This window comes from Suncus etruscus, chromosome 14, assembly GCF_024139225.1.
Source record: "Suncus etruscus isolate mSunEtr1 chromosome 14, mSunEtr1.pri.cur, whole genome shotgun sequence".
NCBI lineage: Eukaryota > Metazoa > Chordata > Mammalia > Eulipotyphla > Soricidae > Suncus > Suncus etruscus.
Window position 1 is genome coordinate 82402819 of NC_064861.1, and position 60948 is coordinate 82463766.

A 60948-nucleotide genomic window follows, 5' to 3' on the forward strand; every position below is an offset into this window, starting at 1 on the left:
TCTCAATCTGTTTTAGATCTTGGACCTCTCCCCCCCAACCATATTTCCTTTTGGGGGCCCAGTTTTACTAGTTAATACTGATTTCTTGTTATGGCCTCTGGAATATCCTGGTGACCTGTAGGGCACCATATTTTCCCTAGTTGAGAAATATTGCTATAGATGATTAGAAAGATCTTCTCCCTCTAATGTTTAAGGAGTTACGTAAGTTTTATGGCTTTAGATTGCCTTGTGTGATGTTAAGAAATATAATGTGTTACAATCTGGGGACTTGAGGGACAAAGTAATTGTACATAGATTCTGTTTTATTTATCCTAATGTTCTTTGGCTGAAAGTTCAAAGTTAAGATATGAGCAAGGGGACTTCTTCTGAGAATTATGTTATGGGTGATTGTCCTTCCACTGTAACTTTACCTTGTTCTCTTTCTTTGCATCTTTGTTCTCATAATTAAAAATTAAAAATAAATAAATAAAATAAAATAAAAAAGAAAGATCTTCTCTATTCATGTTGTGGGTTTATTAGAGTGTATGATACAGATTAAGTCAGTCGAAGGAAAAAATAACAGGAGTATTGTCCAGGAGGCACTAGGCACTAGCTCCCAGGTGTCCCTCTAATTAGATTTTTAAGAGGTCATGCTTGATATATTTATCAATTATAGGCATGCAGAACTAAATATTATGAATTACTCTTAACTGTAAAAGAAGTAGTAGAAAAGGAAGAAAGTTGGGCCCGGAGAGATAGCACAGTGGTGTTTGCCTTGCAAGCAGCCTATCCAGGACCAAAGGTGGTTGGTTCGAATCCCGGTGTCCCATATGGTCCCCCGTGCCTGCCAGGAGCTATTTCTGAGCAGACAGCCAGGAGGAACCCCTGAGCATCGCTGGGGTGTGGCCCAAAAACCAAAAAAAAAAAAAAAAAAAGAAAAGGAAGAAAGTAATACAACTTTATCAAATTTTATCAAAGAATTTTATCAAATTCTTATAATAGCCATTATGAGAGGTATTTTTTCTTTTCTTTTTTTTTTTCTTGGATCTGGGGCCACATCCCACAGTTCTTAGGGCTTGGCTCTGGGTTCAGGTATCACTTCTGATGGGTTTAGGAGACCATCTGTCATATCAGAGAATGAACGTGGGATGGCCCACATGCAACACCCTACTCACTTAGTCCCAAAGTAAGCTAAGATTTTTCACCAAGTCCCATTTTCTTCAGATTTCTACCTGAGATTTGGTTCTGAACTTAATTATTTTCTCCCCATCCCCACCTTGATCCAATTCATGTATTAAAACCTTAGCTTCTATTAGGAAGTGGGAGTCTTTGGGAAATAATTAGTAGTAGAGAATACCAAGGGGATGGAACTTTCATTAGTGGTGTTATTTCTTACATTGGGATATCCCCAAAGAATTTTCTGTTACTCCTATATGATTATTTAACAATAAGTCAATAATCCTACAACCTTGAGGAGGGCTTTCATCAAAACCCTATGTGCTGGCATCCTGTATGGATTTTTTTTTTTTTGTGGTTTTTGGGTCACACCCGGCAGTGCTCAGGGGTTTTTCCTGGCTCTGTGCTCAGAAATCGCTCCTGGCAGGCACGGGGAACCATATGGGACGCCGGGATTTGAACCGATGACCTTCTGCATGAAAGGTAAACGCCTTACCTCCATGCTATCTCTCCGGCCCCCCTGTATGAATTTTTAAGAAATAGTTTATAGGTCATACAGTGACACTCTATATTTACACACTAAATTAAGACATGCTACTGAAACAAATCCCTAGGAACTATGTGGAGAAGCACAATCTCAACATTGTCAATGTATTGATAATAGAAGTTTGAATTTGAAGCATTTCATGTTGGAGAAACGGGTCTCCTTTCAAAATTATGAAAAAACATTTATGAGCAAAAGCTGGAGTACTGAGGGTAGGGTGCATGTCTTTGTCTTGTTTGTATCCAAACAGGGTTCAATTCTCAACAACACCCCATATGGTCCCGACTCTAAAGTGATTTCTGAGACGCACACCCAAACTTTGATTTCTTTTTTTTTGGTAGAAATTTTTGTGCATTATACTCGAATAAATACGGTATCTAGAAATAAATATATTCTGATCAACTCAGTCAACTTGTGATGCATTTTCTTTAAATTAAAAAAAAACAATGTTTAAAGTGGTCCCAGGGCACTGAGCCAGAAATAAACTCTGAGCATTTCCATGTGTGGCCTCAAAACAAAACATTGAGATTAAATAAGCAGAAGCCCACCTGTGCTAGATACCGTCCTATGGCACTTGGACTTAGATACCTCCCCTAATTAATGTTGAACCTGGACACTCCCCCTGTCAAGGCGGGTATAGAAGGAGAAACTTGGACTGTTGGGAGACACCTAGAATAGTGGCCAGAGTAATTCCTGCTGGCTCGAGGCAGGGATAAAGCATCGGAGAAATGCTTGCCTACTGCTATAGCATCTATTTGTTTTTTATCTTCTCTAAACCTGGTCCACCCCCATCTCTGGCTGATGAATTTCCATCTAACTCTCTCCCTCTCTGGAACCCCCTGGTGGTGGTGGTGGCAGGCCTCAGATATCAGGAGGAATAAAAAATATACTTCAGTTTTTCTCTCTCTGTCATGGGTAGTCAGTCACTACATGTTGGTGTCCCTGGGATGGGATGAGGCCCCTACCCGGCAACTGGGCCCATTCGAACCTCGCAGCACTGGGTCCTGGCACTGGGGATCTGCAACCTGCAGCCCTGCAGCCTTGGCAGCCTTGGGCCTCTCCACCATCTCAACAAGACCCTTGAAGAAATAAAGCAATAGCCAAAGAGTAAAAGGACAGAAGTCATTGGCTACACCCAATGATGCCCAGAGGTTACTCCTGGCTATGCACTCAGAAATCGCTCCTGGCTTGGGGTATCTAACCGCAGTTTGTCCTAAGTTAGCACGTGCGAGGCAAACGCCCTACTGCTTGTGCCACAGCTCCAGCCCCACAAGGACAGACATCTATCTGACCATCTTTTGACAGACTAGCCCCTGTCTTCTGAAGGCTATCACCCACTACTGAGGGCCCTATTCAGATAAAATTTTTCTCTATAAACTGGCATAATTAATTGTGAGCAGTTTATTAAGTATACTTTATCAGTTTTCTGAAACTAAATGAAGATAAATGCTTTTCTAGTCCCACTCTGAAATGGAAAATAAAGACACTTAAAATTTGTGGCCCAGACTTATGTTTTAATTAGAAATCAATGTCCTTTATTAGATTAAATCAGGGTGTACAAATAGGGATGTTGGGCAGCTTCTAAATAAAAGGAAAATTGACCTGTGGTAGACTTTTTTCCATGCAAGCTCTAGAAATCCGTAGTAGGCAATGCCCAAAGATTGAGTAGTGTGTTTGTTCTGCCCTGGCAGAAGCACGACATTCTGGAACTTAAGGTGACTTTTAGAGCCCTGAGAAATGCCACAGAGCACATCATAGGTTACCCGTTCACCAAGTGACAACTCCTTGGTTTTGAGGGGCTTTTGGTAGATGGTATCTTGGGTTTGGAGTTTCTCTCGCTGCAGCAGCTCTAGGAGAAGCCTCTGGATTCCAGGTGACTTAAATTAGTACAAGTCCACAAGCTTGTAGAACTGTTCCATCCAAGCATCCCTGTCTTTTTTTTTTCTTTTTTTTTTGGTTTTTGGGCCACACCCAGTAATGCTCAGGGGTTACTCCTGGCTATGTGCTCAGAAGTTGCTCCTGGCTTGGGGGACCATATGGGACACCGGGGGATCGAACCGCGGTCCGTCCAAGGCTAGCGCAGGCAAGGCAGGCACCTTACCTTTAGTGCCACCGCCCGGCCCCAGCATCCCTGTCTTTTGTATACCGCTCCTGCAACATATGCAAAACATAGTACAACATTAAAAATGTCTTCCATGGAGGTATGGCTTCCTTTTGTTTAGAGATGAACTGTGCCTTCTCCAATTTAGGCAGCCTAGGAGGCCTGCATCTAGTCATTAACATTCTCTGTGCCATCTGGACCTTCCTATTATTTGGTAAGATAAATCAGGTAACTACAGCCCCTAAGGTACCAGATAATAATATCTCAGTTTTTGAGTCATAGCAAAGGCTGCTGATGGAGAACTGAGAGGGCACTGTACCCAGCCATGTGAACGCTTGCTGGTGTCACCAAAGAGCCACAGCTTCATATCACCACAGTAAACAATCAGCATGTGCGAACCTGTGTGAAACATTGCTTCAATGGGTAGTACTTGATTCAGTATGTAAAAGTCCATCTTCTCTATCATTTCTCTCAATTCTGTATTTTTTTCCCCAGTATCCAAAGTACTGCCTAGAAAGAAAATGAGAAACCTGATACAGAGACAGAGAATTACTCAGAAGCAAAGGGGAGTCAATCTAAAGGACAGACATAGAAAGCTCTTTTGTGAGGGATATAATGATTCCTAGTAGGAGACTAGCAAATGTCCGAAGACAAAAGAAAATGAGAATTGGTTTATAGTAAGACAATTACCATAGCAGTGAGGGAGAAGGGTTTGGATATTAGGATAATATTACACTCTGGTGGAGAGTTGTGGTATAGGAATGTTTCATGTATAAAACCCTACTTAGAGTTCTGTAAATCACAGTGCCTCTGGGGCCAGAGAGATAATACAGCAGATGGGGCACTTGGCTTGCATGTGACTGACCTGGGTTCAATCCCCAGAATCCTGTATGGTCCCCCAAGCCGCACCGTGAATGATCCTTGAATACAGAGCCAGGGTAAGCCTTAAGCACTGCTAAGTGAGGCCCAAAAACCAAGAATAAGTAAATTGCCTAAAATAATTTTTTTTTTTGGTTTTTGGGCCACACCCGGCAGTGCTCAGGGGTTACTCCTGGCTGTCTGCTCAGAAATAGCTCCTGGCAGGCATGGGGGACCATATGGGACACTGGGATTCGAACCAACCACCTTAGGTCCTAGATTGGCTGCTTGCAAGGCAAACACCGCTGTGCTATCTCTCCGGGCCCTAAAATAATTTCTTTTTAAAATCAAGGTGGGGCCAGAATGGTAGTATAGCAAGTAAGGTATGTATGCCTTGCATACAGCAGACCCAGGTTTGATCCCCGGCATGCCATATGGTCCCCCAAGCCCACCAGGAGTAATTCCTGACTATAGAGCCAGGAGTTAACCTTGAGCATCACATGGTGTCCCCACCCCCACCAAAATAAAGCAAGGTATAGGAGAGAATAGAATGTTTAGCTCCCTGTTTCCTCTTGGTGATACTGAAGAAACACTGGACAGCTCAATATCTTAGTTTCTGGATAGTAGAAGCTGTACATGTGATAAAAACACCATATATAACCATTTTTTCTTTTCTTTTTTTAATTTAATTATCTTTATTTAAACACCGTAATTACAAATATAATTGTAAAAAAACCAAATATAATTGTAGTTGTATGATTACAGTCATGTAAAGAACACCCCCCTTCACCAGTGCAGGATTACCACCACCAACTTCCCAGATCTACCTACTCCCCACCCCACCCACACCTGTACTCGAGACAGGCTTTCTTTTTCCCTCATTCATTCACATTGTTATGATAGTTTTCAGTGTAGTTATTTCTCCAACTGCACTTATCATTCTATGTGGTGAGCTTCATGTCATTAGCTGCACCTACATGGGAAGATGGGGGGAAGTAAGGGTTGGGACTGAGGCAGTAAAATATTAGGAATGAGCTTTGTAGGGCAGTATCAAGGTCCCAATACAAGATGGATATTACGGATATATAGAATATATGCATACAATACTATCAATATGAAAACAAGGAGAAAAAATTTTCACTGACTGTCCCAATATAAACCAGTGCTAGAACAGCCTGCCCTCCTCCCAGAGCGCATTCCCATTAGTGTAGGGAGAAATAGGGGGAAAGACTGAAGTCCAGGGGAGAAAAACCCTATACCTGGCAAGAGCTGGTCTCCAGAATCAAGGACAAAATCGGAAGCCAGATGTCTGCCTGCCCTCCTTCCCATACACCTCCCCCCTGGAGTACGGAGGGAGGGGGAACCTGAAGACCACTAAGAGTCCACCTGAACCCACTTCTGGCAATCTGGGCTGGCACCCAGGGACCATTTTTTTTCTTAACCTTCATTATTCTCTGGGGAATTTTAATTCTGTGGATCTGATTATATTGAGTGAAAAAGGATGATGACAGTCGAGTCACACTGGGATATGGAGATAAGAATATTAAAGTGGGGGACCGGTGAGGTGGCGCTAGAGGTAAGGTGTCTGTCTTGCAAGCGCTAGCCAAGAAAGGACCGCGGTTCGATTCCCTGGTGTCCCATATGGTCCCCCCAAGTCAGGGGCAATTTCTGAGCGTTTAGCCAGGAGTAACCCCTGAGCATCAAACAGGTGGGGCCGAAATAAAAAAAAAAGAATATTAAAGTGGGCTAACAGAATCCCCTCATTCTGAGGTAAGGAAAATTAGGTGTAGTTTATGTGAGTTGGGTTTTTAACAAGTTCAACACAAAGAGCCAAAATTTTAAACAGTGAGAGTCAGAGCCACACCACGCAGTGACCTGCCAAAACAAACACACACAAAGGCATATAATTTTAACAATAATATATTAAACACATATTGCATTTTGCCATTTTGAGTAAGGGTAAAAATCCTGCAGTAAGGGTGAGGGTGTGCTGCATCCTCCACACTAAGAACTCACGGCAAGATGTGACCCAACATGCAACACACGGGTCCCCCCCTCCACGCTGGCCCGTGCAGTTGTTTCCAAGGGATGGGAGCCGGGATGCCGCAGCCTGGGGGCGAAACTGCGCACTCGGAGATCTCTCCTCAGAGATCCCTCCTCAGAAGCAGAACAAAACCCAAACTTGGCAAAGAGCCACAGTATACAAAATCATGAAAGAGGCAAAGAGCCACGTTCATTTTGGCCGGGAGCCGCATCGCCACCCCTGGTTTAGGGCAAAGGAAGGGCTGGGGATGTAACCCAACAGCAGAACACTTGCATGTGTGAGGTCTTGGGTTTGAACCCTGAAACTGAAAAAAAAAAAATAGAAAAGGGGGCTGAGTTTTTTTGGGTAGATTTACCTATATATTTTTTTTATTCTGGTTCCATCCAGTTTAAAGAGACAAAATAGTTGACATCAATGGAATAGTGACAGATGAAAGGTCTGATCTCGGGGTGGTGAGGCCCCAAGTAAAGAGTTTCAGGTAAGTCACTCAATACAATTACTTCATCCTTCCATTTTCTATTGACTTGAGAGTGATGTGTGGTATGAGTTAAGAGGACTGACTACTCAATTATTTACTAAACACTTATTGTGGATTAAAGGACATTTATTACATTTTCTACTAATGAATCTTTATTTAGATTTCTCAAGGAAAGCAGCCTGGGCAGGGGATATTATCTCCCCTCACCCTTATGTTCTTTTCTTGTTTGTTTTTGGGCCACATCCGGCAGTGTTCAGTGTTGACTCCTGGCTTTGAACTCAAGGATCACTCCTGGTGGTGTTCAGAGGACCATGTGGGGTATCAGAGATCAAATCCAAGTGGGCCATGTGCAGACAATGCCCTAACCACTATACTATTGCTCCAGGTCCTACACCCTTATGTTCTAATGGAATACTAATGGAATACTATCCTAATTCAGAGGCTAGAGTGATAGCACAATGGTAGGGTGTTTGCCTTGCACGAGGCTGATCCAGGACAGACATCTGTTCAACCCCCCGGCTTCCCATGTGGTTTCCTGAGCCAGGAGCAATTTCTGAACGCATAGCAGGAGTAACCCCTGAGCATCACCAGGTGTGGCCCAGAAACCAAAAAATAAAACTAAACAACAGCAATAAATCCCAATTCATCAGAGTATCTTTTAGAGTCAGGATGATAGTTCAAAATATGTTATAAGGGGCTGGAGCGATGGCGCAAGTGGTAGGGCATTTGCCTTGCACATGGCTGATCCAGGATGGACCTAGGTTTGAACCCCAGTGTCCATAACGATCCCCTAAGCCAGGAGTGATTTATGAGCGCATAGCCAGGAATAACCCCTGAGCATCACTGGGTGTGGCTCCAAAAAATAAAAACAAAGCATATTATCAGTTGTAATAGAGTAGCTAATAGAAGTTCTTTGTTCTGTGCAGGGCACCATTCTCAAGGCATCTTCCCATCCCATAGCTAACTTGCTTTGGTCTCTGGCAAAGGAAAAAGTACGTTTAAATTACTAGTAACCTATTGACAGCTGCCATGCTTGCACCAGGTCAGCTCGACAGAATTACTTTTTTTTTCTGAAAGAGATGTAAATCAAACCATGAAAAAATTATGGTTACACCAGCCAGGCAACAGAAAGCTGGCAGTCTGGGGAGGTGAGGATAGGCCCAGTACCCTCTCTGCTGAAGTCACATCTGCAGCCTCTATCACTCTGAATCACCACTTGGGCTATGTCCCTGCCTCGCCACTCCTTCATGATTCTCTTCATGGGACAGTAATCTGACCAAACTTCAGGTATGCCAGTATTTGGACTGATATCATCACCAAGTCTTTTTTAGAGCTAGTAGGGGTACCCTTTCCCCCACATTTCTTTCTTCCAGGAGGCTTGGCAGTCGAGCACACACCCCACAAAAGCCATTGTATCAGTAATAGTGCTTTGAACCTGATCAACTTCATTTGCTTGATGCTGTCATCTCTATTGAAAGACGCCAATTTAACAGAATGGACAGCTAACAACCAGAGCTTACTAAACCTTCTGCCGTTATATTAATAGCTTCATTGGATATACAATAATTTTCATAAATAAGCTTATCACTATACTTCTTTCTTTTTAAAATTTTATTTATTTCCCTTTTTCTTTCTATTCCTTTATTAATAACTTTGCTCTCACTTACTTGGAAATAAATGTATTATGATCAACTCTGAACTTTGTGATGCATTTTCTTTTAATAAAGTAAAAATAAATAAACAAAGCGCTAGTCATCTCTCAAGCTTTCTACCCTCCTACTCAGAGAGGAAAACCAGATGTTTTGTGTCCCTGAGTTCATCTCCCAAGACTCACTGACTAGTCATTATAAAGTTTTAGAGCATTTCTGGACACACCCAGAAGTGATAAAATCTGAAGCTCTTTGCAGTCTTCAGAGATAATAGTAGAAGTTCTCACACTTAAATGATTTGCATAAACACCTTGGCTTGAAATAATAAAACTCATTTCCAAAGTTTAGCTTTGTCTGTTATTCTTTTTGTATCCTGAGCAAAAGTCCATTCACTGAAAAGCTATTCTGGAAAACAAGGGACTAGAGCACAAGTTTTGCATGCAACTATCCCTAGATTCAAGTGTCAGTACTGCATGGTCTCTGAGCACCACTGGGAATAGCCTCACATTCACCTGAACCACTAAAACTCAACTGTCAGTAACTTTGTAAATCAAGGTTCTTTTAAAAAAATTTTTTAACAGGGCCACAGTTATAGCACAGAGTTAAGATGTTTGCCTTGGGGCCGGAGTGATAGCACAGTGGCATTTGCCTTGCAAGCAGCCAATCCCAGGACCTAAGTTGGTTGGTTCGAATCCCGGCATCCCATGTGGCTCCCGTGCCTGCCAGGAGTAACCGCTGTGCACCGCGGGGTGTGGCCCAAAAAAACAAAACAAACAAAAAAAAAGGTGTTTGCCTTAAATGTGGCCAACACAGGACAGACCCCAGTTTGAATCCTGGCATCCCCTAAGGTCCCCTGGGCCTGCCAGGGACGACTTCTGAGCACAGAGCTAGGAGTAACCTCTAAGCACCACCAGTGTGACTCAAAACCCAAAAATAAATAAATAAATAAAATTTTGGGGCCGGAGAGATAGCAAGGAGGTAAGGCGTTTGCCTTTCATGCAGAAGGTCATCAGTTTGAATCCCGGCATCCCATATGGTCCCCCGTGCCTGCCAGGAACAATTTCTGAGCATGAAGCCAGGAGTAACCCCTGAGCACTGCCGGGTGTGACCCAAAAACCACACACAAAAAAATTTTTTTTAAAGTTGATCCAGGGGCTGGCGCAATGTACATTTGGCTTGCATGCAGCCACCTCAGGTTCAATCCCCAACACCACCAGGAGTAATTCCTGCGTGCAGAGCTAAGAGTAACCCCAGAGCATTGCCAGGTGTGGCCCAAACACACACACACACACACACACACACACACGATAAATCCAGTATGGAAAGCAAACATTAAACATCTGTACAAAACAAATGCTTCAAGTAAAGGAAGCATAACCCTTTATGAGTATGACCTTGGTACATCTCTCAACTACTTACCTAGGTTAGAGTAACTTCAAAAGTTTTGCCTACATTCAAAGAACCACTCTTGTCTCTCCTGATATGGGATACTCATATTTCATAGACACAGAATATCTGTATTCTATGAACAACATGGAATTATCTGCTTTAGCCCCTAAGTTTTCTGACCCAGTGGAGTTTGTATGGTTGTGTAGGTGTGTCTATATTCTCTGTTGAGGGAGATAAGTACTTTTTTGTTTGTTTGTTTTTGGGCCACACCCCGTGATGTGCAGGGGTTTCTCCTGGCTATGCGCTCAGAAATTGCTCCTGGCTTGAGGGGACCATATGGGACACTGGGGGATAGAACCGCAGTCTGTCCTAGCTAGCGCGGGCAAAGCAGACGCCTTAACTGCTAGCGCCACTGCTCCGGCCCTGAGATAAGTACTTTTAATTTTAATTTAATTTAATTTTAAATTTAATTTTAACCATAATATATGACAGAATATGCATAAGCGGCACCCTCACTTCCAACTATGTAACACATATATTTTTAGAATGTCATTCCGTGAACTCAACAGTAATCATTTAGATCTCATGACGCTTCCTTTTGAGATTGTGCTTTTCAGTAGATGCATCTTGGAAATTCATTAATCTAATTCTACATGAAATTCTGCATTACAGGGCCAGAGAGATAGCATGGAGGTAAAGCATTTGCCTTGCATGCAGAAGGTCAGTGGTTCGAATCCTGGCATCCCATATGGTCCCCCGAGTTGCCGGCCAGGAGTGATTTCTGAGCGTAGAGCCAGGAGTGACCCCTGAGCGCTGCTGGGTGTGAACCCCCCCCAAAAAAAAAAGAAATTCTGCCTTAGAATTTGTGCCATGATCACTTAAGTTGGTATCTAATTACTAAATTCAACTGGTGTATTGATGCCACTTTGCTCAAGATATTCACTGTGCCTGCCTTTATAGACACAAAGGAATTGAAACAGTATTGAGGAAAAAAAAAACACATGAAACTCATAATCTCTCTCCTCACTGTAATCTCATTTTTTGATATATAGATATACATACATTTTTTTTTTTGGTTTTTGGGCCACACCTAATCATGCTCAGGGGTTATTCCTGGTGGGCTGGGGGAACAAATGGGAGGGATGCTAAGATTAAAAAAAAAAAAAAAAAAAAAAAAAAAAAAAGGTTAGCTGCACACAAGACAACCTATCTGTGCTATCACTCTGGCCCCTCATTTTCTGATCATTTGTACCAGGATAAAAGATGCAGAGACGGGCCCGGAAAGATAGCACAGCGGTGTTTGCCTTGCAAGCAGCCCATCCAGGACCTAAAGTGGTTGGTTCAAATCCCGGTGTCCCATATGGTCCCCCATGCCTGCCAGGAGCTATTTTTGAGCAGACAGCCAGGAGTAACCCCTGAGCACCGCCGGGTGTGGTCCAAAAACAAGCAAAAAGAAAAGATGCAGAGACAAGAATTTCTAGCATCTGTGATCATTGCTGATTGAGTGGTAGGATCAGTGTTAAAGGACCCTGAAAGGCTGACCCAGTTTTGATCTTTTGCATCCCATATGGTCCCCAAGTACTGCAGGAATAATTCCTGAGAGCAGAGCCAGGAACATCCCCACAAACTGCCATTTGTGGCCCCAAAACAAAACGAACTTCAATAAAAGATAATATTAGTCCATTAGAGTCCTCTGTTGGAAACAGTAATATTGTTGAGTGATGAATTGTTTGTACATTAAGTCTAGAAAGAAGAAAAGAAAGATAATTAATAATGGACTTATGGGGCCGGAGAGATAGCATGGAGGCAAGGCATTTGCCTTTCATGCAGAAAGTCATTGGTTCGAATCCTGGCATCCCATATGGTCCCCCGAGCCTGCCAAGAGTGATTTCTGAGCATGGAGCCAGGAGTAACCCCTGAGCGCTGCTGGGTGTGACCTAAAAACCAATAGTAATAATAATAATAATAATAATAATAATAATAATAATAATAATGATGGATTTAATGGGCCGGAGCAATAGCACAGTGGTAGGGTGTTTGCCTTGAAGGTGGCCAACCCAAGATGGACATGGGTTCTATTTTGGCATCTCATATGGTCCACTGAGCCTGCCAAGGAGCAATTTCTGAGCACAGAGCCAGGTGAAACCCTTGAGGGCTGCCAGGTATGGCCCAAAACCCAAAATAAGTAAATAAATTATTTTTGTTTTTGTGCAAGGATGCACTGTACCTGTAAGGCTGTACTGGTAATTCAACTGATACCTGTGGATGTGTAGCAATTATCTGATAATGGAACTATAATAACTTAAAATATTAAGGATGGGAAGGAATGAAAAAATAACATGGGTTCTTGATAACATGCAAGACAAAGATGCCTCCTACTCAGATGCCTCCAGGTCTGATCTCTTATTTTTATTTTGTCAGGACATGTTTTTACCAATGTTACTATCTTAATCTAGAAAGGGGAGTTATTCAGTGGTAGGAGAGAGTACTTCCAAAACTGCTTATAGCTTGCCCCGTCACAAGCTGCCTTCGCAGGGACAGAAAATCAATGCAAGCCCCACGATGTGCATATTTCTCATCCAATCACCTCTTTCTTCCAGGGTGAAGTCTATGAGCTCTTTAATGTCCTCCCATGCAGGAATAAATTGGGGTAAAGAAGCCATCCTTGGAAAATTCCAGCTCTTTGCAGACATGTTGGATTATGGTCTGTGGAAGGTAAGAGTCACTTCAGTACATCTAATATTAGATTTTACCCTAAGCCTTAGGTCCCTTAGGGCCTAAGGAAATGGAAGAGAGAGCCACAGGACTAGTCAAGGGAGCTCCTTTAGAAAGTTCTTCTTTAGGGGATGAGAAATAGCATGGAGGTAAGGCGTTTGCCTTTCATGCAGAGGACAGTGGTTCAAATCCCGGCTTCCCATAGGGTCCCTTGAGCATGCCAGGGGCGATTTCTGAACATAGAGCCAGGAATAATCCCTGAGTGCTGCCAGGTGTGACCCCCCCCCAAAAAAAAACCCAAAAAAACAAAGCAAAACAAAAAGTTGTTCTCCTTTAGAAACTGTGGAAACTCTCTTTTATAGAAGTGCTGAGAGACAATTTCTATACTTTCTTGTTATTTTCTGTTTAAACCTTTTTGTATTTTCTGTTTAAATAATTACCGCAATAAGTAGTTTAACCCATGCTGTTAGCTCCTGCCAAGTTGATTTTTACTCTGTTAACTTGATTTCTAAATCCACAAAAGCCTGGCCACACACAAGCCGTCTGTCCTTGAGGGCCCCAGCTCCTAGACAGGGAGATGCATGTGAACTGTTCACCTGGCCCAGAGAGATGAAACAGCTGTGTGTGCCTGCGAAGTATAGAAAACAATTAGATAGGGCCAGCGAGGTGGTGCTAGAGGTAAGGTGTCTGCCTTGCAAGCACTAGCCAAGGAAGGACCGTGGTTCGATCCCCCTGAGTCCCATATGGTCCCCCCAAGCCAGAGGCAATTTCTTTTTCTTTTTTTTTTTTTTTTTTGGTTTTTGGGTCACACCCAGCAGTGCTCAGGGGTTACTCCTGGCTCTATACTCAGAAATCGCCCCTGGCAGGCATGGGGGTGGGGAAGACCATATGGGATGCCAGGATTCGAACCACCATCCTTCTGTATGCAAGGCAAACGCCTTACCTCCATGCTATCTCTCCAGCCCCCCCAGAGGCAATTTCTTTTTTTTTTTTTTTTTGGTTTTTGGGCCACACCCGTTTGACGCTCAGGGGTTACTCCTGGCTATGCGCTCAGAAATTGCCCCTGGCTTGGGGGGACCATATGGGAAGCCGGGGGATCGAACCGCGGTCCGTCCTACGCTAGCGCTTGTAAGGTAGACACCTTACCTCTAGCGCCACCTTCCCGGCCCCTGGCAATTTCTAAGCACTTAGCCAGGAGTAACCCCTGAGCATCAAATGGGTGTGGCCCAAAAAACCAAAAAAAAAAAAAGAAAGAAAGAAAGAAAGAAAGAAAGAAAAGAAAAAGAAGGGGCCAGAGAGATAGCATGGAGGTAAGGCGTTTGCCTTTCATGCAGGAGGTCATCGGTTCGAATCCTGGCGTCCCATATGGTCCCCCGTGCCTGCCAGGAGCAATTTCTGAGCCTGGAGCCAGGAATAACCCCTGAGCACTGCCAGGTGTGACCCAAAAACCACAAAAAAAAAAAAAAGAAAAAGAAAAAGAAAACAATTAGATTAATGTAGTTTTTAGCTTTATCATTATTTGCTGGCTCCAGGCTATAAAATGTAAACAAAACATCAGGCTCCCAAGTCCCAGGACCTCTCCATCCTGTTAGGTCAATGTACTTCCAAGGAACATCTGGAGAAGCAGACAGACCACCAGGATGTGAGCCTGGGAGGCTGATGTCAAAGGAACTGGACATATTTCCAAAAGACCACCGGAAAGGGGGCTATAGGGAAAGACGCCAACTGGGGGGCTAAGAGATCGTGCCTTTTTCAGTTAACATTATTGGATAGTTTGGATTGTACTGTATGTTAACTTATAAAAATGTTTAAAGTTGTAATCTCATTATCATATGAAATTCTATAAGAATCTAAGAATGACATAGCTCAGGGTTCTTCCTTTGAACCAGTACTTGCTGTGCAAGGTTGCTGTTGGGGAACCCCAGAGCTCTGGAGAAAATAAACACTGCTTGCTTTTGCATCTCTGAAGGTTTGGAGTCTTTATTAAAGAGCTGGGCATCCCTGGACCTGGGACCTTTCTTTCACAGGCCCTAGGCTTTCCTTCTCCCTTTAACAGAAGAGATTGAGGTTTGAGGAACCAGTGATCGGGGTTTGAGGACCAGTGGTCACCTGGGATAAAAAACTTTGGAGGGGAGCACTGTATATTTCCCTGAACACTACCAGGCTCAACATTTGCCTTGCATGTAGCAGACCTGGGTTTAATACCAGCATCTCTATGGTCCCCCAAGGACTACCAGGAATAATTTCCTTTTATTTTTTCTTGTGTTTTTGGGCCACACGGTGACACTCAGTGGTTACTCCTAGCTATGAGCTCAGAAATCGCTCCTGGCTTGGGGGATCATTTGGACGCCGGTGGATAGAACCGCAGTCAGTCCTACATTAGCGTGTGCAAGGCAAACGCCCCACCACCTGTGCCACTGCTCTGGCCTGAACACCAGGTGTAATTTCTGAGCAGGTGTAATCTTTGAGCACCACCTGGTGTGTCCCAACCACACCACCACCACCACCAAATACCATGTTTTTACAAACATGTTTCTTTTTCTGTTTTGTTTGTTTGTTTTTGTTTTAGGGCCACACCCAGCGATGCTCAGGGGTTCCTCCTGGCTGTCTGCTCAGAAATAGCTCCTGGCAGGCACGGGTAACCATATGGGACACTGGGATTCGAACCAACCACCTTAGATCCTGGATCGGCTGGTTGCAAGGCAAAAACAGCTGTGCTATCTCTCCGGGCCCTAAAAACATGTTTCTAACCATGATGTTTAAATATATTATTATTATTATTTTTTATGGTTTTTGGGTCACACCCGGCAGTGCTCAGGGGTTATTCCTGGCTCCAGGCTCAGAAATTGCTCCTGGCAGGCACAGGGGACCATATGGGATGCCGGGATTCGAACCGATGACCTCCTGCATGAAAGGCAAACGCCTTACCTCCATGCTATCTCTCCAGCCCCTAAATATATTATTAAGGAAAGCTGCAGCAGGCAACACGGGGAACAGCGTGGCTCCATGCTGTAGGCTTTTTGGCCAAGCTTTGGGGAAGATGCGGCCTCCGGCTGCTCCCCAATGGGGGCTTTTGCTCCCGCGCATAAAATTTATATACATTTAGAGGATATCATAGTTTAATCCACTTGCGATATACAGTACAGATAGTTAAATAGGATATCAGAGGTGTTCATCTATGTTTACAATATACAGAATGTCTATGTTGTATTATTTCCTTCCCCCATTGGCTTACCACCTTTCAGGCTCATTTCTAGTCCTTTACTCTCACCCCCACTGTCTATTACCCCACATGTAACCATTTTTACCCTCAGCTCTTTGCTCCTTATGAAGCAGATTAATATCCTCTCTCAATCTAACCGCCAGCCAGCTTCCAAAATGAAAAAAAGTAGACTCTCTGCCTGAGAAGAAACCAACACTCTATTCCTATCATTCTATTATCAATGGACTGCTACCCTCCAACTCCCTTCACTAGGTGCCTGTGCTTGCTACCATAATTAGTTTCTGAGACGCCCCCAGTCAAGACATTTTCCTGATATCGGGTGCTGGGAGTTGGTTACAGACTCCAGATGGCCAAATCACTGACCAAAGTGGTGTCCTGGAAACAACACCCTCCCCTCCAACTATTCCTAAAAAATAAAAGTGTATCTCCTTTGTATATCTCAGATGGTTTTTTTTGTTTGTTTGCTTTTCCCCTCTTTGAGATATGTTCAATAAGCAATGCTGGTAGAAAAGTATCTCTGAATAGAATTCATGTTAGAACCAAGCTACGGGGAATGTTGGACTTGATCTCTTGGCCCCCAGATGCACCAACAATACCTTGTGGCACTGTTTCTCTTTTGCATAGGCACATTAAAATGGGAAAATAATACATATGCAAACAAATTCTTATCTAATAGAGATGGGAACACAACATTATTTTTTTGTGTTTTTTTTGGGGGGGTCACACCCGGCAGTGCTCAGGGTTTTTCCTGGCTTCGTGCTCAAAAATTGCTCCTGGCAGGCATGGGGGACCATATGGGATGCCAGGATTCGAACCGATGACCTTCTGCATGAAAGGTAAATGCCTTACCTCCATGCTATCTCTCCGGCCCCAACACAACATTTTTAATGCAGTTAGACCTTATACACTGAACATTGGCATAATGATTTGGCTTAGGCCTCAGAAGAATGGGCATTGCCCATACACCCCTGAACAATGGATACCATCTATAGAAACAACCACAACTGTCTATAACATTACCAGGATGCAAACCTCTACCAGGGAAGACCTACCACTGCTCTGGCATTGAGTTACTCGAAAGAGTGCTCTCAACACCCAGACGACTTAGCAACAACCTGCTTGAAGGGCAGGTCTCTCTGCATCTAATGGTGAGGTGAAACTAGAGGATGATCCACGTCCTATACAGGGAGGTAGACACTATGGGAGGAAAGGTGAGAGCAGTGGGAGGAATTTAGGAAAAATTAACTTTATTTTCTAGATTTTTGGGTCACACCAGCAGTGCTCAGGGGTTCCTCCTGGCTCTATGCTCAGAAATCACTCATGGCTGGCAACACAGGGACCATATGAAATGTCCCTCTGCATGCAAGGCAAATGCCCTACCTCCATGCTATCTCTCCGACCCCATAACTTTATTTTCTATTATACATGCTAGTGACTGTTTCAGAACTGCTCTTGCACTGTCTCCAAGAATGCCTTCCAATCAGTTGGCAAGTTAAATTTGAATTTCAGGTGAATGAATATATGTGGGACATATGAGGTAAAAACTATTGTCTGCTTTTTTTTTAACTTTATTGATTAAATTATTGATTGGTTGTTGGGCCACACTCAAGGGTGCTCAGGGGTCACTCCTGGCTCTGCACTCAGAAATTGCCCTGGCAGGCTGGGTCGAACTGGGTCCCTCCCAGATCAACTGCATGCAAGGCAAATGCACTACCGCTGTGGAATCTCTCCATCCCCTATTATATGCTTTTTTTTTTTTTTTTTTTTTTGGTTTTTGGGCCACACCCTGTGACGCTCAGGGGTTACTCCTGGCTATGTGCTCAGAAGTTGCTCCTGGCTTGGGGGACCATATGGGATGCCGGGGGATTGAACCGCGGTCCGTCCTAGGCTAGCGCAGGCAAGGCAGGCACCTTACTTCCAGCGCCACCGCCCGGCCCCTATTATATGCTTTTTAACTGCAGTTAACTGCACGACCAGTGTCGTGACTTGCTATTTGCTTAATATGGCCACACCATAAGGCTTGATTATAAATATTATAATATAATATAAACCAGCAAGAAGGTGTATGTATGTGCCATGCTGGCCTTTAGGATGGTGGCACTGCACCAGTGTTCCCGTGCTCAACGGCTTGATGGCCATACACATCTGCCTTGTGCTCAAAGCCACAAAGTTGAACCTGACATAAAAGTGAAGTTGGACATGCATATCTCCTTTTAATATTGTAGATATATTCCCTCAACCGTTATAACCATTATTGAATATCCCCTTAAGCGGTGACAATTGTGTCCACTGTCTTAAATTAACAATTGTGTCCACTGTCTTAAGTTAGATCGTTTATTTTCCCCACTTTTTTTTTTCTCTTTGTGAACTGTTCAATAAGGAATTTTGGTGAAAGACTTTCTCAGTTCAATGCTTATGTTTAAACCAGGTCATGGGGATTGTTGGACTTGTTCTTGACGCCCCCGTATGCACTGGTAATGCCACGTGGCATTGTTCCTTGTTTGCATGGGCACATTGAAATGGAAAATACTATACATACAAATAAGGTCTTTTCTAATAGAGATAGGAACACACAAATCTTGTGGTGCAATGGGACCTTACACCCTGAACATTGCATGATGACCTGGCACAGGCCTCAGAGGTATGGGCATTCTCCATTCATCCCTGAACCAGGGAAGTCATCTATGAAACATCCAAAGTTGTCTATGACATCACCTGTAAGCAATCCTCTACCAAGGAAGACCCTACTGCTGCTCTGACATCGATTTACTCAAAAGAGTCTTCCCTTGACACTGAGAAGATTTAAACAACAACAACAACGACTTGCATACTGGACAGGGCTTTCTGCATTGCCCTTTAATTGTGAGTTGAGATTGGATGACGCTCTGCACCATCCTGACTTCAATGTAGGATATCCAGATTCCAGGATCTTCAATACAGAAACATGATACCAACAACAGAGGCTGTGTGAAAAATAAAACTGTATTGGCACTACAGACAATGACCTGGATTGGACAAACTAGTTTTCCTGGAGCCTAGAGTTGGTCTTATGTCAGGAAACTTCAGGGGTAGGGTCTCCTTGTATTTAGGCCAAGGTTTTTTCTTTCCATGTCCTCCATATTTGGTGGGCCTATGCAAACGATAATTGCCACTCTAACACTGTTTTTACAGTGCTCCTCTGACTCTAAACCTTTAAAAGAAAACCTACTTAAACTTTTGAGGTTGACTTGAACTAATTTGCAAGTGTATGGAAATGTAAAAAACTACTATGTCTTCAAGTTTAAGGAGTTACATAAATTTTATGGCTTTAGATTGCTTTGTGTACCTCTAGGAAAATTTATAATGTACTGCTATCTGGGGTCTTGGGGGACAAAGTAATTGTACATGTGTTGGAGACAGTTTCCTGTCAGAGATCAATTTTTCTGTCTTCTGTCTTTATGCAGCCTTTTTCATCTAAAAGCTGCCTACGTGCAGGCTTTGCTGTGAGCCCTTGAGCTAACAGGAAAGGTATTTACAGCTGCAGGATATTCTCTTTGAAGCCCCGGAGAGAAAGCAAACACCCCGATACCATTCCCAGATTTAGGCTACTCCCTTTAACTTCATTCCGGAGTTAATGACTATGCAACAAAGCTTGCCCCATCACAAACTGCTGAAAGTTCCGGATAGTGAGATGCAGACCCTATTTTAGGGTCATAGGGCAATCCCTTGAAAGCTGCTGACTTGGGAATGATTGTAAAATTGTCACTCCTTCTCCCTCCCCTCTGGAAGACGATTTACTGCCTTTGTCTCATGGCTTTCGCGCCAAAATGTATGATTGACACCGTCTTTCTTCCTGCCCCTTTCTCCTCCTCTATATAAGAGATGCTGGACCCCAATAAAGGCCACCTTAGACCGGTCTGATCGCCTAAGGTCATTATTATTAACCTCTCTTAGATTTTTTACAGGTGTGGTTGTTCTTCTGACCCAGCCAAATAAAGGTGCGGCCGTCCGAGAGCCTCCCAGCCAATTCCCGCTGGCAGGGCCCCCCCGGGGGGCTTACAGGACCCCGCATACATGGGTTCTGTTTTATCATTCTTTGATTGTAAGTTTAAAATTGGGTGTCAGCAGGGGTATTTCTTCTGAGAACTCTGTTTTTGGGTGATTAAAAAATAGAACCATGGCAAAAATATTCAAAAAAACACCACCACAACATAGACAAAAACCAAGCACTATTCACGAGCCTGAAATAAAAAAAACTTGTGCTTCCTTCCCCCCACCTCTTTTCCAAAGGCACAGTAAATATTGGGGAGATTATAAAGAGAATTCCCTTGGCCTAAGAGATAAAGGGTTTCTTCGCCCTTGAAGCACACTGTCATGGAAATAACTATAGGCTCTGTAGTTGCTCTTTTACTCTCCCCTAGGTCTTTTTAGCACCAACATAACTGTTTTATAATTGTCCAACCAGAGCACCAAGATCCCTCAGTTATTGCAATTTCCCTTCCTTGCCATGAGTGTTCACATTCACAATTCTATTTTTGGGACATCTCAGGGTTTTATCCACTGAGTATTGTCAATTCTTGTTTTTTTTTCTCATAATCCACATATGAACAATATTGTCTGGTGTTTATTCTTTTCTTTTTTGACACCTCCCTAGCATCGCTTTCTCAATTCCATCCAACTTCGAGCAAACCTTGTGATTTCATCTGACCTTATGGACAAATAGCATGCCTATATAAAAACACACACACTAAAATTTCTTTATCCAATTAGCTGTTTCTAGGCATTTAGATTATTTCTGCATCTTGGCTATTGTAAAGGATGATGTGATGAACATAGGTATACATATAATACATATAATACATATAATATTTTTGAATATTTTTGTCATTGTAGTTTTTATTTTGTTTTGTTTTGTTTTCTTGTTTGTCTGTTCTTTTATTTTTTCCTTATTTTTTTTTGTCTTTTTGTGATGTTTTTCTTCCTTATCCCCTCTCTTCTCTTAAATTGATATTTATAACCCTCTATGGACCTCTCCTGGATTTTTTTCTTTGTTTTTGCTTTTTGGGGTTATTTTCTTGTTTGAATTTTTGTTTTGTTTTTGTTTTTCTTTAAACATAACCACATAACTTAAATCATCTTGTTCTGCTTCATAAATTGAGGGGGCAAATGAATGGTACCAAGACCAAACAGTTTTATGAATATTGAGTAGAAAAAAATAGATCAATCTTAAACACCAAATCCAAAGCCAATGTCAACAGTATTCATACCTAGTCTACAACAAAAACAGAGGGAACCACTTCCACTAGCAGCCTGGTGGTAAAGGAGGGGGATATGGGATGCATGCTGGGACTAGGGTTGGAGGGAGGACAACACTGGTGGTGGGAATGCCCTGGGTTCAACGCCTCTATATAACTAAAATGTTACTGTGAAAGATTTGTGATCCACTTTGGTCACAATAAAAATTATTTAAAAAAAAAACATCTATGTTGGTGCTATCTTAAAATAAAAAATATATAAAATATTTTTCTGAAATTTTTTTAGATATATAAAACATGAATTGACAATGGATGATAAAAATTCAGTGAAAATGATTAGTCTGCTAATTCATATATATAAATATAGAATCCATATAAACAAATATCAATGAATTATTTACTTTTGATATTGTTTTTCATTACTATGTAACAAGTAATTTATAATAAATGTACTCTAAGTTTTGAACATTTTCAGAAATTACAATGTACATCTGTTTCGATTAGTCAAAATAATACTAGATATGAGCAACTTGAAAAAAAATAGAACCATGGAGCTGGGCGGTGGCGCTAGAGGTAAGGTGCCTGCTTTGCCTGCGCTAGCCTTGGATGGACCGCAGTTCGATCCCCCGGTTTCCCAGATGGTCCCCCACGCCAGGAGCGACTTCTGAGCGCATAGCCAGGAGTAACCCCTGAGCGTCACCGGGTGTGGCCCAAAAACAAAACAAAACAAAAAAAATAGAACCACATGCATAAAAAAAAGAAGAGAAAAAGAAAAGAGAGAGACAGGGAAAATCAGAGATAGAGAAAGTGGGGGGAAAAAAACACACAGAGAATATGCCACAGAAGCAGGCAGAGGAGAGGGCAGCAGGGAGGACAGGAGGGAAATTGGGGGTATTGGTGGTGAGGGATGTTGTACACTCTATGGCTGAAATTCAAATCATGAACATCCTTGTAACACTTAAAAAAAACCCACAGGGGGCCGGAGAGACAGCATGGAGGTAAGGCGTTTGCCTTTCATGCAAAAGGTCATCAGTTCGAATCCGGCTTCCCATATGGTCCCCTCTGCCTGCCAGGAGCAATTTCTGAGCATAGAGCCAGGAGTTTCCCCTGAGCACTGCCGGGTGTAACCCAAAAACCACACACACACACACACACACACACACACACACACACACACACACACACACACACACACCCACAGATGTATTATGAAAAATCTTGTAAACCAGGGGTCTCAAACTCAATTTACCTGGGGATTGCAGGAGACAAAGTCGGGGTGAGGCAGGGTCACATAAGGGATTTCGCTTACCAAATATTCGCAATAAAAAAAATTGCATTAGGGCCCGGAGAGATAGCACAGCAGTGTTTGCCTTACAAGCAGCCGATCCAGGACCAAAGGTGGTTGGTTCGAATCCCGGTGTCCCATATGGTCCCCCATGCCTGCCAGGAGCTATTTCTGAGCAGACAGCCAGGAGTAACCCCTGAGCACTGCCGGGTGTGGCCCAAAAACCAAAAAACCAAAAAAAAAAAAAAATCGCATTAGTAAGAAAAAAAATCGCAAAAAAATCACATTAAACGTTTGCATACCTCTTACGGAACTGCTTGGGGTATGCGAATGTTTAATGTGATTTTTTTTTTTTTTTTTTTTTTTGGTTTTTGGGCCACACCCGGCGGTGCTCAGGGGTGACTCCTGGCTGTCTGCTCAGAAATAGCTCCTGGCAGGCACGGGGGACCATATGGGACACCGGGATTCGAACCAACCACCTTTGGTCCTGGATCAGCTGCTTGCAAGGGCAAACAACGCTGTGCTATCTCTCCGGGCCCATGTGATTTTTTTCTTACTAATGCAATTTTTATTGCGATTATTTGGTAAGTGAATAATCGCGAATACTGCGATATTTGAAGGCCAGCTGCGGGCCACAAAATGTTGTACGGAGGGCCGCAAACGGCCCGAGGGCCGCGAGTTTGAGATCCCTGTTGTAAACTATGGTGTTTAAATAAGAAAGAAAAAGAAAAAAAAAGAGGACTATAGCTTTAACTACCAAAAAAAAAAAGTGAAGTTGTCTCCAACCCTGATTCTAATTCTGTCTCCAATCCTCAGCAGCCCTAAGCAAGACCAGGAGCAGGCCTGGCAGCCACTGGAAACAGCCTATTATAGCTTCTTCCTCTGGGCTTGCTAGAGACAACTTCTGGACAGTGCTGGCTGGAAGCATGCCTCTGAACTGAAGCAATCATGCCCTTTCCTTTTCACCCAACTCTGAGAGAACCTCATTGCAGACCCCAGAAATGCCAAGCTCGGACAGGAAATGAGCCAATAAAGAAAGAAATTCTGGATACTGGGACTGGAGAAAGAGTATAGAATGTAGGGCTTCTTGCCTTGTATGCAGCCGATCCAGGTTCAATTCTTAGTGTCCTATATGGTCCTCCACACACCACCATGAGAGATCTCTGAGCACAGAATTAGGTGTAAGGTCTGAGCACTATTGGGTATGACCCAAAACCTCAAAATTAAGTGAAATGAAATAAAATTAATTCTGGATATGAATCCCAAGTATGATTTGCAAATAGTTTTATTTGCAAATAAAACTTTGTTGATATACATGATTTTTTGTTGTTGTTGTTGTTGTTGTTGGTTTTGGGGTCACACCTGGCAGCACTCAGGGGTTACTCCTGGCTGTACGCTCAGAAATCGCTCCTGGCAGGCAGGGGGGACCATATGGGATGCCGGGGATTGGAACCACTGTCCTTCGGCATGTGAGGCAAACGCCTTACCTCCATGCTTATCTCTCTGACCCCCTTTTTTTTGGTGTTTGGGTCACACCCAGCAGTGCTCAGGGGTTACTACTGGTTCTGTGCTCAGAAGGTGCTCCTGGCAGGCAACACGGGGACGATATGGGATGCCAGGATTCGAACCACCATCTGTCCTGAATATGCTTCGTGTAAGGCACCGCTGTGCTCTTTCTCCAGCCCCAATATACGTAATTTTTAAACGATGGGGGCCACAACTGGTGGTGCTCAGGGATTACTCCTGGTTCTTTGCTCAAGAATTACTCTTGGATTGTTTTGGGGGTGGCAGGGATAAAACTCAGGTCAGCTACATGCAAAGCAAGAACCCTTTCCACTGTACTATCACGCTGGCCCCTAATTTAAAAGAAATAGTCTTTTTTAGTTTTTCCTATGCTTTTATTTTGGAAGAAAGGAAGGAAGGAAGGGAGGGAGGAAGGTTTGGTTCTTTCTTGTACTTTTGATGTCATATTAAATAAATCGTTGCCAGATAGATCAATGAGCTGGAATTTATGCATTCGATACAGAAGGTTTAGATTCTATCCCTGGCACTATATGATTGCCCAAGCACTGAATTGAGAGCAACCCCATTGTAGCATCTATGCTCCTCCCTCCCCCCTCCAAAAAAAAAAAAAACAAAAAAACAATAAAAGAAATCATTGTGGGCCCGGAGAGATAGCACAGCGGCGTTTGCCTTGCAAGCAGCCGATCCAGAACCAAAGGTGGTTGGTTCGAATCCCGGTGTCCCATATGGTCCCCCGTGCCTGCCAGGAGCTATTTCTGAGCAGACAGCCAGGAGTAACCCCTGAGCAATGCCGCGTGTGGCCCAAAAACCAAAAAAAAAAAAAAAAAAAGAAATCATTGTTTTTTTTTTTTTTTTTTTTTTTTTTTTTGTGGTTTTTGGGTCACACCCGGCAGTGCTCAGGGGTTATTCCTGGCTCCAGGCTCAGAAATTGCTCCTGGCAGGCACGGGGGACCATATGGGGCGCCGGAATTCGAACCGATGACCTCCTGCATGAAAGGCAAACGCCTTACCTCCATGCTATCTCTCCGGCCCCGAAATCATTGTTTTTTATCCTGTCTTATGCTAATAGTTTAATTTTTAGTTTCTCTTTTTTGGTCTGATTTTTTTTTTTTTGGTCTTTGGTTTTTGGACCACACCCGGTGACACTTAGGGGTCACTAGGCTCTGCACTCAGAAATGGGGGACCTGGGCCAGAGGGATAGTATGGAGATAAGGCATTTGCCTTGCATGCAGAAGAACGGTGGTTCAAATCCCGGCGTCCCATATGGTCCCCCGAGCCTGCCAGGAGCGATTTCTGAGTGTAGAGTGAGGAGTAACCCTTGAGCGCTGCCGGCTGTGACCCAAAAAACAAAAATAAAAATTGGGGGACCTTATGGAACACCAGGAGTCATCTGCATACAAGGCAATCGCCCTACCACTGTGCTATTGCTCCGGCCCCTGGTCTGATCTATTTTAAATTGTTTTGCTTATAGTATCAAATAAGGACCTAACTTCATTCTGGCTTTTTTTTTTTTTTTTTGGTTTTTGGTTTTTGGTTTTTGGACTACACGCAGCAGAGGCCCTCAGGGGTTACTTCTGACTCTGCGTCCAGATATTGCTCCTGACAGGCTCGGGCGACCATATAGGATGCTGAGAATCAAACCCAGGTCTGTCAAGGGTCAGCTGAGTGCAACACAAATGCCCTACTGCTGTGTTATCTCTCGGGCCCCCTAACTTCATTCTTTTGTATGTGGATATCAGTTTCCCCAGCATCATTAAAAATTGTTCTTTCTTGGGGCTGGAGTGATGGCACAGTGGTAGGGTGTTTGCTTTGCACACAGCCGACCTGGGACCAACCTGGGTTCAATCTCCAGCATCCCATACAGTCCCCTGAGCCTGCCAGGAGAGGCTTCTGACCTCAGAGCTCTGGGTGTGGCCCAAAAACAAAAAAAATTTTTTTTTTGTTCTGGGCCAGAGCAATAACACAGCGGATAAGGCATTTGCTTTGCACATTGCTGTCTCGGATTTAATTCCCAGAATCTCATATGTTCTCCCAACCCTGCCAGGAGTAATTTTTGAATGCAGAGATATGAGTAACTTGTGAGTGCTGCCAGATATGGTCCAAAAGCAAAAAATAAAAATAAAAATAAAAAACACCACCTTTTTTTTATCGAGTGGTCTTGACAGCATAACCTGGTAAAAATTACTTAAATATGGGGTTCAGAGAGATGATTTGAGTTGAATACATGCTTTCCCTGTGTGAGACCAGGTACTGCATGATCCCTTGAGTACTACCTACCAAGGGCACAGAACCAGAAATAGACCCTGAGCATAACTGGGCATGGCTCAAACAACAAACAAATTTGAAGGGGTCAAAGGGAAATATAAAAGACTAAAACACATCCTTTTCATGCTGGAGGACAGGGTTTGATCCCCTAGCACTGCTGGATGTGGTCCCAAGAAACACTACAAAAATAGGTTAACCATATATACACGTGAAGCCTTGTTTCTGATTGCTAGTTTATTCCACTGATTTTATAGGTGTACTTTATGCCAACAACCATATTGTCTTTATTGCTTTAGCTTTACAGTGAATTTTGAAATTGAAAAGTATGAATCTTCCACTTTTTGTTGACAAGGTTATTATTCTTTTTGGTTTCCCTGAAGATTCTTTATTCATTTTGGATATGATTTTTCTATTCCTCTATCCAGTCATTAAGAGTATGGTAGGGGCCGGGCGGTGGCGCTAGAGGTAAGGTGCCTGCCTTGCCTGCGCTAGCCTAGGACGGACCGCGGTTCGATCCCCCGGCGTCCCACATGGTCCCCCAAGCCAGGAGCGACTTCTGAGCGCATAGCCAGGAGTAACCCCTGAGCGTCACCGGGTGTGGCCCAAAAACCAAAAAAAAAAAGAGTATGGTAGTGATTGCATAGAATTTATTCATTGCTTGGGGCCGGAGAGATAGCATGGAGGTCAGGTGTTTGCCTTGCATGCAGAAGGACGGTGGTTCAAATCCTGGCATCTGATATGGTCCCCTGAGCCTGCCAGGAGCAATTTCTGAACACAGAGCCAGGAATAATCCCTGAGCGCTGCCGGGTGTGACCCAAAAACAAAACTAAACAAAAAACAAATAAAACAAAAATGTATTCATTGCTTTGGGTAGTATTGACATTTAAATATCATTTTAGCCACTCCCCTCCACTCCCCTCCCATTCCCTTTCAATGATTTTTGACCTTGCTTAGTAGCCCTGATGGACTGATTAACTGATTTGTAGCCCTGACTAACAGAGCCTTGCAGTGCAGTACTGTTTGAACTCAGGTGAGCTAGGGCCATCGGGGCCAACCCGGTGTTGTTCAGGGATTACCAGAACTGCAGCCAGCAGTACTGAGGGGTATATTATACCTGCAATCTAATTCAGTACCTTCTCCACTCCTTTGAGCTATCTCCCTGGCCTTTCCTATTTTGAAGTGGAATAAGAAGTGGTGAAAGGAATTGTTTTATTTTTCAGGTTTTTAGACTAAGCCTGGCTGTGTTCAGGGATAACTCCTGATGGACTCAGGCAACCAGATGGGATTTTGGGAATCAAACCTAGTTAACCATATGCAAGGCAAGTATCTTCCCTGCTGTACTATCTCTCTACTTTCAAACTGTTGACTCTGCTTTTTGGTTTGTTTTGGGGCTACATGCAATGGTGCTCAGAACTTACTCCTCGTTCTGTGCTCTGGGATCACTCCTGGCAGTGTTCTATATGGCATGCTAGGAAGGAAACTCAGATCAAGGTTATTGCCATGCCTACTATACACTATCACTTCTAGCACCCTCCTGTGTAATTTTTGTTTGTTTGAAAATGTATTTAAACACTGACTTACAAAGTTGTTCATAATAGTCATTTCAGATATTTAATATTCCGGCACCATCCTACCATCAGTGTGATCTTCCCGCTACCAATGTCCCAAGTTACCCATTTACCCCCAGAACCTGTTCCCTAGCGCACACAATATAATTTATCCGGTTGTTTATTACAGCAAATATCTCAATCGTGTCAAGGAACCTAGGTTTTAAAGCTCCCTAAAAAGTCATCCATAGGGGGCTGGAGGTAAGGCATTTGCCTTGCATACAGGTGGTCAGTGGTTCGAATCCTGGCATCCCATATGGTCCCCCAAGCCTGCCAGGAGTGATTTCTGAGCATAGAGCCAGGAGGAACCCCCTGAGTGCTGCTGAATGTAACCCCCCCAAAAGAAAAAAGATAAAAAGAGTCATCCATAGATTTCCTGACTCTAGGACTTTTATTATACTAGGTCTATTGGTATTTAGTTTTTGTCACTTTTTTTTTTGTTTTTTGGTTTTTGGGGTCACACCTGGCAGTACTCAGGGATTACTCCTGACTCAATGCTCATAAATCACTCCTGGCAGGCTCAGGGGACCATATGGGATGCTGGGATTCGAACCACCATCCTTCTGCATGCAAGGCAAACGCTCTACCTCCATGCTATCTCTCTGCCTCCCTCCCCCTTTTTTTTTACCTATAGGACACACTGACATTTTAGAAAATGAATTAGTTTTCTCTTGCCCTTCTGGATTTTTCAAGAAATTTGTTAATATTTTTATGGTTATAGAGTTAATTCTAGTAGCCTTAATCCTTTCTATTGGTAGGATCTGTAATGTGATGTGAGTCCAACTACAGGACTCTTGTTCCACTTCCAGATATTCTCTTACTCTATATCTTTGATAGCCCCCCCCCCCAATGGCAAAAGAGAGAACAACTACTAAGGGGAGTTTGCAATGAAGAATGGGAAATGACTTAGGTAGGCAACATGTGCAAAGCTTTTTTGGTGAGGAGGCAGAATGCTCAAGACTTACTCCTGGCTCTGCACTCAGGAATCACTCCTAGCAGTGCTTAGGGCACCATATGGGATGCTGGGGATCAAATCTGAGTCAACTGCATGCAATGTAAATACTTGACCTGCTGTACTTTCTCTCCAGCCTAACAATGCCTTTTTATTAATGTCAAAAAGAGGGCTAAAGGGCCTGGAGAGATAGCACAGCGGCGTTAGCCTTGCAAGCAGCCGATCCAGGACCAAAGGTGGTTGGTTCGAATCCCGGTGTCCCATATGGTCCCCTGTGCCTGCCAGGAGCTATTTCTGAGCAGACAGCCAGGAGTAACCCCTGAGCACCGCCAAGTGTGGCCCAGAAACAAAAACAAAAACAAAACAAAACCAAAAAAAAAAAAAAAAGAGGGCTAAAGTGCTAGTATTTAAAATATAAAAACAGGGCACTTGTTTTGCATGTGGTCGACCCAGGTTTGATCCCTGGCACTGCATATGGTCCTCAAGCCCTGCCAGGAGTGATCCCTAAGTGCAAAGCCAGGAGTAAGCTGGAAGCATCACCAGGTGATTTCCCCCCCCCCCAAAAAAAAAAAAGCAAAACTTAATGTGAAAATACATTTTTTAATCAGGTACTTTCCTTCCCATAGTCTTTAGAGAAGGAAGTGGAAAAAGGCAGATTATTTTGTCTCAAGATCTCCAGGGACTGAGCACCACTAGTTGCTAAATTTTCCCATGGGGGGGGCATATGTATCTGGTATCTCCTGCTATCTTTGTGGGGGCACACCGGATGGCGCTCAGGATTATTCTTGGTTCTGTACTCAGAAATTGCTCTTGGCAAGCTTGTGGGACCATATGGGATGCCGGGGATTGAACCTAGGTTGGTTGCATGCAAGGCAAACAACCTACCTGCTGTGCTATAGTTCTGGATCCTATCCTGCTCTCTTTTCTGAAGAACCAACATAGAGGAAAAAAGACAGATCACGCTTCTTCTGAAAACTTTCTCTTTATTCCTCTGATAGAAGCTGGTTTCTGGAATAGATGTGGAAATCATTTTGACTTGGTCTTACCTCACTGTGGATTTTAAGATAAAGATCTAGATTTCTGGTGTCCAGGCATTTCTCCAGGTGAGAACACAAAGAATGTGAATTAAAGAGTATTAGCACCAATGTGGGGCATTTTTTTGGTGAGGTGACTATCAGCTTGGGGCAGGCTCTTCCAGGCAAGTTCTAATATCCCATAGTGGGCAATGCCCATGGGGAGGATGGAATGTACATTATTCTGCTCCGGGAGTGAGACCACCTCCTGAAACTTCAGAGGACCATAAGAGGCAGGATAGCTATCAACAGACAATTGGTAGAACAGACGCTCCCCGGGAACTAAATCCATGGCCTTCAGGGCCTCTCTGTTGATAATCTCATGGGATTGAGGCTCTTCCGTCAGTAGCAACTCCTGTAGCAGCCGCTGGATTTGTGGGGACTTAATTTGGTACAGGTCCATGATATGGTAGAACTGTTCCATCCAAGCAGCTCTGTCTTTTGCATATCGTGCCTGCAACTTCCGCAAAACATAATACAGTGCAACAAATGTCTCCCATGGTGGCATCTCTTCTTTTTTTTCAGAGATGGGCTGTGCTTTCTTCTCCAGTTTAGGTAGTTTGGTAAATTCTTTCCCGGCTTTAGAAGTCCAGAAATCCTTTTGAAACGTTAGTGCTAAAGTTTGCTGGGTCACAGAGGCGTGGACATCTGTCATAACCTTGCTTGTAGAAGGATAAAAATATTTCATCTCCATCTCCCTGAGAGTATTGGATACCTGCTCTGCCCGTGTGCTCCTGTAAGGCTCTTCTAAAATCTGCCAATTTTTATCCTTTGTGTTCAGATTCCTTTTGGGACCTAAGGAGGGCTTTAACGTGGGAACAGCTGAAGGCTCTGGCCAACTTTCCTTTTCCTTTCCTTTTATAGGAGGGAGCACTCTCAGGTATTTCAGACCTGTCTTAAGTTCTGACCTGGGCTTTATGCCTGTGTCATGTGGTTCCAGGACCTGTCTGTGATAGTGCACAATAGCTTCAAGTAGAGACATATGCATCTCTTCTAAATTTCCCTTTGAGATGAAGTTTTTGAGAAGTTGGCACAGTCTGTGGAAATTATCCCTGGAAAGTTGTTCTCCTGTTTTCATCTGTTCCAGAATATGGTGCATCCACTTTTCATCTGACAGGGTGACCTCCTCTGTAAATATTTCCTCAGGCAGGATTTGGGGCACGTGTCTCTTACCCTTAGGTAACTGTTCTCTAAGAGATGGACGACGCTGCAAAATCCACTGCCACTTGTTCCCTAGAGGTTTGCCTTTAAGTTTCTGAGCTTTCATGGTTTTCATTAATATATGGGTTATAAATGGCGTCGTTACATCCAATTCTTGGGACTCCAAAATTCTATCTAAATCTGGTAGAAGTATGGGCTTATATTCATCGAACAGATCTTGTTTTTCCATAGACTTTGTCCATTGAAGTATCCTGGGTAAGTACCCTTTGGCTATATCTTTCTGGATTATTTCTTTTAAGGATTCTAACTCTGACTTCTCTGCTCTTCCCAAAGATACTGAAATTGGTTTCTCGGTTTTACTTTGCAGAATACCCAGTTTTATATCTTTGATCCTTGGGGTTATTTGTTCCATTGAAGGAACTCTTCCTCTTCCTCTTAAGTCCTTTCTTTTTTGCAATTTAAATCGTTTTGCTTTTACCAACATTGTTTCTGCCTTGTCTACCACTGCTTCTTCCAGTGAAATTCCCTCCTCTTTCTCACTTAGGCTTTCCTCTTCTTCCTCACCCTCTTCCTCCTCAACTGCCTTTCTTTCCTTTCCCTCTTCCTTCTCTCTCCCTTCCTCCACCTTTTTTGTCTTCTTTTTCTTAGCCATTTCCTCTTCCTTCTCTCTCCCTCTTTGCTCTCTCTTTCCCTTTCTTTCTTCCTTCTCTTTCCCTTCCTCTACCTTAATCCTCTTTCTCTCTTCCTTTGCTTCCTCTTCTTCCTCCTCCTCTTCCTCAGCCTCTTCCTCCTCAACTGCCTTTCTTTCCTTTTCCTCTTCCTTCTCTACCCCCTCCTCCTTTTTTGTCTTCTTTTTCTTAGCAATTCTCTCTTCCTTCTCTCTCCCTCTTTGCTCTCTCTTTCCTTTTCTTTCTTCCTTCTCTTTCCCTTCCTCTACCTTAATCCTCTTTCTCTCTTCCTTTGCTTCCTCTTCTTCTTCCTCCTCCTCTTCCTCAGCCTCTTCAACTGCCTTTCTTTCCTTTCCCTCTTCCTTCTCTCTCCCCTCCTCCACCTTTTTTGTCTTCTTTTTCTTAGCTATTCCCTCTTCCTTCTCTCTCCCTCTTTTCTCTGTCTTTCCCTTTCTTTCTTCCTTTTCTTTCCCTTCCTCTACCTTAAACATCTTTCTCTCTTCCTTTGCTTCCTCTTCTTCCTCCTCTTCCTCAGCCTCTTCCTCAACTGCCTTTCTATCCTTTCCCTCTTCCTTCTCTCTCCCTTCCTCCACCTTTTTTGTCTTCTTTTTCTTAGCCATTCCCTCTTCCTTCTCTCTCCCTCTTTGCTCTCTCTTTCCCTTTCTTTCTTCCTTCTCTTTCCCTTCCTCTACCTTAATCCTCTTTCTCTCTTCCTTTGCTTCCTCTTCTTCCTCCTCCTCTTCCTCCTCCTCTTCCTCAGCCTCTTCCTCCTCAACTGCCTTTCTTTCCTTTTCCTCTTCCTTCTCTCCTCCCTCCTCCACCTTTTTTGTCTTCTTTTTCTTAACTATTCCTTCTTCCTTCTCTCTCCCTCTCCGCTTTCTCTCTTCCTTCCCTTTCCCTTCCTCTACCTTTATCTTCTTTCTCTCTTCCTTTGCTTCCTCCTCTTCCTCCTCCTCTTCTTCCTCAGCCTCTTCCTCCTCAACCATCTTTCTTCCCTTTTCCTCTTCCTTCTCTACCCCCTCCTCCACCTTTTTTGTCTTCTTTTTCTTAACCATTCCCTCTTCCTTCTCTCTCCCTCTTTTCTCTCTCTTTCCCTTTCTCTCTTCCTTTTCTTTCCCTTCCTCTAACTCTCTCTTCTTTCTCTCTTCCTTTGCTTCCTCTTCCTCCTCTTCTTCCTCAGCCTCTTCCTCTTCCTCAACTGTCTTTCTTTTCTTTCCTTCTTCCTTCTCTCCCTCCTCCTCTTCCACCTTTTTTGTCATTTTTTTCTTAACCATTCCCTCTTCCTTCTCTCTCCTCCCTCTTTTCTCTCTCTTTCCCTTTCTCTCTTCCTTCTCTTCCCCTTCTAACTCTCTCTTCTTTCTCTCTTCCTTTGCTTCCTCTTCCTCCACCTCTTCTTCCTCCTCTTCCTCAGCCTCTTCCTCAACTTTCTTTCTTTCCTTTCCTTTTTCCTTCTCTCTCTCCTCCTCTTCCACCTTTTTTGTCATTTTTTCCTTAACCATTCTTTCTTCCTTCTCTCTCCCTCTTTTCTCTCTCTTTCCCTTTCTCTCTTCCTTCTCTTTCCCCTCCTCTACCTTCCTCTTCTTTTTCTCCACCTTTGCTTCCTCTTCGTTCTCCTCTTCCTCATCTGTCTTTTTTTCCTTTTCCTCTTCTTCCTCACTTCCTCCTTTCTCTCTCTTTCCCTTTCTCTCTTTCTTCTCTTTCCCTTCCTCCATCTTTCTCTCTTCCTTTGCTTCCACCTCTTCTTCCTCCTCTTCCTCAGTTGTCTTTCTTTCCTTGTCTTCCTTTTCTCTCTCCTTTAACTTTTTTGTCTTCTTTTTAACTATTCCCTCTTCCATCTCTCTTCCTTCTTTCTCTCTTTTTCCTTTTCTCTCTTTTGTCTCTTCTCCTTTCTCTGCTTTTCTCTTTATTTCTTCCTTTGCTTCCTCTTCCTCCTCTTCCTCTTCTTCCTCCTCTTCTTCAACTCTTTTTCTTTCCTTTCCCTCTTCCTTTTTTCTCCCTCTTTTCTCTCTTTTTCCCTTTCTCTCTTTCTCTTCACCCTCATATACCTTTCTCTTTTTTCTCTCTTCCTTTGCTTTATCCTCTTCTTCCTCCTCTTCTTCCTCTTCCTCCTCAACTGTCATTCTTTCCTCCCCCTCTTCCTCTCCCTCCTCCTCCTCTTCTACCATTTTTGTCTCCTTTTTCTTAACCATTCCATCTTCCTTCTCTCTCCCTCTTTTTTCTCTCTTTTCCTTTCTCTCTCCCTTCTCTTCCCCTTCCTCTACCTTTCCCTTCTTTTTCTCTTTCTTTGCTTCCTCCTCTTCTACCTCTGCTTTCTTTCTCATCTCCATTACTTCTTCCTTCTCCAGTCTTTTGTCTTCCCTTTTTTTCTTTCTTTTCTTTTTCTTATCATCTTCCTCCTCCATTATCTTACTTTTTTTTATCTCTCCCACTTCTTTCTCCACCACAGACCTACTTTCTTGACCCATTTTATCTAACAGACTTACCATTTCTTTAGAAAATGTCTCTTCTTTTTCCACTTCACCCACTTGACTGGGAAAGTCTGTCTGTGACAAATCAACTCCCTTTAGCTTTTTGCTTTTTCTCAATTTTTGTTTAAGAAATGGAATTTCTTCTTTCCACTCTTCTTCTTCTTTCCCCTCTTCTTCTTCTTCTTCTTCTTCTTCTTCTTCTTCTTCTTCTTCTTCTTCTTCTTCTTCTTCCTCCTCCTCTTCCTCTTCCTTCAATTCCTCTTCCTCAAGGATAGATCTTCTCTTTTTGGCTAATTTGCTTTCTTCTTCACGTAATCTTTCCTCTGACTTTATTATTTTTATCATTTCCTCAACCAGTTTTCTCTGCTTTTTTGCCAGATTTTTTTCACCTTTGGTTATTTCTAATTGCTCATCTGAATCCCAATCTTTATCATCAAGTATATTTTGTTTTTGGTCCAGTTTACTTTCCTTGAGTAAGAGTGTTCTCACCCTCTTTGTTAACTCAGTTTTCTCCTTGGTTATTTTCGTTTCTTGTTTGACGAGATTTTGAAGTGCTTTTAAAGTTTTGTGGCTCACTTCTGGTTCCTGGAAAATACCCTGACCTTTATCAAATGTTATCATTAATTTCTCTAATTTCCTTTTTTCCTGAACATGAATTCTAGTTCCCCTAGTACATTTCATTTCTTCCTTGACTATGTCCTTTTTCTCTTTGGCCAGCATCCTGTCTTCAAATAATAGTATCTTCTCCTCTAGCGACAGTTTCCTCTTGGCTAGTTCTAATTCAGTCTCAATTGATTTTCTGTGTATTAAGGTTGTTTCAGGCTCTCTCTGGGATAAAACTTGTTTGTTGTAAGCCAGTTTTTCCTTCTCCAAGGCCAGTTTCTTAATCTCCGTGGCCAGTATATTTTCTTCTTTGGCCAGATTCCACCTTTCTTTGATCAATTTCCATCCTTGAAATCTTACTGTTTTCTCTGCAGCTAATTTAATTTTGTCCTGTGCAATTTTCTGCAGTTTTGTAGCTAGTGTCTGCTCACGTTCATATAGTTTATTCTCACGAATAGCCAGTTTTACTGCCTTCTGTATAAGTGTCTCCTCATCCTCCATCAACTTATTTTGTAGTTCAATCATTTTTTCCTTCCACATATCAATTTTCTCTCTTACTTGGTCTAATATATTTCTTTGGTGGCTGAAGTTTAATTTATACTGATCTAAATACTTTTCCTTTTTAGTCAATTTCTCCCTCTCCTGAACCGCTTTCTCTTTTTCAAAAACTACAGTGTTCTTTTTTTGAGACAGAATATCTTTTTGCTGTATGATTGTCTCCTTGTTTTGGTCCAGTTGTTTCATTTCCTTGTCCAGGTCTTGCTTTTTATCCATCAATATCTCCCTTTTCTTGGCCATTGTTTCCTGTTCCTCAGGTAGCCTTTCCATTCTGTTGGCAAGCTCTTCCTGGATCAGCAGTTCTTCCAAGGCTAGCTTTTTTTCTTCTCCAACCAATTTCTCCTTTTGCAAGATCAGTGTCTTCTCTTTTTGAGCCAATTCCTCTTCTTCCACATTAAGTTCATATATTTTCTGGTTCAGTTTCTCTACCTTACACACAAGTTCCTCTTCTTCCCATACTAGTTCATCCAACTCACCTCTTAGTTCCCGTTCTTTATCATTCAGCTCGTGGTCCCTCTGGGTCAGTTTTTCCACTTTATCAACCAATAAAAGTTGCACTTGAGCCAATTTTTCTTCCTTATATCCTATCTTTTCTTTTTCTTCAGCCAATGCCTCCAGTTTTTTAGCCAATTCCTGCCTTTTCTGGGCCAAATTCTCTGCTTTCTGACTTAAAATTTCTTCTTCATAGGCAAGCTTTTCCTCCTCTTGAAAAAGCATGGTCTCTGACTGAGTGACTGTCCTGTCTCTTTGAGCCAATTTCCACTCTTCTTCAGCCAATTTTCTCTCTTCTTCAGCAAGTTTTCTTTCTTCTTTTGCTAACTTCTCCTCCTCTTGTGCAAGTTTCCTCTTTTCTTGGGCATGTTTTCTTAGAGATTTGGCTTTTTTCCTTTCCTCCTGAATCTGTTCATGATCTTTCTTAACCCATATCTCTTTCTTCACGTCCTCTTCTTGTCTTTGTTTTTCTTTTTGTAATTGTTCTTCTATACCTTCTTCTTCCTCTTGTTTTGCTACCTGTTCTTGCTCTTGTTCAAGTTCTTGTTCTTCTTGTGTTTGTATTTCTTTGTACTCTTGTATATCTTCCTGTTGTATTTCTTCTTGTCCTTGTATTTTTTCCTGTTGTTTTTGCTGTTCTAGTTGTTTCAGTTGATCTTCCAGTTGTTTTCTTTCTTCCAGTTGTTTTTGTTCCAATTGTCTTTGTTTTAACTGCTTTTGTTCTAGTTGTTTTTGTTCTACTTGTTTCTGTTCTAGTTTTTTCCCTAGTTCATGTATTTTTTCTTCTAGTTGTTTTTGTTCTAAATGTTTTGGTTGAGACAGTTTTTCTAGATAGATTTGTTGTTCGAGTTGTTTTTCTTCTAAGTGTTTTTGTTTTTCTAGCTGTTTTTGTTCTAGTTTTTCTTCTAGATGTTTTAGTTCTAGTTTTTGTTTCTCAAGCTGTTTTTGTTGTTCTAATGGTTTTTCCTCTAGGTGTTTTTGTTTTCCTAGCTGTTTTGGTTCTAATTGTTTTTCTTCTAGGTGTTTTTGTTTTTCTAGCTGTTTTTGTTGTTCTAATAGTTTTTCTTCTAGTTGTTTTTCTTCTAGGAGTTTTTGTTTTTCTGGCTCTTTTTGTTCAAGTAGTTGCTGTTCTTGTTTTTCTATTTGCTTTTGTTCTTCTAGTTTTTCCTGTTCTAATTGTTTTTCTAGTTTGTTTTGCTCCTCTACTTGTCTTCTTTCTAGTTGACTTTGTTCTATTTGTTTTTGTTCCGGTTCTTTTTGTTGCTCTAAGAGTTTTTGCTTTATTTTCTTGTGTAGTTCTAGTTGTTTTTGTTCTAGCTCTTTACGTTTTTCTAGTTGTTTCTGTTCTAATTGTTTTTGTTGTTCCAGTTGCTTCTGTTCTTCTGCTAGTTGTTTTTGTTCTTCTAGTTGCTTCTGGTTTTTTAGCATTTTTTCTAGTAGTTTTTGTTCTTCTAGTTGCTGTTGTCCTAGTTGTCTTCGTTCTTCCAGATGTTTGTGTTCTAGTTGCTTTTGTTGTTCTTGTTCTAGTGGTTTTTGTTTTTTTAGTTCTTTTTGTTCTTCAAGTTGCTTTTGTTCTAGCTGTTTTCGTTCATCCTGTTGTTTTTGTTCTAGTATTCTTTCTTCTAGTTCTTTTTGTTCTTCTAGTTGTTCCTGTATTAGTTGTCTTTTCTCTTCCAGTTTCTTTTGCTCTAATTGTCCTTGTTCTACAAATTGCCTTTGATCTAGATATTTTTGTTCTTCTAGTTGTTTTTCTTCTTGTTCTAGTGATTTTTGTTCTAGTTGATTTTGTTGTTGTAGTTGTTTTTGTTCTAGTTGTCTGAATTGTTCCAGTTGCTTTTGTTGTAGATGTTTTTGTTCATTTAATTGTTTTTGTTCTAGTTGCTTTTGTTCTTCTAGTTGCTTTTGGTCTAGCTGCTCTTGTTCTAGTTGCTTTTGTTCTTGTTCTAGTGTTTTGTTTAGTTGTAATTGTTTTTGTTCTTGAAATTGATTTTCTTCTAGTTGTTTTTGTTTTTCTAGATGTTTTTTCTCTAGTTGTTTTTGTTTTTCTAGTTGTTTTTGTTCTAGTTGTTTTTGTTCTTGTTTTAGTTGTTTTTGTTCTTGTTCTATTTGTTTTTGTTCTAGTTGTTTTTGTTGTTCTAGTTGCTTTTGTTGTTCTAGATGTTTCTGTTCTAGTTGTTTTTGTTTCTCTAAATGCTTTTGCTCTAATTGTTTTCGTTCTTTGAGATGTTTTAGTTTTAGTTTTTCTAGTTGTCTTTGTTCTTGTTTTTGTGCCTGTTCTAGTTTTTGTTCTAGCTGTTTTTCTTCTATTTGCTCTCTCTCTTGTTCTTGTTGATGTTGTTGTTCTAATTGCTCTTGTTTTTGTTCTAGATGTTCTCGTTCTTTCAACTGCTTTTGTTGTATTTCTTTTTGTTCCAGTTGTTCTTGATCTAGTTGTTTTTGTTGTTCCAGTTGCATCTGTTCCAGCTGTTTTTGTTTCTCCAGCTGTTGTTGTTCTAGTTGTTTTTGTTGTTCCAGCTGTTCTAGATGCCTTTGTTCTAGTTTTTGTTGTTCCAACTGTTCCAGTTTCTGTTCCTCTAGTTGTTTTAGTTGTTCCAGTTGCATCTGTTCCAGCTGTTTTCGTTGATCTAGCTCTTGTTGTTCTAGTTGCTTTTGTTGTTCCAGCTGTTCTAGACGCCTTTGTTCTAACTGTTCCAGTTGCTGTTCCTCTAGCTGTTTTAGTTGTTCCAGTTGCATCTGTACCAGCAGTTTTTGTTGTTCTAATTGTTTTTGTTGTCCTAGATGTTCTAGATGCCTTCGTTCTAGTTCTTGTTCTAACTGTTCCAGTTGCTGTTCTAGTTGTTTTTGTTGTTCCAGTTGCATCTGTTCCAGCTGTTTTTGTTGCTCCAGCTGTTGTTCTAGTTGTTTTTGTTGTTCCAGCTGTTCTAGATGCTTTTGTTCTAGTTGTGGTTGTTCTAACTGTCCCACTTGCTGTTCCTTTAGTTGTTTTAGTTGTTCCAGTTGCATCTGTTTCAGCTGTTTTTGTTGCTCCAGCTGTTGTTCTAGTTGTTTTTGTTGTTCCAGCAGTTCTAGATGCCTTCGTTCTAGTTTTTGTTGTTCTAACTGTTCCAATTGCTGTTCCTCTAGTTGTTCTAGTTGCATCTGTTCCAGCTGTTTTTGTTGCTCCAGTAGTTGTTGTTCTAGTTGTTTTTGTTGTTTCAGCTGTTCTAGATGCCTTTGTTCTAGTTTCTGTTGTTCTAACTGCTCCAGTTGTTGTTCCTCTAGTTGTTTTTGTTGTTCCAGTTGCATCTGTTCCAGCTGTTTTTGTTGCTCCAGCTGTTGTTGTTCTAGCTGTTCTAGATGCCTTTGTTCTAGTTTTTGTTGTTCTAGTTGTTCCAGTTGCTGTCCCTCTAGTCGTTTTAGTTGTTCCAGTTGCATCTGTTCCAGCTGTTTTTGTTGCTCTAGCTGTTTTTGTTCTAGTTTTTGTTGTTCTAGTTGTTCTAGATGCCTTCCTTCTAGTTGTAGTTGTTCTAACTGTTCCTGTTGCTGTTCCTCTAGTTGTTTTAGTTTTTCCAGTTGCAACTGTTCCAGCTGTGTTTGTTGCTCCAGCTGTTCTTCTTCTAGTTGTTTTTGCTGTTCTAGCAGTTCTAGATGCCTTCGTTCTAGTTTTTGTTGTTCTAACTGCTCCAGTTGTTGTCCCTCTAGTTGTTCTTGTTGTTCTAGTTGCATCTGTTCCAGATGTTTTTGTTGCTCTAGTTGTTTTTGTTGTTCTAGACGCCTTTGTTCTAGTTTTTGTTGTTCTAACTGTTCCAGTTGCTGTTCCTCTAGTTGTTTTTGTTGTTCCAGTTGCATCTGTTCCAGCTGTTTTTGTTGCTCCAGCTGTTGTTCTAGTTGTTTTCGTTGTTCTAGCTGTTCTAGATGCCTTTGTTCTAGTTTTTGTTGTTCTAAATGTACCAGTTGCTGTTCCTCTAGTTGTTTTTGTTGTTCTAGTTGCTGTTCTTGTAGTTTTTGTTGTTTTAACTGTTCCAGTTGCTTTTGTTCTTGTAGTTTTTGTTCTAGCTGTTCTAGTTGCTGTTCTTGTAATTTTTGTTGTTCTAGCTCTCCCAGTTGCTGCTGCTCTAGTTGTTTGTGTTCTAGCTGTTCTTGTAACTTTTGTTGTTCTAACTGTTCCAGTTGTTTTAGTTCTAGCTTTTCTAGTTGGCTTAGTTCTAGTTGCTGTTCTCGTAATATTTGTTCTAAGTGTTCTAGTTGCTGTTCTTTTAGTTGTTTTTGTTTTAGCTGTTCTAGTTGTTTTTGTTCTAGTTTCTGTTCCTGTTGTTTTTGTTCTAATTGTTCCAGTTGCTGTAGTTCTAGTTGTTTTTGTTGTTTTAGCTGTTCTAGTTTCTTTATTTGTAGCTTTTGTTGTTCCAACTGTTCCAGATACTGTTGTTCTCGTTTTTGTTGTACTAGCTTTTCTAGTTGCGTTTGTTCTACTTGCTCTTTTTGTAGTTTTAGTTGTTCTAACTCTTCAAGGTGCTTTTGTTCCAGTTGCCTTTGTTGTTGTAGCTGTTCTAGTTCCTTTTGACCTAGTTGCTTTTCTCCTTGCCTTTTTTCTAGTTTCTGTTCTCGTTTTTGTTGTTTTAACTCTTCAATTTGCTGCTGCTCTAGTTGTTTCTGTTGTTCTAGCCTTTCTAATTCTTTTTGTTCTAGCTGCCTTTCTTCTTGCCTTGGTTCTAGTTTCTCTTCTCGTTTTTGTTGCTCTAACCCTTCAAGTCTCTGTTCTATTTGTCTTTGTTGTTCTATCCATTCTAGTTCCTTTTGTTCTAGCTGCCTTTCTTCTTGCCTTGGTTCTAGTTTCTCTTCTTGCTGTTTTTGTTGTTCTAACTCTTCAAGTTTCTGTATTATTTGTTTTTGTTGTTCTATCCATTCTAGTTCTTTTTGTTCTAGCTGCCTTTCTTCTTGCCTTGATTCTAGTTTCTCTTCTCGTTTTTGTTGTTCTAACTCTTCAAATCGCTGTTCTATTTGTCTTTGTTGTTCTATCCATTCTAGTTCCTTTTGTTCTAGTTGAATTTCTTCTTGCCTTGTTTTTAGTTTCTTTTCTCGTTTCTGTTGTTCTAACTCTTCAAGTCGCTGTTCTATTTGTCTTTGTTGTTCTATCCATTCTAGTTCTTTTTGTTCTAGCTGCCTTTCTTCTTGCCTTGGTTCTAGTTTCTCTTCTCCTTTTTGTTGTTCTAACTCTTCAAGTCGCTGTTCTATTTGTCTTTGTTGTTCTATCCATTCTAGTTCCTTTTGCTCTAGTTGAATTTCTTCTTGCCTTGTTTCTAGTTTCTTTTCTCGTTTTTGTTGTTCTAACTCTTCAAGTCGCTGTTCTGTTTGTCTTTGTTGTTCTATCTGGTCTAGTAGCTGTTCTTGTTTTTGTTGTTCTGACTTTTCTAGTTGCTGTCGTTCTAGTTGCTGTTCTAGGAGTTTTTGTTGCTCTGACTGTTCCAGTTGCTGTCCTAGTTGTTTGGGTTGTTCTAACTGTTCTAGTTGTTTTTGTTCTAGTTCCTGTTCTTGTAGTTTTTGTTCTAGTTGCCTTTGTTCTAGTTTCTTTTCTTGCAGTTTTTGTTTTTCTAACTGTTCCAGTTGCTGCTGTTCTAGCTGATCTAGTTTTTGCTTTAGTTGCTGTTTTTGTTGTTCTAATTGTTCCAGTTGTTGTTGTTCTAGTTGTTTTTGCTCTATTTGCTCTAGTTGCTTTTGTTTTAGTTGCTGCTCTTGTAGTTTTTGTTCTAATGGTTCCAGTTGCTGTTCTTCTAGTTGTTTTTGTTGTTCTAATTTCTGTTGTTCTAATTGTTCCAGTTGTTGTTCTAGTTGTTCTTTTTCTAACTGTTCCAGTTGCTGCTGTTCTAGTTGTTGTTGCTCTAACTGCTTTATTGGCTTTAGCTCTAGTTGTTTTTGTTGTTCAAGTCGCTGTTTTCCTAGTTGTTTTTGTTGTATGATTTTTTGTTTTCCTGATTTCTGTTTTAGTTGTTCTAGATTTTCTAGTTGCTGTTGCTCTAGTTGTTTTTGTTGTTCTTGCTGTTCTGGTTGTTTTTGTTTTTCTTGTTGTTTTTGTGGAACTAGATGCTGTTCTAGTTGCTTTGGTTGTTCTAGCTTTTCTAGTTGCTGCTGTTCTAGTTGCCTTTGTTCTGCTTGCTGTTCTGGTTGTTTTTCTTGTTCTAATTGCTTTTGTGATACTATTTGCTGTGGTTTTAGTTGCTGTTCTAATTGTTCTGGCTGTTTTTGTTCTAGTTGCTGTTGTACTAGTTTTTGCTGTTCTAGTGGTGTCTTTTGTTCAAACTTTCCTATTTGCAGTTGTTCTAGTTGCTTTTGTTCTAAGAGTTGCTGTTGTTCTAGTTCTAATTGTTCCAATTGTTTTTGTTGCTCTAGTTGCTGTTCTAGTTGCTTTTGCTGTTCCAGTTGTTTCTGTTGTTCTAACTTTTCTACTTGAGGTTGTTCTAGTTGCTTTTGTTCTAATTTTTCTGGTTGTTTTTGTTTTTCTATTTGCTGTTCTAGTTGTTTCTGTTCTAACTTTTCTACTTGTTCTTTTAGTTGCTTTTGTTCTACTAGTTTCTGTTTCTGTTCTAATTGTTCTGGGTATTTTTGTTGTTCTAGTTGCTTTTGGTCTTTTAGTGGCTGTTCAGGTAGTTTTTGTTTATCTGGTTGTTTTTGTTCTAGTTTCTGTTGTTCTAGTTGTTTTTGCTGTTCTAGCTGCTGTTCTGGTTGTTTTTGTTGTTCTAGTTGCTGTTCTAATAGTTTCTGTTCTAACTTTTCTATTTGTTGTAGTTCTGGTCGCTTTTGTTGATCTAGCTGCTGTTCTAATTTTTGTTCTAACTTTTCTATTTTTTGTTGTTCTGGTTGTTTTTGTTGTACTTGTTGCTGTTCTAATTGTTTCTGTTCTGACTTTTCTACTTGCTGTTGTTCTAGTTGCTGTTCTGGTTGTTTTTGTTGTTTTGGTTGCTGTTCTACTTGCTTTTGTTGTTCTAGTTGCTGCTTTTCTAGCTGCTGTTCTAAGTATTTTTGTTGTTCTAGCTGCTGTTGTAGTTTCTGTTGTTCTGGCTTTTCTAGTTGCTGTTCAAGTTGTTTCTGTTCTAGTTGCTGTTGCTCTAGTTGCTTTTGTTGTTCTAGTTGCTGCTTTTCTAGTTGCTGTTCTAAGTGTTTTTGTTGTTCTAGCTGCTGTTCTAGTTTCTGTTGGTCTGGCTTTTCTAGTTGCTGTTCCAGTTGTTTCTGTTGTTCTAGTTGCTGTTGCTCTAGTTGCTTTTGTTGTTTTAGCTGCTGTTCTAGTTGCTGTTGTTCTCGTTTGTGTTCAAGTTTCTGTTTTAGCACTTCTAGTTGCTTTTGACTTTCTAGTTCTAGCTGTTCTAATTCTTCTAGCTGTTCTTGTTGCTTTTGTTGTTCTCGTTGTTGCTGTTCTAGTTCATGTTGTTCTTGTTCTACTTGTTTTAGTTCCTCTGGTGTTTTTAATTTTTCTAGTTGTCTTCGTTTTTGTTCTTGTATTTTTGCTCGTCGTTTTTGCAACTGTTTTAGTAACTCTATATTTGGCTTTACTCGTTTTTGTTGTTTTGATTCTTTTTGTTTTTCTACTACTTCCTTCTCTTCTTCCTTTTCCTCTTCTCTCTCTTTATACTCATCCTCTTCCTTATCTTCTTTGTCCTGTTTATCCTTTTCCTTTTCTTCTTCCTCTTCCTTTACTTCTCCTACTTCTTCTTTTTCCTCCTCTTCCTCTTCCTCCTTCTCCTCCTCCTCCTCCTCTTCTTCATCCTCTAAGAATATTGTTACTTCTTCCTCCTCTATTTTCTCTAAAGTCACTTTCTCCCCATCTTTGGGCAATTTCTCTCCGGGTTTTTCTGGCAGTTCCTCTTCCCAGAATTTTTCCCATTTATGCCATGTTTGTTTATTTTCATCCATATCCATCCTTTTTTTATCTGGGAAAAACTTCTCTTTGTGTAACTTTTGCTCTTCCTCAAGATCACTCTCAACCAAAGGTATATGTGTTTCTCTTTGCAGTTGTTCTTTATCTTCATGTGGTTTCTGCTCTTCCTTAAGATGCCTCTCAACAAAAGATATGCTCGGTTGCCATTTATTCCTCTCTTCCCAAGACATCCTCTTCCCATCTTTAACTGACCTTTCTTGTATTCCAGGCACTTTTTCCTTTACACTTTTATCCTCCTCCATTGCTGTGGTCATTATTTTCTCTTTACTATCCAATTTTACATCCTTTGGGGATTTTTTTTTCTTTATTATAGAACCTCTCATAGACATTTTCTTATCTTTTTCCAGTATCTTTTCTCTCTTGGTTTTTTCTGTTTTTTTGTCCTTCATTTCTTGGGGAATCACCTGGGTTTCCTTCAATTCCATCTCATCCCTTTCTTCCTTTAGATCTTGTTCCATTGGTATCTTTTCCCTGTCTCCAATAGTCATGTCCTCTCTCATTTCTCCTTCATGAATAAAATAGGATTTCGTCTCTGGCCAGCCTTTATCCCAGTCAGTTTTATCTGTTTCTTTTTGCCACACAGGGCAGATCTTCTTAAAGAGCTCCCAGCTGGGGCTCCGATCAGACAGTACTGTTTGAGCTGTCCTCACCAGTTCAGCATTTAAAGCTTCTGAAATTTCTGTTTGAGAGCCAGATAACCTGAAAGTCATAAGACGACATAGATCATCCCGCCATGATACGCTGTCAGTTTGGTAGCCAGAAAATCCAGAAACACCTCGCCCACTCTCTTTCTTCAAAATTCTTTCTTTCTTTAGAGGAGGCAGTGGTTCTGTAATTACAGTACGAGACTCATCTGTCTTCTTCTTTTGTCTCTTTACAGACTTAACAATTTTCTTTTTCTTGCTTTTTTTTTCACGTAGTTTCCTCAACATCTTCAATGCCACTGCAACATGATCCCTTGAAGTTTCTTTCTCTGGTTCATCATCCTTTAGACTTTGAGTTGAAGACCTTCTTGAATGGATGGTTGTATCCTCTCCCTCAGTTGGTATAGCTTCACTCTTTTCAACTCTATCCTCTAATAGGCTTCGTTCACTCTGATCAACTTCACCCTCTAATGGACCTGGTACAGTCTCTTTTGTCTTCTTGCTGCTTTGGAACAACTTTCGAGCTGCAGTGAAAATCAAAGAAGATAAATATAAGGAAAGCAAAGATGGCTTACATTAAAAAAAAAAACCTAGGACCAAAGGTGGTTGGTTGGAATCCCGGTGTCCCATATAGTCCCCTGTGCCTGCCAGGAGCTATTTCTGAGCAGACAGCTAGGAGTAACTCCTGAGCACCGCCAGGTGTGGCCCAAAAAAACAAAAACGAAAACAAAAAAACCTTTCGGGGCAGCGAAGTGGTGCTAGAGGTAAGGTGTCTGCCTTGCAAGCGCTAGCCAAAGAAAAGACCTCAGTTCGATCCCCTGGCATCCCATATGGTCCCCCAAGCCAGGGGCGATTTCTGAGTGCTTAGTCAGGAGTAACCCCTGTGCATCAAATGCGTGTGGCCTGAAAAACCAAAAAAAAAAAACAAAAAAACTTTCCTATATCTGATATGAGATAAGAGAGATATTCATATAGTAGTAGATATAACAGGATGCTTTAAGGGATGGGCAAAGCCTTTCAAAAAATAAAAATACATTATTGGCCAGAAAAATAGTACAGGTGTTAAGATGTTTGCGTTGAATGCAGCCAACTATTGTTTGACTCTGGGCACCACATACGGTTCTCCTAGCACCATCTGGAGCGATCCCTGAGTAAGAAAGCCAAGAGTAATACCTGAGTACAGCTGGTAGGTACCCAACATTACCCCCAAAGACATTCTCCTTGCTTCATTCCCAGTTACTTCAAATACACACACCCAACTACGAAGAGGCAAGACAAGGGACTGGAGTGATAGCACAGTGCCTTGTATGCAGTTGACCTAGGACAGATCCGGGTTTGATCCCTGGCATCCGTAGGGTTCTCTGAGCATTCCAGGAGAGATTTCTGAGTGTAGAGCCAGGAGTAACCAGAGTATCACAGGTGTGGCCCAAAAACAAAAACAAAAACAAAAACAAAAAAAAAAAGAGGCACCCATGAGATTGGTTATATCTTTCTGAATTCTTTCTATGAAAAGTTCATTTCTACTCTTGCCTGATTATCTTCTGATCCATTTCAGCCCTAAGAACTGAGTCAGATCACCCCATACATACATGGTCTTTTCACTCCTGCTCGAATCCTTTGGCCTTTCTTGATGGATGCTTCCAAGTCTTCAGCTATCTCAGATTTCCTTGGTTCAAATTCATAAGGCTTTGAGACCTCAAAAGAAAAAGAAGCCAAATCTCCTTGGCACAAGGTCAGGTCTTCATTCAGTCGCTGCTTTATTTGAGTATGAAGGATTTGAAAATCCGTGGGTCGCATTCCTAGCAACTGGTCCAAAGATTCCTCTCCAACCATTTCCTGCCTGTGAAAGTCAAAGAATAGGAAAAATAATGTCAAATCAGGGACAAGAGGACTGAGAAGAAAAGAACTACTTTGGAACAGACAGGCTGTTTAGTAAAGTAGCCACAGAGACAGCAGAAAGGATGACAAAGGAGAAAGAAAAAACCCAGGAAACCAAGTGGAATGATCTGTATAGAGACTACAAAGATAGGAAAGAAAGGGGCTGGAGAGATAGCGTAGAGGTAGGGCATTTGCCTTACATGCAGAAGGATGGTGGTTCGAATCCCGGCATCCTATATAGTCCCCGGAGCCTGCCAGGAGTAACTCCTGAGTGCTGCCGGGTGTGACCCAAACAAACAAAACAAAGATAGAAGAATAAAAAAAAAGGAACTTGAAAAGTTAGGGACTGGGGCCAGGCGGTGGCGCTGGAGGTAAGGTGCCTGCCTTGCCTGCGCTAGCCTAGGACGGACCGCGGTTCGATCCCCCGGCGTCCCATATGGTCCCCAAGAAGTCAGGAGCAACTTCTGAGCGCATAGCCAGGAGTAACCCCTGAGCGTCACAGGGTGTGGCCCAAAAACCAAAAAAAAAAAAAGTTAGGGACAGGGGCCCGGAGAGATAGTACAGCGGTGTTTGCCTTGCAAGCAGCTGATCCAGGACCAAAGGTGGTTGGTTCAAATCCCGGTGTCCCATATGGTCCCCCCATGCCTGCCAGGAGCTATTTCTGAGCAGACAGCCAGGAGTAACCCCTGAGCATCGCCGGGTGTGGCCCAAAAGCCAAAAAAAAAAAAAAGAAAAGAAAAGTTAGGGACAGATAGGAATAGGAAAGATACTGAATAAGGTATGCTGTTTATTATAATGAATAAATACTAAGGTCAGTGAATTGTCAGGATAGCCTATAAATGAAAAAATGATTATGAATCAGAAAAAAAGAAAAAGAAGAACTCATGAATGGGGTCAAGAGCAAGGGAAGGGTCTGGGATATTAGAGAAAGGGTAGAAGAAAATCAGAAACTAGTAAAGAATTTAGGAAGGCACAAAGAACTTACTGCATATCTCGGAATGTGTCTCGGTGCTGGATCAAATTTAAGAGTGAAGTCTTACAGTTGATACCAGTATCAGGCATGAGGATGAGGGCCTTTTCCCTCACGTTCTGCTCCTTGTCCAATAATCCTTTTGCCAGAGGCACAGCAAAGAGATGAGTAATTATTCCTAAACGTTTGAATCCTTCCCAGGCTAGCTCTCGGATCAATGAATTGGAATTGATGGTATCATCCAGTAGTCGACGGACGACTTCAGAGCGCATGGCTGGAGATACCTGGTAAGTGGCAAAGATTTGCCCCAGCACACCGACACAGGTTTGGTACTTTAATGGAGTTGCGTGAGCTGTAATAGTAAGGATTGTATCAATCAGGCTATTAAGAGCCATTTCACTCATCCTTCTTCCCAGCCAATTGCGATTTCCTACACTTAAAAGGATTGAGTAGGTGTGATCACTAGAGAGTCTTCTATCTAGGAAGTCATCTTCCTCCTTGTACTTTATATGGTGTTCCCTAATGCCTGTCTCACTCTGCCAGAAAAAGAATTGTTCAGATTTGTCCCAATCTAATACCCGTACGGGTGAGTGAAGAGTACATTGCAGGAATACAGGGCTTCCGTCTGGCCAAAGTCGGGCACGAATCACTGAGTTGGGGATGTAACAATCAGGAGCAATAGGCCATTTCTGTCCCTGACCAAAGTAGGACCTCAATATCTGATAAGGGTTGAGTCCATCCCAGGTAGTTAGCTTTAGTTGAGGAGTAACCTCATAATAAGGCTCTTCTTTGTCCATCTTATCAGCATCCCAAATCTGACTTTGGGATTCGTACCTGATTTTAGGCACAAAAACGGTGCTTCCTTGCTCATCTTCTTCTATGACATGAGGCACAGTATAGTCAAAAGCAATTCCCCGCTTATTGACAAGACTATATAGTCCCACTAACTCTTGTTTCCCGTATCCACAGTAGTTATACTTGGGCACAAGCATGATCTCAAAAGAGAAGAAGAAACTTGGTGTAAAAGGTTTTGGAAGTTCTGGCACATCATCTATAATGCTCATAAAGGAAAGATTAATTAAAAGGCTTATAGGAAGCAGTTTTAAACAAGACACCAGATAAAGGCTCTGGTTGAAAGTCACAAGCAGATCTCCTCGATCATTTGCAAAGCAGACTGGGCCAAAGTGCAATGATGAGTCCAGCAAGGTTATGAGTTTACCATGGAAGTTCCATACCCGGACAGAGCCATCATTACCACGGGTGACAAGAAGTTTCAAAGACAAGCAGACATCGAAAGATGTGATTTTACACTGGTGCAGAGGCAGTGTCTCTATGAATTTTGCACCTTCTTGAGTTTGAGAAGATAGAAAATCACTAAACTTCCAGATACGTAGGCAGTTCGACTTTGTGATGGCACCAACAAACTTGGGCAAGAGCATCAGGTGTCTTAGGTGACAGCTGCTGAGAATACTAGTGAGGGGATACAGACTTACCCTTTTAGCCTCAAACATAGCTTCTGACAGGTGTATATAATCATCTGTTCCATAGGAACAGAGCAGAGAGTTTTTTCTGTCATTATACTGCCCTCCAGGAAGGGTAGAGAGTGCCAATACAGCCCCATAATGCATGAATTTCTCTATTCGGGCAAAGTTTTGATGGGAGAGTACTTTGATCATACCACTCCGGTGACCAGAGAATATCAGTCCTTCTACACCATAACCTGGGCAGATATTCCCATAAGCCAGACACTGTATCTTGTCTCGAGAGTCTGGTGAGGTACATAGGATATACTTAACTGGGCAAGGACTGCGAGTGGTGTCAAATACCAGTATATCAGCATTACCTGCTGCTACAAAAAGTTCCTGGATTTCTGGATTATAGGCCCAATCCACAGCCCTGTCCAATAATAGGAAGGGCCAGGTGACAATCAAAAGTTCACCTGTGAGTGGGGATATAAAGTGCATCAAGCCATCCTCAGTAAGGCATAGGATCCGGAAACAATTACCACTGCAGTGGACACGCTGCAGTTGCCTGGGTGGAGCACCACAGACATTGAAGAGGTTATAGAAGCAGGGCATACGGCGCAAGGAGAAACTATGGACTGTCTGGCAGAAGAAAGTAACTGCATCAATGAACTGGAGTGCGAACAATTCCTCGCCAAGATCTAGCCGCCGCAACAGGTTCCCTGAAGTCAGGTTCCACTCCTTGATTATACCTTCCATGCCACCTGTTAACAAGGTGTGGGCTTCTGGCTGACTACGGATACATATCACTGATAAAGTATGGGCCATGAAACTGTGAAGAGACTGGCCCCGTCGAAGGTTCCATACTTGGACTCCCCCAGTCTTATTTCCAGCATAGAGGAAGCCCTGACCAAAACAGATATGACAGCAAGTAATAGAGGAGCCACTGGTGATGGATGTGAACTTCTTTACTTCTGCCAGCTTTCCTTTGTCCTGGCGCTCAAGAACCCTCACCACCGACTCACAGAGAGCTAGGAGGGTGCCATTTGGACCATTTAACATGATGTCTTGGACAAGTTCATCACCAGGCATGGACATTGTGTAGGCTAATTGGAGGCCTCTGCCACTCTGCTCTATGATCCAAGAGACGACTCCCCCCATGATACCAGTCAGAAGCATCTTCATTTCTGGGTCATAGCACAGGCAGCTGATATTGAAGCGACATGGAACTATACCCAAGGGCTTGAATGCCCGAAAGTGGTCCCCAAAGAGTCGAAGATTCAGGTCACCACAGTAGGCCACAATAATATGAAAGGAACCAGTATGAACCATGGATTGAACTGGAGGCAAACGTTCCGTCATAGAGAATGTTCTTTTCTCAACCATGTCTTCGTCTTTGTTCTTCATCCATGCTACAGCCTAAAAGAAAAAAAGATAAAAGTAGCCTAGAGGGGCCGGAGAGATAGCACAGCACAGCAAGGCGTTTGCCTTGCAAGCGGCCGACCAATGGTGGTTTGAATTCCGGCATCCCATATGGTCCCCTGAGCTTGCCAGAAGTGACTTCTGAACACAGAGCCAGGAGTAACTTCTGAGCACTGCTGGGTGTGACCCAAACAAAACAAAACAAAACAAGTTGCCTAGAAAGGGCTAGAGAGATAGCACAGATGGTGGTTTGAATCCTGGCATCCCTTATGGTCCCCCATGCCTGCCAGTGCGATTTTTGAGCACAGAGCTAGGAGTAACCCCTGAGTGCCATGGGGTGTGACCCAAAAACCAAAACCAAAACAAACAAAAGTAGGCCAGAAAAGATAAAGGGTAAAGGGTAGACTATTGAGCCATTTTCCCCTTTTCTGATGCTAAGCAGAAAAATTGGAAGATTAGAACTAAAGCTCCCCTGATTAAAATGGTTGCAAATAAAGGAGTAGAAAGCTAGGAAAGTTAAGGAAAGCTCTTTCCTTAACCGTATCCTACTTTAGGGGAACCATAAAATCTATTCAACATGTAGTGTGTCCTTGGAGAATGGTCAATGGCAGGAAAATCCTGAATCCAGATTTTTTTTTCAAGGATAAATCTTTCTTTGCCAATTTGGTGTGAGAGCTTATGTGGGCATATACCCTAAAGAATGAGCTGAGGGCCAGAGCGATAGCACAGCAGTAGAGTATTTGCCTTGCACGTGGCTGACCTAGGACAGACCGCAATTCGATCCCCTAGCATATGGTCCCCCCCAGCCAGGAGCGATTTCTGAGCACAGAGCCAAGAGTAGCTAAGCCCTGAGCTTCACCCGTGTGGTCCAAAAAAACAAAAACAAACAAACAAACAAACAAAGAACGAGCGAAGATTAAGGAGAAGAAAGACACACACAATGTTACCTGTATTTCTTTTGTGCCTGCTGTTATCCAAGAAAAGGAGACAAAAAAATTGGCATCACTGACATAATGGCATATAAGTGGCATATTTTGAGGATAGCGAGAATCTCTGTACAATATCTGTGAACGGTCACTGAGGATAATTAAATCATCCTTTTGATCTTCAATTTTTTCCTGGAAAGAAGTATGGCATAAATATAAGAGGTCAGGTCGCATTCTCACACATATCACAATTAAAATAATTCCCAAAGTTATGCCTAAACCACAGAGACTATTCCTGTTATACCTACATCTATACAATTTATATTGGCAGGATGCCTTATCCTTCATAAGCATGTAAAAAAAATCCTCAGCACAGCAAACCAAACCCCTTAATTAGGACTTCTATGGACAAATATTATAGTATAAGCACAGGAAAAAAAAACAACAATGCCCATCCCAAAAAGAAGTTGGCTTTACCTATCCTCCAATATTTCTCTTTATATTAAAATGTGGATATCTAATGCAAATCATCGAGACAAGTATACTACTTTATTCACTCATCTTATTTTTCAATTTACCTATAGTCAGTTTAAACTATTATAACTTAAAACTAGAACTAGGGCCCGGAGAGATAGCGCAGCGGTGTTTGCCTTGCAAGCAGCCGATCCAGGACCTAAGGTGGTTGGTTCGAATCCCGGTGTCCCATATGGTCCCCCGTGCCTGCCAGGAGCTATTTCTGAGCAGACAGCCAGGAGTAACTCCTGAGCACCGCTGGATGTGGCCCAAAAACAAAAAAAAAAAAAAACAAAAACAAAACAAAAAAAAAAAACAAAACAAAAAAAAACTAGAACTAAAGGATCTGCAGAAGCTACGCAGAAAGCTAAGAGTGCATACTGCCAAGAGTGGCCTGAAAATCAATAAATAAGTGATTTGAAACTGAATTGAATAAAGCTTTTAGCCCTCTACATTACCTTTATATTTCACAAAGGATGACTGAATAGACAGATACTGTGCATTTATTATCCTGTAGTGTTAAACCATGTCCTGGGAAACCTGCACCTGGGTTACTTTGCTACAGAGCCAACCATAGCAAGTATTTTCTCATATCTTCTTCTTTCTTGTCTGTTTTTAGTTTTTTTATTTTGGGTTACACCTGGAAATACTCAGGGGTTAATTACTTTCTGAATCTGCACTCAGGAATCACTCTTGGCAAGTTCAAGGAACCATATGAGAAGCTGGGGATCAAACCTGAGTTGGCCACATGCAAGGCAAGCTCCCAATCTGCTGTATTATTACTCTGAGCCAACCTTTATATTTTTAGAAGAATCTCTCTTTCTGGGAGTGCGGGGAGATTTCTGCCATAGAAGCAGGCAGGGGAGGGTGGGCTAGAAATGGGGGCATTGGTGGCAGAAAATGTGCACTGGTGAAGGGTGTTGGACATTGTATGATGAAACTCAATCATGAACAACTTTGTAACTGTGTATCTCAGTGATTCAATTAAATAATTTATTTTATATTTTAAAAAGACATCAGGGGCTGCAATGATAGCATAGCAGCCAACCCAGGTTCAGTCCCCAGCATTCCATATGGTCCCGAGTACCACCAGGAATGATTCCCGAACACAGAGCCAAGTGTGGCCCCAAAACAAAATAAAACATCAAAAAAAGAAAAATCCGAGGTCCAGAGCAATAGCACAGTGGTAGGGTGTGTGGCTGATCCAGGACGGACCTCAGTTCAATCACCGGTGTCCCATTGGTCCGCCAAGCCAGGAGTGATTTCTGAGCACATAGCCGGGGTAACCCCTGAGAGTCACCAGGTGTGACCCAAAAACCAAAAAAAAAAAAAAAAAAGAGAGAGAGAGAGAGAGAGAAAGAGAGAAAAGAAAAAAAAGGGAAGGAAGGAAGGAAGGTAGGAAGGTAGGGAGGAAGGAAGGAAGGAAGGAAGGAAGGAAGGAAGGAAGGAAGGAAGGAAGGAAGGAAGGAAGGAAGGAAGGAAGATGGGCTGGAGAAATAGCATGGAAGTAGGGTATTTGCCTTGCATGCAGAAGGATGGTGGTTTGAATCCCAGCATCCCATATGGTCCCCTGAGCTTGCCAGGAGCGATTTCTGAGTGTAGAGCAGGGAGTAACCCCTGAGCGCTGCCAGGTGTGACCAAAAAAAAAAGAAAGAAAAGGAAAGAAAGAAATAGAGAGAAGGAAGGAAGGAAGGAAAGAAGGAAGAAAGAGAGAGAAGAAAGAAAGAAAGAAAGAAAGGAAGGAAGGAAGGAAGGAAGGAAGGAAGGAAGGAAGGAAGGAAGAAGGAAGGAAGGAAGGAAGGAAGGAAGGAAGGAAGGAAGGAAAGGAAAGAAAGAAAGAAAGAAAGAAAGAAAGAAAGAAAGAAAAGAAAGAAAGAAAGAAAGAAAGAAAGAAAGAAAGAAAGAAAGAAAGAAAGAAAGAAAGAAAGAAAGAGGGGCCGGGAAGGTGGCGCTACAGGTTAGGTGTCTGCCTTACAAGCGGATGGACCGTGGTTTGATCCCCCGGTGTCCCATATGGTCCCCCCAAGCCAGGGGTGATTTCTGAGCGCATAGCCAGGAGTAACCTCTGAGCGTCAAACGGGTGTGGCCTAAAAACCAAAAAAAAAAAAAAGAAAGACGAAAGAAAGAAAGAAAGAAAGAAGGAAGGAAGGAAGGAAGGAAGGAAGGAAGGAAGGAAGGAAGGAAGGAAGGAAGAAAGAAAGAAAGAAAGAAAGAAAGAAAGAAAGAAAGAAAGAAAGAAAGAAAGAAAGAAAGAAAGAAAGAAAGAAAGAAAGAAAGAAAGAAAGAAAGAAAGAAAGAAAGAAAGAAAGAAAGAAAGAAAGAGGGCCGGAGAGATAGCATGGAGGTAAGACGTTTGCCTTTCATGCAGGAGGTCATTGGTTCGAATCCCGGCGTCCCATATGGTCCCCCATGCCTGCCAGGAGCAATTTCTGAGCCTGGAGCCAGGAATAACCCCTGAGCATTGCCGGGTGTGACCCAAAAACCACAAAAAAAAAAAAAAAAGAAAGAAAAAAAAGAAAAGAAAGAAGGAAGGAAGGAAGGAAGGAAGGAAGGAAGGAAGGAAGGAAGGAAGGAAGGAAGGAAGGAAGGAAGGAAGGAAGGAAGGAAGGAGAAGAAAGAGGGAGGAAGAAGGAAGGAAAGAAGAAAAATCCCTCTTCCTAGAGAGCTAGTTTCTCTGACAATGTCCCACCATGTTTACCTTCCACTATCATTGTTTTGTGTGTGTGTGTGTGTTTTTTTTTTTTGGAGCCAAACAGTTTTTATTTGGAAAGCATTAACCATTTAAATTCAGAAGATGGGGCCAGCGTGGTGGCGCTAGAGGTAAGATGTCTGCCTTGCCAGCGCTAGCCTTGGACGGACCGCGGTTCAATCCCCCTGTGTCTCATATGGTCCCCCTAGCCAGGAGCGACTTCTGAGCGCATAGCCAGGAGTAACCCCTGAGCGTTACCGGGTGTGGCCCAAAACCAAAAAATAAATAAATAAATTCAGAAGATCTATTTGGGGCCCGGAGAGATAGCACAGCGGTGTTTGCCTTGCAAGCAGCCAATCCAGGACCAAAGGTAGTTGGTTCGAATCCCGGTGTCCCATATGGTCCCCCATGCCTGCCAGGAGCTATTTCTGAGCAGACAGCCAGGAGTAACCCCTGAGCACCGCCGGGTGTAGCCCAAAAACCAAAAAAAAAAAAAAAAAAAGAAGAAGATATATTTGGAGTCGGAGTTGTTGCACAAGTAGTAAAGCGTTTGTGCCTTGTGCCCATTAGTCTAGGATGGACCACAGTTTGATCCCCTGACGTCCCATATGGTCCCCCAAGCCAGGAGCAATTTCTGAGTGCAGAGCCAGAAGTAACCCCTGAGTGCTGCTAGGTGTGACTCAAAAAAAAAAAAAAAAAAACAGATATAAACTATTTTGTTATTTCAATCAAGTTCTCACTCAATGTATCAACTTCTGAACATACAACAAAGTGTAAATCCCAAGCTTAGCTGAAACAACCTATCTGTGGTGGAGATACAGGAAGACCCCCTAACTGATATTCTGCTGTTACATTACCCCAGAGTTTCAAACACCCTAGATTAGAACAAATATTCTACATGTACAAAACTAGTAACAGTTGAAAATGTGAGACAAGCTTAAAATAAAAGCACAAATTTAAAATAGCAAACATATATGTACCCATATAATATGAACATAATATTTTAAAGCAAAATTCAAAGATGTAACTTTTACTTAAAATAGATTTGACAGTCATTCTGAAGTATTAATCTAAGAATTTTTTTGTTGTTTTTTTTTTTGGGGGGCCACACCCGTTTGATGCTCAGGGATTACTCCTGGCTAAGTGCTCAGAAATTGCCCCTGGCTTGGGGGGACCATATGGGACGCCGGGGATCGAACCGAGGTCCTTCTTTGGCTAGCGCTTGCAAGGCAGACACCTTACCTCCAGTGCCACCTTGCCAGCCCCTGAATTAATTAATTATTGAATTAAACTTGGTTACCCCATATACCCTGGCTACCTACAGGAAGTATGAAAATGAGAAACACTGAAGAAATTAGATGTTATCTTTATGTTTACCTATTTTTCCCTCTTCCATCACTTCCCAAACATAGTTTCCTTAGGGATAGTATACATCTTTCTTCTTTGCCTGTAGATCTCTAGTATCCAAAATAATCTAATGCAGCCCTATACTCTTGAAATCTGATGGCTCACTTCCTACTAAACTGACAGCTATCTCTATGGTCTACTCCACCTTCTTCCTACTTTCATGAAAAATCTATGGCTCCTTTGAAGTGCCCATACCATGGATTAAGATTGAAGACTTACTTATATGCTACAGAAAAATTACCTGACTTTCTATTGCATCATTTAAGTGGTATTTAAAATCCTTCCACAGAGGAATGAGTCTGGGAGCAGTCATTGCTGATTATCCTGTGGACTTTCTTGTGACCACTGCTGAAGAAACTGTGGGAAAAAGATGAGAGAGAGAGAGAGAGAGAGAGAGAGAGAGAAAGAGAGAGAGAGAGAGAGAGAGAGAGAGAGAGAGAGAGAACATTATAACCACTATTTGGTCCCCCCCAAACACCACCAGGGATCATTCCTGAACAAAGAACCAAGAATAGCTCCTTGATCTGACCTAACCCCTGCTTTCCCCAAATAAAAGAAAAACACTGTGGTATTGACAGTATAGAATAATGGCAAACCTTGGGCTTTGATTACAGGACTGAGATTACCATGACCTGATGATATAGCAGGAGTGAAAGGGTAGTGTGTCAGATGGACTTGTTATATTTTGTTGCTGTTGTCTTGGTTTGGGAGCCACACCTGATGGTGCTCAGGTGAAAAAATCTGATTGTTTTAAATCAGTAAAGTAAATCAATAATAATAATAATAATAATAATAATAATAATAGTAATAACTCTCATAAAGATAATGGTGGGCCAGAGAGATAGCATGGAGGTAGTGCATTTGCCTTGCATACAGAAGGATAGTGGTTTGAATCCCGGCATCCCATATGATCCCCCGAGCCTGCCAGGAGCAATTTCTGAGCGTAGTGCCCCTATGTAGTAACCCCTGAGTGCTGCAGGGTCTGATCCAAAAACCAAAGGAAAAAAAAAAAGAAAGATAGATAATGATATGGCTGGGGTGGTAGGCAGCAGCAGATAAGGGAATTCCCCTCCCCCCAGCTAGGTTTTATATATATATATATATATATATATATTCCCCCTATTATCTCTTCCCTTCTCTTTCTCCTCCTCCTCCCTTTCACCTTTCCATTCTTCCCCACTTTCTCCTTCCCAAGTAGTAGTCTTTTTTTTGTTTTGTTTTGTTTTTGTTCTGGGCCACACCCGGTGACCATGATGCTAAGGGGTTACTCCTGTCTATGCGCTCAGAAATCATTCCTGGCTTGGGGACCATATGGGACGCTGGGGATCAAACCGGTGTCCATCCTGGGGAAGCCTCGTGCAAGGCAAGCGGCCTACCACTGTGCTATCGATCCATGCCCCCCCCCCAAGTAGTATTCTTACATCAGATTGGTGGCAGAACAGGGATCTCACCCACACACATGTGGCCATAGCTAGAGACTAAGGAAAATTGGGATTACAAAGAATATATTACTGGAATATAGTCCTATAGAGGCCCAGGGACAAGATTTCAGATTAGGAAAGTGTATATTGGCTAGAATATAACATAGGGATAACACCAGGCCATCATACACTGGGGGTGAGCACATGGCAAGGAATAGAACTTAGTAGTACACTGGATTTAGCATTAAGGGTCAGGTTGAGGGAGGATGAGTGACACTGTTCATGGATAAAAGAGGCCTTACTATTGAAGGGACCTGAATCTAATTAAACTGCTATAAATTCTAACTTCTTAGAATTTATTAATAAACTCTAGCTTCTGAGTTTTATTTTTATTTATTTGTTTATCTGTTTATTTATTTTTGGGTATGGGGTCACACGCAGTGGTGCTCAGGAGTTACTCCTGGCTTTGTGCTCAGGAATTGCTCCTGGCAGGCATGGGGGGCCATATAGGATGTTGGGATTTGAACTACCATCTGTCCTGGATAGACTGTGTGCAAGGCAAATGCCCTACAGCTGTGCTTTCTCTCAGGCCCCAGTTTGAGAGGGGTTGGGGTCCTTGGGGAAAGAGGACAGGTCCGTCCTTCCTTCCTTCCTTCCTTCCTTCCTTCCTGCCGTCCTTCCTTCCTTCCTTCCTTCCTTCCTCCCTGCCTCCCTCCCTGCCTCCCTCCCTCCCTCCCTCCCTCCCTCCTTCCTTCAGTTTTATTAGCCACATCCAGCGGCGCTCAGGGGTTACTCCTGGCTCTGTGCTCAGAAATGGGGGCCATGGGCCCGGAGAGATAGCACAGCGGTGTTTGCCTTGCAAGCAGCCGATCCAGGACCTAAGGTGGTTGGTTCGAATCCCGGTGTCCCATATGGTCCCCTGTGCCTGCCAGGAGCTGTTTCTGAGCAGACAGCCAGGAGTAACCCCTGAGCACTGTCGGGTGTGACCCAAAAACCAAAAAAAAAAAAAAAAAAGAAAGAAAGAAATGGGGGCCATATGGAATGCTGGGAATAGAACTGGAGTCAGTCCTGGGTTGAACCATGTGCAAGGCAAACGCCTTACCCGTGTGCTATCCCTCTGGCCCCATGAATACCCTTTCAAGTACACTTCGACACAACAATGATTATTGTTCTATTTAGGCTGGCCTGGTTCTCAGAAAAGGAACACTCATTTCTTTCCAACTGATACTTGGTATCAGTTACTCTGGAAATGTATAACGATAAACTCGTAGTCCTGCCAGCAGAGGGCAATGAAGGCCATTTTTGTGCTAGCCAGATTTGCAATTTAATGAAAGGTCCCCCAAATTGTGATGTTCTCGCCAATAGCATAAACCTGAGACCATGATAGAAATGCAAACTACTAAACCCCCACTGGACCTTCTAAATGGAAAATTCTGAGGCAAAGGCCCAAAAATTTGAGGGTTGGCTTTTGGTTTTGTTTTTGGGCCATATTCGGCGGTGCTCAGGGGTTACTCCTGGCTCTGCACTGAGAAATCAGTCCTCACAGGCTTGGGGGACCATATGGAATGCCAGGATCGAACCGAGTTCATTCCTAGTCAACAGTGTGCAAGGCCACTGTGCTATCGCTATTTTATTTTATGTTCTATGATTAACAATACTGTTGATAGGGTTCTGCACTCAGGAATTACTCCTGGAGGTGCTCAGGGGATCATGTAGATACTGGAGATCAAAACTGGGTTGAGGGGCCGGAGAGACAGCACAGAGGTAGGGCAGTTGCCGTGCACACAGCAGACCCAGGACGGACAGTGGTTAGAATCCGGGCATCCCATATTGTTCCCCAAACCTGCCAGGAGCAATTTCTTTTTTTTTTTTTTTTTTTTTTGGTGGGGGGGGCCACACCCAGCGGTGCTCAGGGGTTACTCCTGGCTGTCTGCTCAGAAATAGCTCCTGGCAGGCACAGGGAACCATATGGGACACCGGGATTCGAACCAACCACCTTTGGTCCTGGATCGGCTGCTTGCAAGGCAAACGCAGCTGTGCTATCTCTCTGGGCCCAGGAGCGATTTTTGAGCACAGAGCCAGGAGTGGCCCTCGAGCACTTTCGGGTGTGACCCAAAAACAAACAAACAAACAAGCAAAAAGAAAAAAAAGAAAAAGAAAATGGGTTTGGATGTGTGTAAGGCAAATGCTTTTATCTATGTCATATCTTTCCAGGCCCTACAATGCTTCTTGAATTGTGGAACATGGACCCATGAGGGGGGGGGGGTGTCATAATATAATGTAGATATTGCGAAATTTGTTTTAAAAGAACTTTTTTTTTTGTTTTGTTTTTTGTTTTTTGGGCCACACTCAACAGTGCTCAGGGGTTACTTGTGGCTATCTGCTCAGAAATAGCTCCTGGCAGGCATGGGGGACCATATGGGACACCGGTATTCGAACCAACCATCTTAGGTCCTGGATCAGCTGCTTGCAAGGCAAACACCACTGTGCTATCTCTTCGGCCCAAAAAAGAAGTCTCTTATTTATTGAATCAAACAGTGAATGTTTGACTTTGTGTGTCTATATACTTTTATACACATGATCATATAAAAAACAATTTGGGGGGTTTGGGGCTTCACACCGGCAGAGGGGGTTACTCCTTGCTCTGTACTCAGGAATCACTCCTAATGGGCTCAGGGATAATGTGGAATGCCAAGGACTGAACTTGATTCAGCCACATGCAAGGCAAGTGTCCTATCAACTGTGCTATCATTTTGGTCCTATAAAAATTTTGGAAGCAAGGGGCCGGAGGGATAGCATGAAGGTAGAGTGTTTGCCTTGCAATCAGAAGGATGGTGGTTCGAATCCCGGCATTCCATATGGTTCCCCCGAGCTAGCCAAGAGCGATTTCTGAGCATACAGGAGGAACCCCTAAGCACTGCTGGGTGTGACACACACCCCCCTCCCCAAGAAAAAAGTTTGGAAGCACAGGCAGAAAGATAATACAGGGGTTAAGATGTTTGCCTTTGGGCCCGGAGAGATAGCACAGCATGTTTGCCTTGCAAGCAGCCGATCCAGGACCCAAGGTGATTGGTACTAATCCCGGTGTCCCATATGGTCCCCCGTGCCTGCCAGGAGCTATTTCTGAGCAGACAGCCAGGAGTAACCCCTGAGCACTGCCAGGTGTGGCCCAAAAACCAAAAAAAAAAAAAAAAAAAAAAAGGTGTTTGCCTTTCATTGTCATCAATCCTGCTTCAATCTCTTGTATTACATATGGTCCCCAAGCACAGCCAAGAGTAAGCCTAATGCTCCACCAGATGTGGCCCTCAAATACAATTAAGCCAAAACGAAAAGCCAGAAAATTTCTCAGGCAAAAAGGGGTCATTAGAGGAAAAAGATCATGAAGCCCTGATGTAATGGAGATTGGGGCTGGTTGTCGAATATCACCATCTCTTCTCTCTCTCCAAGGCTACACGCTGCTCTCCTGTTTAATCTTGTTCTACTCTGTTCTGCCACCCTGCATGTGATGCTCCTTCAGACCCTCTTTCAGAAGCCAGTGGTTTTACTTGAGAACCTGCGCCTCCAATGGATGCCCCTGAGCTCCAGAGAGCAGATTTACCCCCACTGACTCCCTCCCAAGGCCTCAAAGCTGCTGAGAGAACAGTCATTTGTAGCCAATTTGCA

General features: G+C 42.3%; 1 protein-coding gene across 2 annotated transcripts; it reads right to left on the bottom strand.

Moving 5' to 3' along the window:
• Positions 1-30148: 30148 nt before the first annotated feature.
• WDR87 (WD repeat domain 87) lies at positions 30149-56177 on the bottom strand. Of its 2 annotated transcripts, none has more exons than XM_049786557.1 (9): positions 56106-56177; positions 51396-51447; positions 47460-50328; positions 46186-46436; positions 43721-45120; positions 34662-36469; positions 34387-34580; positions 32645-32721; positions 30149-32023 (listed from the first exon to the last, which is right to left on the bottom strand). In XM_049786557.1, the coding sequence occupies exons 1-9, from the start codon at positions 56175-56177 to the stop codon at positions 30149-30151; spliced, it is 8598 nt and encodes a 2865-aa protein (XP_049642514.1). The 2 variants fall into 2 exon arrangements, with proteins under 2 accessions (XP_049642514.1, XP_049642513.1); XM_049786556.1 differs by having other exon boundaries at positions 47460-50326; positions 51277-51447.
• Positions 56178-60948: the final 4771 nt, after the last annotated feature.

What these genes read in the sequence shown, in the direction of transcription:
- WDR87 (XM_049786556.1), bottom strand. Translation starts at nt 56,177, where the DNA reads ATGACTGCTCCCAGACTCATTCCTCTGTGGAAGGATTTTAAATACCAC. An exon ending in AAGAGGAGGAAAAAGAAGAA is followed by an intron (nt 36,470 to 43,720) that starts GTAGGAGAAGTA and finishes ATATGGGTTAAG; the next exon opens with AAAGATCATGAACAGATTCA. An exon ending in AGGAGGAGGAAGAAGAGGAA is followed by an intron (nt 32,024 to 32,644) that starts GCAAAGGAAGAG and finishes GAGGAAGAGGAG; the next exon opens with GAGGAAGAAGAGGAAGCAAA.